This window comes from Diabrotica virgifera, chromosome 7, assembly GCF_917563875.1.
Source record: "Diabrotica virgifera virgifera chromosome 7, PGI_DIABVI_V3a".
NCBI lineage: Eukaryota > Metazoa > Arthropoda > Insecta > Coleoptera > Chrysomelidae > Diabrotica > Diabrotica virgifera.
Genome location: NC_065449.1, coordinates 13978504 through 14050592, shown reverse-complemented (window position 1 = coordinate 14050592; position 72089 = coordinate 13978504). Strand labels below are relative to the sequence as shown.

Here is a 72089-nt window from a genome sequence, read left to right as displayed (position 1 = left end):
CCGCTTACTACTAATAGTACTAAAGCTGGTATAAAGGCAGCACATCCTGTTGAAGACGTACGTTACGATGGAGTAGATCATATTCCTGAATGGATTCCAGGTAGTAAAAAGGCTTGCAAATACTGCAAGAAATCAGAAACACACACTTTCTGCCTGAAATGTCGACTGCATGTATGTCATTCCGGTGCCAAGAATTGTTGGAAAGACTAGTACGTCCATCGTTAATGTATTTCTTTCATTAGTATTTACCCTTTTTATCAAATTTATATCAATAACAATTTAAATGTTTTTATAAGCAATAAAAAAGCACTAGTTAATTTTTACCTGTAGAACGATATACCGGCCGTACGTCCGTCATTCTTCTTTTTCATTTTGTGGCTGAGTCAATAACGATATCAAAAAATTAACATTCCATTCGTGTTTCACGTAGCAAAATTGCCACGAAACCAAAATTTTCCGAAAGTTGAACGCCCTATTTCTATTTGGCCGATTAAAGGGTTAAATTTTTCAACAATCACTCTCCTGCTTCCTATACTCCTTCCCCCCCTTACCTTCCCCTGCATTATTAATCATAGCAAGTCCCTTCATTACGTGTTCCAGATATTGTAACTTTCTTATTTTTATTGTGATTATTATTTCGTATGTTATTGCCCATTTCTCGCAATACTTCCGTCCTCTGTTTCTTCTGTGTCTATACTATTCTAAGCTTTCTTTTGTAGTACTTATTCATGTCTGTGTAGTACTAGAATCTAGCTTTTTATGTGTACTTGTTTCAGGGCCCAGCTTATTTTAGTATCGAACACACGTAACATGCCAGAGTTCTCACTTTCAGTTCTAATCTAAAGTCTTTAATTGTAGATAAATGTTTTCATTTTTACAAACGCATTTCTTGCTATTTCTATCCTGGCCCTTATTTCCGTTGTTTGATCATTATTTTCTTAAATCCAGGTTCCCATGTATTTGTGTTTTTCAACCCTTTATATCGGTATATCTCCCAAATGTATATCTGTATATTTGTTTTATTTGTTGGTGTCATATATATTTAGACTCTTTGAAGTTATACTTCTTTAGGAGCGATTGAGAGTAAAATTTCATAATACTGTGCGCATGCGCACACAGACAGTATGGCGTTTAGTAGCTAAATCTTTCTAGTTATGTATAAATATATCAGTGCAAGGAAAGGTGTGAAAAGAATATATTAGTGTTTTTTTCCCATAATCATCACTACGATGATGATTATTACAATTACAATCTGGTCATACTTGACCAATGAGCAATTTTAATCTAACCTAAATTATTAATGTTTCTTAAAATTAAGAGCTTACCCCATAGCGTCTCTTATCTAACCTAACAAGATAGTGCACTATTCTAGCATACACAGTAACGCGCACAAGCACTATTCTCTGCTTTTCACTATCACCTATCACTTAAACTAGTTCATAAGGCTTTGTCCTCTTCAGTCTTCTAACTTGCCCACTGGTATCTAGGAGCTGGATTGCCTCAATATTCTCGTGCATATGAAGTCGTTGCTGGTGACTTCCTGCCATCTTCTTGATGATTAAATCCACAGTTTCCATTCCTAGGTCCTTATGGAGATCACTGTTTGTAACATACCAAGGAGGATCTACAATATTTCTTAGTATTTTGTTCTGGAATATTTGTATTACTGTTATATTACTTGGTCTAGTACACCCCCATAGTGGGCATCTATAAGTCCATACAGGTCTCAATATTTGTTTGTAAATTAGTAACTTATTATGCAACGACAATGTGGAGTTTCTTCCAATTAGCCAATACATTTTTTTATATCTTATATTTAGTTCTTCCCTTTTTTTCTTAACGTGCACCTTCCAGCGTAGTTTTGCATCTAATGTTATACCCAAATACTTATCAGTATCTGCATATGGTACTTGGATATTGTTGATTATAACTGGTATATATTCTATTGTTTTGTTGGTGAAATTAACATGGACAGATTTAGTTTCATTCAGCCTGATTCTCCATTTTTGTGTCCATTTATGGATTTGGTTAACTGCTATTTGGACCTTGTTGGTCGCCTCTTCACTTGTCGTCCCTACTGCTTGAATAGCTGTATCATCAGCAAAGGTGGCAACTGTGTTGTCTTCCAGTACAGGTATATCACACGTGTATAGTAGGTATAGGACTGGACCCAACACACTGCCTTGTGGAACACCTGCTCTAATTTCTTTTAAGTCTGAAAAACAGTCTTCTTGCTTAATTCTAAAATGTCGTTCTTTTATGTATGATTGTAAAAGTTTTGAGTACTGTATAGGTAAAAAACATTTTAGTTTGTATGTTAAACCTTCATGCCAGACTTTATCAAAAGCCTGTGCAGCATCAAGGAATACAGTTGAACAGACTTTCTTTTCTTCTAGGGATCTTTCGATAATATTTGTGATTCTGTGCACCTGGTCAATTGTTGAATGCTTATTTCTAAATCCGAATTGATGTGTCGGTATCAAATTTCTTGCTTCAATAATTGGTTTTATTCGCTTGAGGAGCAGTTTCTCAAACAGCTTCGATATTACAGGAAGCAGAGATATCGGTCTGTATGACGAAACCTCATGTGCTGGTTTTCCTGGTTTAGAAATCATAATGACTTCCGCCATCTTCCATATCATTGGTACATATTTTAATCTGAATGCACCGTTAAAGAGGTTTGTTAATTTTATGATAGCTTTTCGGGGAAGATTTTTCAACAGCTCACCCGTAATTAGATCATAGCCCGGAGCTTTCTTCGGATTAATATTTTCCCTTATTTCTTCAAGCACTTCTTTTGGTGTAGTTAGCCGAATTTCTTCCTCTAATTGAACGGGTTCCTCCCATCTTTCTTCATTCCCTTGAGGTTCATTTGGTTTGAATGTATTTTCAAGATGTACGGCAAATAGCTCTGCTTTTTGTGCGCTACTTCTGGCCCAGTTACCATTTTCCAGTTTAATAGGAGGAGAGTGCATAATAGGTCTTTTCAGTCTTTTAGTAGCTTTCCATAAGGAATAATCTGTACTACCGTCATCTGTTAGCTCCTGTAAGTAAGAATTAATCGAGTCATTCTTTAATTGTAGGATAGTTCTTTTGAGTTGTTGACTTGCACGATTTAGTTTAGTCTTATCTTGAGGAGACCTTGTTTGTTGCCAAATTCTTCTCAGTTTTCTTTTTTCAGTTATCATGTTCCTTATTTCCTTTGGATAATTGTTTCCTTTTAGCCTAGGTTTCAGTGTAGGCTGTGTGTGTTTTCCCATGCTGCTTGCTGGATATTGTTCACCAACAATTCTGCTTCTTTATCTAATTGCTCTGCGTTTTGTATTGGTACATTTAGATTTATTCTCTCTTCAAGGCTCAGCTTAAAACTTACCCAATCCGTCCATTTATTTGTTAATGTGGGGTTACTTTGTTTCTTAATAATCCTGTCACTCATGGTTAGTACTATAGGGGAATGATCAGAATTTAAGTCCCAACAGTCATCAATGTCTATGAAATTAGTTGAAATATTCTTAATAACAAAGAAGTCTATTAAATCAGGGGTCTTGTTTCTATCCGTAGGCCAGTAGGTTGGTCTACCAGTTGAATTAGTGTTTTTAGTAAATATATTTATTATAATATATTTGTGTCTTTGGATTTGTCTTCCTCAGGAGTAAGATGAGTATTATTAAAACATTTTATTGTATATTTGTTATACTTCACCTTGTCTGTTTGTTACCGTGAATTGTCATTAGGTACGTCCGAACCGATACAGACACAGTCCTCGTAGCGTATTTGGTATAGCATTCGGCCAGGGATCGAGAGGTCTTGAGTTCGAATCCAGTGCAATCCTATACTTTTTTTTTATTTTTTTGAAAGCGGTAATCACAAAATAAGTTTGGTGTTTAAAAAAAATAAAACAAACTTTAAAGTATATTTATTTTTAAGAAATCATATAATAGAAGAATAACCTCTTACGTGCGTACAAAGTACACACACATTCTTTTTTTATATCCATTTTCAGTCCATATTATTCATAGAAACTGCTCGTCTTGTTTAGTCATAGTTTGACTTTTTCAGCAGAGCTTGTCATAATAATTGCGGTGTCATCTGAATGTCTCATGTTCTTTATAGTTCTTCCGTTAATTATTATTATTGCACGTTCAGATAGTTATGCTTTTTCAAAAATGGATTTACTATATACACTGAATAGTAATGGAGACATAATTCATCCTTTTTCAGGTCCTGCTATGTAAAATGTTTTTTTCAAACTCAGCGTAACAAACATGCACATACAAATTCATATCCATGCATCTTTGAGCTATCACATTAACAACAAATAACGCCTCTCTGGTTCCTAGTCCGTTTCTGAACCAAACTGACTAGCATTTGTTCTCTCTACCAGTTTTTTATTTACACTTCTTCTTCTTCTTCTTCTTCTTCTTCTTCTTCTTCTTCTTTTTCTTCTTCTTCTTCTTCTTCTTCGTGAGACTAGGATTACTCCTGTTTTCTGAATCTTATGCCGTTTCAGTTGTTGCTGATTGAACATTGTCTTTCCACCTTTTCAAAAGCCTTCCAACAGGTCCTCTACTATACGGCTTGTTGTTTTTACAGATGTTTGCTAATCTCTCTGGTCCTGTTTGGTTTACATGTTCGTTCCAGTTTTTTGTTTTGTTTTTATCCACCTGTTAACAGTTTGAATTTGGCATTGTTCGCGTATACTTTGCTTTGTTTATTTATACGAACATGTAATATTTTCAAGAATAATTTCAAAACATTACTTATTAATGATATTGTTCTGTATTCACTGAAATCTCTAGCAATTGTATTTTTGGGGATAGTGCAAAAGCTGGAGAGTAGGGATGGGAAAAACCTACCGGTTTTAACCTAAAACCGGTTTTTCACTTCGCAATAACCGGTTTTACCGGTTGTTTTTTTGTCCCGGTTATAACTGGTTTTTTCTTTTTAAAGTAAAAACCGGGTATTAGGTTTTTACGGTGATTAGGATTAGGTTAGGTATTATTTTGGATCCCAATCATAATTATTCTCAAGTAATTATTCCAAACAAAACCATAATTCAAATTTTATTTTATAAATACAGAAGCAAACTGAAAGTGCAAACTCACATCAGGCAGAAACAATTAAGTTTTGTTATAATATTTCGTTGAAAAGGTATTTGTAATCATAATATTTACATAAGAAGTGATCTGGTTGAAATAGACGCAAACATCATCTATTTTTCACACTTGACTCTTGACATTGAAAGTGGGTGAATGACTTTTTCTGATTACCAAAAATAATGTTCTGACTATGAATATCGAATTACCTTATTACGAATACGAATCTCCAAGGATTTCCCTACGTTTTCAAAATGATAGACCCATACAGGAAGAAGTATTGAATGAGTATTATACAAAAATATACAAACGTGTTAAAAGAAATACATGATAAATTTTTTTGATGGTAGTAAAAATAAAAGATAAATTGCATTATCCAATTTTTAAGTAAAATATTTATGTTGATATTATTTTTTTAAATCCCATTTGAAAGAGTCTGGGAAATTTTTTATAAGTTGAAATGGTTACGTTAAATTGTATATTATTGCAATATGTATATATAATATATATGTATATATATGTATATATCTTACGCTATATTATACAGGGTGTCCCGGAAAATAGTGCGTTCCTTAAAGGTATAAGTAGAAGGCACCATGTAGAACAAAAAACTCTTATAACATTTTTTTCTAAATGCAACCGTTTGACCAAAAAATTAAAATGTATTCTGGTATGTAAATTTAAATCTGACAACTATGTGCGGTACGCAAATTTAAGCATAGACAGTCCCATGTAAACAGATAGTTTTAGAGAATCCTGTTTAGTGTCAATGCCGAAAATGTTTTCGAATAGTGAGTGTGTTACCTATTATGTTATTACCTATGAATGGTGTTTGTGAAAGGTTACTTGAAACATCTATTCGGTATAATAATTATTTTCAAGTAAGTACAACTTAGTTATTTCAGTTCACAAGTAAACAAATTACTGAGACATTATCTGGCGTATTTAAGTTCCACTGTAAACTATTAAAACTATGTAATTCAGTTAAAGCCCTCAGCAATACTCAGCATTCAACCCATTTAAACCTTACTAAATACATAATACTAGTTCAGTTAAAAGATGTGTTTTTATGTTAAAAGATGTGGTAATTCGTTTAAAATTATGCAATAGGTATCTCAATACATTTCAAAAGAAAATAATTTTAGTAAACAAATCGTAAATACATAAGTATTACCTACTATTAGGTTGGATTATTTTAAATACTGTTAATCACAATCACAAACGAGTTTTTATTATCTGTTATTATTCCGTAGTGCGTACGATGTTGCCAGTTTATTAAAATTTCCAAACATTAAAATACAGGTATATGGAAAACAATGTTAACTTTTTTTTGGAAACGGTTAATTTTAGAAAAAAATGGTATAGGACTTTTTTGTTCCAAATTGTGTATTCTCTCCATACCTTAAAGGAACGCACTATTTTCCGGGACACCCTGTATTTAGTAATAGTCAATAAATATATAATAATAATAAAATAATAAATAAATATAATAATTAATAGAATAAAATGGTTTTATTAAAAATTGTGTTTTATTTATATTGATATTGATGTTCTTTCGATAGTACTAATTTTGATCATATTGATATCGAGTATTGAGTCGAGTGGAGTATCGCAAACTAAAGTGCATTGTAAATGTAACATTGTAACCTATTGAAATAAAATAACCGAAAACCGGTTTTTGGAAAAACCGGTTTTTTGGCCAGTTATAACCGCCAGGTTAAACCGTAAGCAAAAAAAACCGGTATAACCGAAAACCGGTGTTTTGTCAAAAACCGCCATCCCTACTGGAGAGTGCCTACTAACCATTGTTTCGGTATATTACCAACAATTTTCAGAGAAAGTGTAAAAATCAAAATACTCATCGCAAAACAGAAAAATAAAAAACTGAACAAACTTGACAACTACTGTCACCTAGGCCAAGGAGACTTGATTTATAAGCTGATTGAATTATAAGACTGTTCCTATCTCTCATGATCATTATCTTTGCCTTTATCCCTATGCAAGGTCGTCTTTCCTAATTACGTTTATCATTTCTCCATAAGTTTCTATCTTGGTTCATACCGATATCTACCCGCTTTACAGGCACGTCCTATCTAAGCGTCTCCCCAGGTTTTCTTTAATCTTACTCTTCTACATAACTTAAGCCCTTTGCCACGTATCAGGTATATCGATTCTCTTCATCATTGATTTATCAGTTTATCTTTATTTATATTTAAAAGTTCCAACTTTATTTGATATGCTTCTTGTGCTTTTCTGTCTTTGATGTTATGGTCACCTGCATAAGTTTTTGCATTATTATATGGTCCATGCCATGCCAAGGTACATAGTTCTTCTAGATCCTCTTCTATACTTCAGATTCTTATAGCGTTACATCCATTGTTGTTTTAACATTTTGCTAACAGAAGTTTTTCGTCCTTGTAAGTCATTTTCAATTGGTCAAATAAACTTTTGTAATGATTGCTGATGTGTAGGGAGCGGATTTTATGCTAAATGCATATTGCATGCATATTTCGCATATTTGAGAATTTTACTAAATTTTGCATATTTTTAAAGAAACATGCATATTTTGTGCCTATTAAACAACATTTAAGTCCAAAAAAAATTTTAAATTTTTTAATTTGACACAAAATATTTCCCCGCACAGGCTGTCGTATCTATTAATTCGACAACTACCTGAAGAGGACGGCTCATTCACTGCCTTTCATTTTTTCTTAGAAAATACCCGATCTTTACAAAAAGTACTTATAGTGCTTATAGTAACCCGTTATAAAATGATTGTAGGATGTTAAAGTGATGAAGGATGGTTTACCCAGAAATCCGAATTTTATTTACTTTTATTATATTTAGTCGGTATGATACCTATAATTCTGGTGATTCTTTTAAATCCTCTATTGTTAAGAGAATTTACACCTTTAACCATAGTTTAACGATTTTCTAACGGAAATTAACAAGTTATTTTAAATACGCCCCAATTACTTCTACTGATGTTGAAAGGAGTTTTTCAAGTTATAAAAATATTTTATCTAATCAAAGAATATGTTTCCTCGTAAAGAATTTGGAAAAACACATTGTAGTGAATTATAGTCGAAAATAATAATATATTTATAGTGATATTGTTGTTTTATTTTAAATAGGTAACTATTGGTAGCAGTTTTTGTAAAAACTGTCAATAAATTGCATATATTATAAAAAAAAATGATTTTATTTGAAAGATAATAAATAAGATTGCCGCTCCCCCTATAAAAGAACCCCTTAGAATAAAATAGAATAGAAAATTTGTGGTTTCTCTAAATGCGCATTTTTTGAATTTTTATGCATATCTTGCGCATATTTCGTAATTTTTTACCGCATATATATGCGCATATTTCATCAAAATTGATCGCATATAAATCCGCTCCCTACTGATGTGTTTGCTTTAAAATCAGTATTTCTTCGTTCCAAGATTTCGCGTATTGTTCTTAGTTTTTATCTATCTTATAGTATCTCACCTCTTTTATAATACGACTGGTTTTATTTATTTAGCGTTCTTTATAATATTTGAATTTTTAATTTTGTACACGTTAAAGCACCTATTAGTATGGTATAACTAGACCCAAACCCAGACATCCAAAGTGAAAGTTATCCTCCAACACCAAATTGTTCTATATGGTCCACATAATGTTCAGAAAAAAGTCACACCATTTTGAGCGTCGGGTTTGGGGGGGAGAGGGGGAGAAATCGGTAAATTCGTAGTTTTTTAAGTTTTCCGTAAATATTTCTAAAACTATATGATTTAGCATAAACAACCTTGTGTACAAAAATTTTCTACATTAAATTTGAAATAAAAAAGTCCCTATGCATAATCCTTCTAAAATGAACGGTTTCAAAGTTACGGAGGTAGTATAGTATAATTGGTACAAAAAAAGGCCTAACCTAAACATCCAAAGTAAAAGTTTTCCTCCAACACCAAATTGTTCTATATGGTACAGATATTGTTCATTAAAAAGTTACACAATTTTGAGTGTCCGGTTTGGGGGGGAGATGGGGGAGAAGTCGGTAAATTAGTAATATTTTTACGTTTTTCGTCAATATTTCTAAAACTATGCTTTAGCGTAAACAATTTTCTATACAAAAATGTTCTACATAAAATTTAAAACAAAAAAGGTCCGATACTTAATTGTTATAAAATCAACGGTTCCAGAGTTACGGAGGGTGAAAGTGGAGGTTTTCGATACTTTTTATATTTGTTGGGAAATTTCCTACTGATTTTCTTTAACAGGATTGGGTTTTATAAATGAAATTTGCTATTTCAGTGGCCGATGGTATGTTAGTGATAAGCCCTTGAAGAAACGTCCACCTCACCACCCAAAATCATCATCAATTGCCCAAAAAATATAAAAAGTATCGAAAACCTCCACATTTCACCCTCCGTAACTCTAGAACCGTTGATTTTATAACAATTATGTATCAGACCTTTTTTGTTTTAAATTTTATATAGAACATTTTTGTATAGAATATTGTTTACGCTAAAGCATAGTTTTAGAAATATTGACGACAAACGTAAAAAAACTACTAATTTACCGATTTCTCCCTCATCTGCCCCCCAAACCGGACGCTCAAAATGGTGTAACTTTTTGCTGAACCATATGTGGACCGTATAGAACAATTTAGTGTTGGAGGAAAACTTTTATTTTTGATGTCTGGGTTAGGCTTTTTTTTGGACCAATTATACTATACTACCTCTGTAACTTTGGAACCGTTCATTTTAGAAGGATTATGCATTGGACCTTTTTTATTTCAAATTTAATGTAGAACATTTTTGTACAGAAGGTTGTTCATGTTAAACCGCATAGTTTTAGAAATATTGACGAAAAACGTAAAAAACTACGAATTTACCGATTTCTCCCCCCTCTCCCTCCCAAACCCGACGCTCAAAATGGTGTGACTTTTTTCTGAACATTATGTGGACCATATAGAACAATTTGGTGTTGGAGGAGAACTTTCACTTGGATGTCTGGGTTATGCCATCTTTTGGATCAATCTTATCATACTACTATTTGATTTTGATAGATTTTTCTGTTCATACTTATTGTATCATTTGTTTTATTTATTTCATCAATTCCAAAATATGTTTAAAAATCTCAACATGAAATCTGTCAACTTCATTTTATTTACTGACAATCATTAGATTATATTTTAATTTAGTCCAGAAAGCCACTGCGCATCCGCTAGGAAAAATATTCTAATTCAGATTTTTTGCACAATCTTACTCAAAAAGGACTCCTTTAACAAATTTGCATGTTGTCAGGACCAAAAGGTGGTCAACAATTTTTTAAACGTTTTTTTTTTGTTTTTTTCCTAAAATTATTTTTTTTGCATGGAAAAAAGTTTTTTTAGGTTTTTTGGATCATTCCAAATAGAAAAGGTCTTTAGTGACTTTTCTCTAAAAATGATAGTTTTTGACATATAAGCGATTAAAAATTGAAAAATTGCGAAATCGGCCATTTTTAACCCTCAAAAACTATGTGAAAAACTGAAAATTTGAATGTTGCCAAGGTAGGTAGATATTCTTTGAACATCGATTGATGAAATCCCGAAGAGTTTTTTGCAATACAATATTCAAAACTCCTATATTTTTTTAATTGCTAATCAAGCGTGCTCGACACTATTTTCCACCGACAGTATGGTGCAAATGAAAGGAATAAATTCGTTATTTCGTAAACTGGCGACTTTAAGGAAAAATCCCGAAACAGGTCGATTTTTATTTTTAAGTTATGATATTGTGGTATATATGGTATACTAGTGACGTCATCCGTCTGGGCGCGATGACGTAATCGATGATTTTTTTAAATGAGAATAGGGATCGTGCGGTAGCTCATTTGAAAGGTTCTTCAATTCTCTATTCAGTAATGTAAACATTTACATAATTATTTATACAGGGTGTCCTTCTACTTCTTTTTTTGTCAAATAATTTAATTTAATAAAATTTTTTTGGACACCCTGTATAAATAATTATGTAAATGTTTATATTACTGAATAGAGAATTGAAGAACTTTTCAAATGAGCTAGCACACGACCCCTATTCTCATTTAAAAAAATCATCGATTACGTCATCACGTCCAGATGGATGACGTCACTAGTATATCATATATGCCACAATATCATAACTTAAAAATAAAAATCGACCTGTTTCGGGATTTTTCCTTAAAGTCGCCGGTTTACGAAATAACGAATTTATTCCTTTCATTTGCACCATACTGTCGGTGGAAAATAGTGTCGCACACGCTTGATTAGCAATTAAAAAACAAAGAAGTTTTGAATATTGTATTGCAAAAAACTCTTATTGATTTCATTAATCGATGCTTAAAGAATATCTACCTACCTTGGCAACATTCAAATTTTCAGTTTTTCACATAGTTTTTGAGGACTAAAAATGGTCGATTTCGCAATTTTTCAATTTTTATTCGCTTATATGTCAAAAACTATCATTTTTAGAGAAAAGTCACTAAAGACCTTTTCTGTTTGGAATGATCCAAAAAACCTAAAAAAACTTTCCTCCATGCAAAAAAAATAATTCTAGGAAAAAAACAAAAATAAAATTTTTGACCGCCTTTTGGTCCTGGCAACATGCAAATTTGTTAAAAGGAATCCTCTTTGAGTAAGATTGTGCAAAAAATACGAATTAGAATATTTTCCCTAGCGGATGCGCAGTTGCTTTCTGGACTAATTAAAAAATAAATACCTAACATCTTTTGCATATAGGGAAAGAGGGAAATTAAACACAAAGCACAGAAAATACGTTTTGTAGACATTTAAAGGAGATATAGGACTTGTAAACTTTCACCAAATAAAATAAGTTGTTTTTTGTCAAGATTTATTATACATTTATATAAAAATATCACTAGAATGGAACCTTAACAAATAAATAATAATTGTTTAAAGTGAAAATGTTAAAAATATTTCAATGAATTCAGTTAAAAGGTTTTAATGTTTCCTGCCGGAGTAACTACTAGTATATGTCTTCATGTTCGAATGACTAACCAGCTGTCCGTGATTTTGATGGCAGCATCCTGCAATTGAACCTCTTAAGTCACTCTCCAAATGCACAAGTTCTTCGTGTACTTCATCAACTCTGATATCCATGGTATGGATATCACCTTCTAGATCTTTTTGTACATGAGCAAGTTTGTGCAATAATTGATCAATCCTAAGTTCTAAGTCATCAATTCTATGCTCATGAGCATCCAGAGCGACATGAGCGTTGGCAAGGACTGTTCTTAAGTGAGTGATTTCACCTTCTTGTCTTTCGATAATCAAGTTGACGTCAGTCTCTTCTATCGAGGAGTGGGAATGGGAGTTATGTGTGGTTTGTTTGTGAATGTGGCTGTGGTCAGGTATCGAAGAATGAACAACAGTCTTTGTAGTTTTAACGTAGCTGTCACTTCCACCGAATTGTTGGTTTTGTTGTTCCCAATCATCAGATGTTTGTTGTGAGACAATCTTTTGACCATTGTTCCATTCACTCTCGTAATCGAAGTCTTGGCTAGTTTGAGATTGTTGACCGTATCCTCCTTTAGTACCACCTTTAGTACCACCTTTAGTACCACCCTTAGTACCTCCTTTAGTAAAGGAAGCTTTTTCAGTTGATTTCTTTAATTCGAGAATCAGATCCTCTTGTTTTTTAACGATCTCGTACAATTCAGTTACCTTTTTCTTCAATTCATCAATAAGCTCACGGTTTTGCTTGCCTTTAGCTTCACACGCAAAACTCTTTTCTGTTATGAGGCTTTCAAGTTTTGAAATAGAGTCCTTGTGGCCTCCGATTTCTTTCTTTAAATTATCAATAACACCGTTGATCCTGGTATCTTCACTTTGTATTTGGTCAATTAATTGTCTGTCTTCTCCTAAAGTGGCATTAATATGGTCAATTGAAGACCTACATTCTTCGTAAACTTCGTCTATCCTTGTTTTTGAAGCTTCTTTACTGGCTTGAAGATCTTTGTCTGTTTGATCGCGTTTTGCAGATATTTGTTCTACAATTTCCTTCAACTCAGAAAGATTCTTTTCGCATTGAGCTGATTTTCTATCAATAACTTCTGAAATTTCTTCTTTAACTCTGTCGATACGACTTAAAGATTCCTGGAGGCCTTTAATTTGATTTTCTACGTTATCAAACTCTTGTTCGCTCTTTTCAACACTGTCTCCCAATTTAACAGCAAGAGTTTCTAAGGTTTCAAGACGAATGTCTCTTGACTTAAGTGCTTCTTGGAGCAACTGTTTCGCTTTTTCAATAGCTGGAGTAAAGTCAATTTCCTTCTCACTCAATACTTTTAAGTCACTTCTGACTTGATTAATAAGTTTGTCATAGTCCTCAAAAGTTTTCAAAATACTTTCATGTTTGGAGTCAAATTCTTTAAAAACTTTTTCTACAGATTCTTTAAAGTGTTCAGCAGTTTCTTTAATAACACTGACTTCGCTAAACAAATTGTTGATTTGTTCTTCATACTTATTCAACCTGTCTAAAATTGGTTTGTTTTTGGCCTCCAAGTCGGCAAGCTTCTTCAAAATTCTTTCCTCTAAGAGAGTTGAGTTACTATACGATTCATATCTGTATTGGTTTAATTCTAATTGAATCTTTTCTGAAAGCCTGTCAATTTTTGATTCTAGTTCATCAAGTTTGAAAGTTTTTAGTTTCTCAAGAACAAGTCCTTCAAGTTCTTCTTTTGCTTTTGGTCCTCCTCTCACACCACCAGAGCCGCCGCCGCCACCTTCCATAATGAGCATGGTTACATTCATGGCTAAATCTCTGAGCTTTCCATGAAAATCTTGTTCTATTTGTGTGATCTTTTCGTACACCTCTTGTTTTGTGATAAATTCAGGGAGTTGTGTGTTTATAATTTGTTGGATTTTTTCCACTTTCTCATAGAGAGTTGTAATTTCTTTACTTTGATCGTTGATCAAAACAGTGTTCTTTTTAATAGATTCATAAATTTCTTTAATGATTTCATCGTAGTGTTCGTTTGTCTTCAATAATAAGGCAATTTGTTTAGCCAAAGTATCTACATCAATTCTTATTCCTTTGAGATCGCCAGCAGCAAGAAGAGTTTCTTGGATTTGAGTAACCTCCACGCGAGTTTTTTCTAAAAGCTCTTGCAGAATAATAAGTTGTTGTTTTAATTCTTTTGTAATGTTTACTGTACTTTCTTTATAGATAAGTTCGATAACTTCCTGTTTTGTGTCCATAATAAGGTTGTAGTACCGTTCCAAAATAAGATGCAAGTTGTGGGGGTTTTGTAGGTAGTCTGAATCGACGGCTTCAATCAATTCTTCAAATGATAGAGATTTGATGTCACAATGTTTTAAAATGTTTTCACTTACAATTTTTTTGGTTCTGACAGTGAAGTAATCATGACTTACGCTAGCTCCTGCTTTTATGGCTCCTCCCTTAACACCTCCTTTAACTCCTCCTTTGGTTCTCAGAGCCAATCCTTTGGATTCCATATCTTTAGATTTAAGTGGCTTAGTGGACACAATGTAACCTTCTTCGGTGTACCAAACATCTGTATCTTGACATTGGGCTCTGTTCTCTAAGCTCAAGTAAAAAGCTTTGTCCTCAAGCGCATCGTAATGGAACAAATAGTTGAGACCTTGTTGCTTGAATTCCCAGAAATCAACATCTCCTTGGAATACCTTAAAGAGTTGATTAGGACATTGAACTTTGGACTTGTCGAGGATTTCCCAAACGACAGCATAAGTGTTGGTTTCAGTTGGATCATAACAGAAACCTCTATCGTACCTGCAAATCTTGCCTGTTCTCAGAGAAATTTCGTTTTTCACCAAATCAGCCTTGGAAACGTACTCTTCCAATACGATTGGAGAACCTTTCTCAGCAAGTATGTTCTTATCCTGCCATTTGTCGATGAAGGTTCCGGATTGGAAAGCTTTTACACAGTTGTCTGAGATGTCGGAGTAGGCGTCCTTGGTGTCGTTGAAGAGGCATCTGCTGACTCTGACTGGGACTTTTCCTATTGAACTGTAGATATAGACATTGGCACGGTTGAGGTTGGGTCTTGCACAGTTTGCGGCTTCTAGGGTGCCGTAAATGGCTACGGAAACTAAGACAAACAGTAGTTGCTTCATTCTGAAATAATAAAAGTACTATAAGTAATTAATAAAGATAAATATAACATGTATATTAATTGTTGATAAAGAAGAAGATAATTACTCTTTATACTCTTGTTGTATACTTTAATAAAAGATATGCAACAATTATTGTTTATACCGAAATATTCAAAGAAGTATGTAAACCAGAAACAACACCGAAGGACTGAGAGGTAGGACTAACATTGCCAATATATAAAAAGGGAGACCCCAAAGATTGTAAGAACTACCTCTCAAGGTTTATGAAATGCTCTCTTTTTACTCAAGGTATATGAAACAATACTAGCATAAAGGCTCAGAAACACCACTTACAAAAACAAACTTAAATGAAGCACAAAACGGGTCTTCAACATCTTTATGGATAAAATCATGAAAGATTGTACATCAAAATTAAAGAAATTATATATAGGATACAGAAATCTCCAAAGTGTGTAAGTATTTCGGAATGTGAATTTGTAGATGACGTAGTTGTTATGTCACAAAAAGAAGAAGACTTTCCAAATTAACTGCAGGCGTGGAATAACACATTGTGTAAACATGGTATGAAGATCAATAAATACATATGTATCTATTAAACAAAGACAATACAAATTAATGGAGAAGAAATAGAACATGTGAACCATTTCCAATACTTACGACATCACAATTGAAAATAACGGAAGACAGGCCAAAGATATTGAATAGAGAACTAGTTAAACATCAAAACTATTCCATCAAATAAAAAATAATTTCTTAAACAAGAAATAAATTACAAAGAAAATCAATTTAACTGTAATTAAAACCATTAATATACTGATATAGACATACAGCTGCGAATCGTGGATATTAACAAGAAAACTAAAGAGTAAGATACAAGTCCTAGAGATAAAATGCATGTAAAAAATGAAATATTACATATGGGTGATGAAAATATGGGAAGCCAGGATATAAAACAAAAGAAATAGAGGAAGACCTAGAGAAAGATTGGAATACAGCAGTCGCGAATCATTCAAAATGATGGAAAAACAATAGCAGCAGCAAGCAGATTAACATAATATAATAAGAAACAATGGTCAACATTTCGCACCCTCAGTAATATAGAGGCACAATTCAAAAAAGCAGATTGTTGGGAAATTGCGTTTAAAGATTCTGGTTTCGATGTGTATATACATTTTGTATACTGTATACCATATACTACACACATCGGCGTACGTTTCACTTTCTGTTTTGACTTAATTTGATTGAAAATGAATCGTACCGCATGGGAAAAGTTATAGTGGACGGACTATAAATAGCCAATATAAAAAATAATAATATAAAGAAATTACATTAATTACATGTAATGGAAAAAATACTTTCAAGCTAGTCCCATATATTACAAAAAAAACATAACAGAAATAAGGAACTCTTGAAGTTTGATCCCTTATATTATGAACGCTCTGTCACTGTTTATGAAAAATAGCGATCTATTATTTATTTATTATATTTTTTATAATATAACGGGTCAACTAAAAACTGTTCTATATAATACAAAATGTTAAAACACAAACTCACCAGGATATTCGTTATAGAAAGAATTGTTACCGATTGCTACCTTGTAGCAGTAAAACAAGAGGTGGGCGGGAGAGTAAGAGAGAGGCACAAAAATATGCTTACTGACTGAACCATTTAATGTGCTTTTTATCTCTCTGTCAGCGCTAACCGGTAGAGAATTTCATTTTGTGCCCATATCATTTAAAATCACAGTTTACACAAATTTTGAGTTAGGCCGTTAGGCCCTTATATTACTGAAGGTGCGATTTGTACATACGTGAAAAGACGTGTCAGTCCCGATACGGAAAAGTAAAAGGGACTCAAAAGACTATATTATATACTTTTAAATTTTCCAATCTGACTAATGTTTTTCCGTATGGAATGGAAGCACTGTTACAAATAGACTTCCGAACGATAGGGTTGTATCCTAGACATTCCTATCAGCAAGTTGTTAAATTAAGGATATTATTTATCGTGAATGATGTCCGACGATCCAATTTCACGGACGTTATGTTATCATGAAACCCGTTACCAAAAATTAATTAACAAGTAAGTTTATATTTTTATCAATATTAAAGGAACAATTATTTTTAAAATGTTTCCTATTCAGACGAAAACTGAGGCGGTATTAGTCCAGGAAAATAACGCGATATTTTTAGATAATACACTACGTTCGCAAAATGAACAAGCATTATAGACAGGACTAATTTGTAAAAAAAATGTATTTTTAGATGTGAGAGGTGGCATTCGGATTTTTGCAGGTAAAGTTAGGTGATGCCTTCAGTAATTATAATCGACTTATGCTCCTTCTCAAATATACCCGGAACATTACTAAAAAAAATTAAAATATTTAAAAATTTCGAAAAACATCGATTTTTTTCTATTTTCTTTGCTTATAACTTTAAAACGGTTCGTTTTGAAACAAAGTCGTACAGAAATAAAATAAATATAATTGAATTTTGTATGATATACGACTGGTCAAAAATGTCTTAAGGTATTACCTTTTCTGCAATATAGCAATAAATACAAAATAAGGGGGCAAAATACGCCTGTTGTTATTCAACGTTTCTTAACCACTTTGGTGGCACTTAGAACCTTAGTAATTTGCTTAGAAAATTCTTATAACTTACTTAAATGGTCTACCAAATTTCATTAAAATCGACCTAATAGATTTTGCATAATAAATTTGCAATATAAATGTTTTTAAAAAAGTTCAAATTTTTAAAATCTTTCTGAACAAAATGTAAACCGTTTAGAAGTTGAGGTGCTCTACCTGTCTAATACACTTTACAGAATTAAAATCGGATTATTTAAGGGGCCTCAGCAATGTTTTAAAAGTATAAACAATTTTTTGGCTTATAAACAAATACTTTTGTTTAATAATAAAAAAATTAATTTTTAGCAAAGCAAATAATTAAAACCGGTATAATTTGACTTAAACTTTCAAATGCTGTCAGCAGAATTGCTATTTTATTTTTTAATCAAATATTATTCTCGTTCAAAAATTGCATTTCGATTTTTTTAATGTTCCACCGCGTTTATCTCGAAAACTATGCATCCTACGAAAAAACTTGTAAGAACATTTTTTGCTTAGAATTACCCAAGAAATACAAAAAATGTTTTATATTGCGAAAAATCGATGTTATGTAATTCCTCAAGTTCTTTGTTTATAACAATCTTATCGACATTCGGATCAACTGTTACCCAAAAAATTCGTGTTCTACGGGTCAAAATACATAAAAAAACTTGGGTAAGTCCATTTAAATAAACGAGCCCGTAGCACCACCTCCTGGACACAGCAGTAATTTGTTTATAAGCCAAAAAATTGTTTATAACTTTAACACATTGCTGAGGCTGCTTAAATAATCCAATTTAAATTCTGTAAAGTGCATTAGATAGGTGGAGTGCTTCTTTATACGTAAAAAAATTGACAAATCTTTGTATGTTCTAGTTTTTGTTGTGCAAGATTTTAAAAAATTTTAATTTTTTAAAAAAAGTTTAGATTGCAATATTATTATGCAAATCTAGTAAGTCAATTTTAGTGAAATTTGGTGGACGGTTTTATCACATTACAAAAATTTTCTAAGCGAATTAGGAAGGTTCCAAGTGTAACCTAAGTGATGGAAAAACATTGAAAAAGGACAGGCTTGTTTTGCCTCCTTATTTTTATATTTATTGCTATTTTGCAGCAAGGGTGTTAAATTAAGATATTTTAACCAATCGTATCTGATATAAAATTTAATTATCTTTGTTTTATTCCTATACGACTTTGTTCCAAAATGAATCTTTTTAAAGTTACAAGCAAAGAAAGTAAAAAAAGACAAAATTTTTTGAAATTTTTAAATATTTTATTTTTTTTATTAATGTTCCGGGCATATTTAAGAAGGAGCATAAGTCAATTATTATTAACGAAGTTATCATCTAACTTTATCCGCAAAAATCCGAATGCCACCTCTCACATCCACCTAAAAACAGATCCTTCCTGGTCTATTACATATATCGGGTGTGTCAAAAGTAATGGGCCAGTCGAATATTTCGCCGAAGTCGAAAAACTGAAAAAAACTTGTTTGATATTTTTCAAAAATCTCTCAAGTGACACCAAACACGTCTCCCCACTCCACCCCAAGGGATGGGAAGTAGCATTAACATATTAAATAGGAATCCCCATTTTTTATTGTAGATTTGAAATCATTATACAAAAATAATAAGCAATTTTTATTCTAGACAACGAAGACCACGAAAACGATGGAACGACAACTTACTAGAGGCACATTGAAAAAACAGACAGAGTCATGTCTATACAAAAAAGAAGAAGAAAAAGAACAAAGTTCAAGACGAAAAAATCTACGTTAAACGAACAGCTTTAGAGAAAGTACCCAGATACATACCATAAATTATTTGGGTTGTGGTTGTGAGCTAAATGAACAATGAGACCGCTGCCTCGAAATAAAACGACACATTGAGATGGCCAGAAGGGCTTTCAATAAGATGAAAACATTATTATGCAACGGAGAACTGGGAATAGAAATTAGAACTAGAGTACTGAGATGCTACGTATTCTCTTTCCTTTTATATGGAGTTGAAGCCTGGACAATTACGGACGCAACTGAAAAGACACTTGCCAGCTTTGAGATGTGGTGTTATCGAAGAATGTGGAAAATATCATGGACACAACACGTAATGAACATGGAAATATTAAGAAAGAAGAAAAAAAAAGAAATATGCAACGCTATGAAGGAAAGAAAAATGAGCTGTTTGACCACATATTAAGAAATGAAAAATGTGAGTGGATGCGGTTAGTTATACAAGAGAAAGTGAAAGGAAAAAGAGAACCGGGGACAGGACGCACATCCTGGTTGAAAAAATTAAAGCAGCGTAGTGGAAAAACAGCAATAGAACTCTTCAGAATCGCTGCAGACAGAGTAAAACGGGCCATGATGATCACCAATATCCTTAAAGGATGAGGCACATGAAAAAGAAGAAAGAAACAAACAACTGATCATGATATAGATCAATAGTATCGATATAGTCCAGGCTAATAAGGTTTTTTTCATGACACTTCAACAGCCAGGGTACTGAAGCGTTTTTTCGACAGGTACAGTGGCGTACTGAGCATGGTTCCGCGAGTTCCGCGGAACCAGGGCCCGCTCTAACCCGATTTTTGCTCCTTTTTTTCTAATTTGATAGGGGCATTTTAAACTACACAAGTACATACTAGAAAATGTAACGGCATAAAAAAATAATTTTTGTGTAGGTACAATACTTTTAAATAAAAACGAAGAATTAGGGCTTATTTTACCACTAGGCCCTTGGGGCCCCTTCCTCGGGCCTGCAATTTAATGGGGCCCGAAAAGATCATCAAAAGAAAATTTTTATTGCAAAAACAAAATAAATTTTGAAAGTTATTTCTTTTTACGAACAGGAAATATACATGAAATGAACAATAAGAGTTATATTCTTATATTCATAAACCATAAAACGTTGTGATCATAAAAATGCAATAAGGGTTGGTAGATTGCCTTGTCGGCAACGTCGGCATCAATATCAATAGGCAAATTTGTTAGACACCACTCCGAAGGATTAACAAGAGGTAACACCAACAACAGGTATTGTCACGTTTTGTCATAAATATTGTTTCAAAATGAACTTTTAAATTTAATAGTTAGGTAGATTTTGATGCCATTTTCTGCAAAGATAAAGTATTGCTTGTCCACGTTATTTTTCAGATCTGTGATTTTTAAATTATGTCAATTTAATCTATCCATTAATTATTGAGTCGTTTTATTAAATTTCTTAAAAACTTATTTTTCTTTACTAAGTAATCGTTTCGTTATTATCATGAGTTACAAACATTTAAGTGGCAGTGAAAAACGAAAAAAAGCAAAAAATTAAGAGATAGTGAAAATAAATTATGTGATGAAGGGCGAGTTGCAATCAAAGAAAATGATGACTCCACTATTGATTTTCAAGCGACTTCACCTGATCTACTATAGAAAACAACAATGTAAGTAACTCTTTTCCTAGCGATATAGGGAATTGGCCAAAACATTTAAATCTTGAATTTCAACAATATTTTATAAATTATCAACCAAATCAAAATATTGATAAAATTGGTCAGTGTGTTACACAGTTAGATAATAATAAAACCAGACATTTGCATAGGGGTTTGTATGTAATTAATTAACTTATTTATAAATGTATCATAATTTGAGAATCTATTTTGTTCATTTCTTAAAAGCTGTTTTAGTTTTTCGATATTAAGGTTTTTAATTATGACTGGAGATTTAGATGTAGAAAATTTTTGAGTTTCATTATTTATAAAAACAGCTGGAATAAAGTGATCAGTCATGTCAGTATGAAAAACGATAGGATTAATATTAATTTACTGATTTAAATTAGTTTAAGTTTTTATAAATATATGATGATTTATATCTAATGCTTATTAAAAACTTTTGATATACAATGTGTGTTTTTATTGGGAGGGGAGCCCGCATCCCTACTGGAACCAGGGCCCGCGGATCTATCAGTACGCTACTGGACAGGTAATACATATAAGAACAAATTGTAACTATTTCCTGCGTAGGATCTGGTGGCCATTTTTATTTATAAACAATTTAGTGTAAAAAAACGGTCTTTTTTCACTTTTTTTCAAAATAATTGAAAATAGTAAGACTTATTTAGTTTTCTTAGTACAAACATCTTCGAGAAAATGGAAAAAGCTTTTAAATGTCGTATTACAAAGTTTAATACACTCAATTATTGTTAATATAATTGCGAAAAAAGGTCGAAATTTCAAAAAACTAATTTCGCAATAACTATTGTAAAAATAAGTGTACAGCTTTGAAATTTTTGTCAAATGAGGGTTCTTTGGTGCTTAATATGTAACAAAAGCGATTCATTCAATTGCTTAACTTTTGTTTAAATTGTTTATCCCAGATTACTTTTTTTGCAATAATATAAGCCAGAAAAAAATATTGTCAGAACCATTCTACAGGTGTCAAATGACAGAGCATAAGCTCTGTCAGCTTTGACAGCTCTACAGCTGTCAATTGGTTTAGAAAAAAAGTGAATAAAAAATGCATTTATTAGTAATAAATAATTATGCAAAAGTATGTTAAATTTTTCTTTATAAGCTTTTTATTTTTTTATATAATAAATTATATATATTTATTACAATTTTTCATCAATTATCATATACGTAACATTACTTGGTAGTTGTGCACCTAAAAAACGGTAAAAATAGATTTTTTTGAAAAAGGTTATTCAAAAAGGACAACTTGACGATACTTTTGCATAATTATTTATTACTAATAAATGCATTTTTTATTCACTTTTTTTAAACCAATTTGAAAGTTTAGTTTATGCTATTTCATTTGACACCTACAAAATGGTCCTACTATTATTGTTTTCTGATGTTATTGCAAAAAGCTCTCTGGGATAAACAATTTGATTAAAATTTAAATAATTTATTGAATCGCTTTGAAATTTTTGTCACATATATTAAGCACCAAAGAATCCTCATTTGTCAAAAATTTCAAAGCTGTACACCTATTTTTACAATAGTTATTGCGAAATTAGTTTTTTTGAATTTTTGACTTTTTTTCGAAATTATATTAACAATAAATCAGTGTATTAAACTTTGTAATACGCCGTTTTAAAGCTTTTTCCATTCTCTCGAAGATGTCTGTACTAAGAAAACCATAAGATTTACTGTCTTCCATTAATTTGAAAAAAAAGGAAAAAGGCCGTTTTTTGAAACTAGATTGTTTATAAATAAAAATGGCCGCCAGATCCTACGCAGGAAATAGTTATAATTTGTTCTTATAGGTCAAAAAAACGCTTCAATACCCTGGCTGTTGAAGTGTCACGAACAGGGTATATTTTTGTCCTATTACCCTGGCCTAATATAGAAGTAAACAAAGAGACTTTTAGATTATAGTACTCGTGTATTAGTATATGTAAACAACCAACTATTAAAAACATATTTATCTACTTTTTGAAAGACTGCGCTAAAACGTAGATTTATAAATTCAATATAGGTCAAGTTACACCTGTAATAAACCTTGATTCCTCTATAATCCGTATTTAAGGTACTAGTACACTTTAGAAGACCAAAAATAAGCATTTTTTCAAGATTTTTTTTCTCAGAACCCTTATTAAAAATGAACATAAAACTTTTTACATAATAATATCTAACTCTTAGAAAATACAAAAAATATATCTTTTTTCATTTATGCACGTACACTGATATTGTAGAGGGCGCCAAAGTCGAGGCCTCGAAAAAAAGTAGTTCCGATGGCGGACAGTTAATCTCAGGATTGGGATCTCTGAAATAAAAAAAATCGTACGGCATTTGAAAAAGGAAGGTATCTTACGTGAAAATTTACCACCGTTAGTGAAAAATTCCGTAAAAATAAGATTTTACGGTTTGAAAAAAATTGTGAAAAAATCGCCCGTTTTTCTTCAGTTTTTAATGGTTAAAAAATATTTATTTTTTATTTTTTGGTCAAATTGTGGTAACCTGTCACGTAAGAAACCTCCCTTTTTCAAATGCAGTACGATTTTTTTATTTCAGATATCCCAATCCTGAGATTAACTGTCCGCCATCATTTTTCGAGGCCTCGACTTTTGCGCCCTTTACAATATTATTACACGTGCATAAATGAAAAAAGATATATTTCTTGTACTCTATAAGAGTTAGATATTGATATGTAAAAAGTTTTACGTGCATTTTTAATACAGGTTCTGAGAAAAAAGTTCTTGAAAAAAATGATTATTTTTGGTCTTCTAAAGTGTACTAGTACCTTAAAGAAAAACTAAATAATAATAAGCATAGTATAAAATCTACGTGTAAAATCCATCCTCGAAAATGAAAAATAAATCTCAAGTTATCTTTTCTATGACGTAGTTTGACCGCAGATATTGAATCCCGTACCTCGAAACACACAAACACTTTCGCAAAATATCCGAAATCCACTACACACTTGATAAAAAATATGATAAAAAAGTATTAACAAAATTTTCACTCACCTTTCGCTCCTTCAAGAACACCACTTGAAGTTGCAAACAGTTAAGAGCAAAAAAATCGATGGGGTTTTATTTTAAATACTTGTGTTGATAACCAGTTACAAACAAGAATTAATTAGAAATTTCAGGGTCGTCGTTTCGAAAGGATTTGGGAAAGATTTGTGAGTAACAAAAATCTCGGAATCGCGATTTTGGGTTTTGGGAAAACGATTTGCATTTGTGTAAGCAGTTAAAAGAATTTATCCTTGCAGCAATTCAATAGTTACACACTTGTCCAAAATATCAACGTGAACGTTCAATGAACAATCTACCAAACACTCTACTAGCTTTATTAGGAGAAAACTGTCCAGTAAAAGACTTACTCAACTATCTAATATCTATCAATATTTTGTATCAAATCTAGTTATTTTTTTTACTTGTTAAAATAATTGTTAACCTTTGTTTATCAAGTAATGCCGCTAATAACCTGTTGGTGGATGCGGTAATTTTCTTTAATAAAAAAAAATAGTTACACACTTATCAGAATATAGCGGATTAAGAAGAAAATAATACTATAATTAATAAAACATAATTAAGCCTTGTACGCTCTGGCTATAAATACATTATCATAGTAAGTTCATAGACAAAATTTATTGTTATTTTTTATATATAGGTACACACTTATTGATATATCTTCTTCTTCTTCTTCTTGTTCTTTCTCTTTATAAGCAATTCTGCTTGTTTATTGGCGAATTGATACATCTATGGACGGTTGTCACTCCATCTTTTGCGCGGTCGGACGATGCTTCTACCGATTGGTGATTTACCTCTTGCTATTTTGACCACCCGTGTCTCCCCCATTCTGTATATGTGGTTATTCAATTCTCTTTTTTTCTTTAGTGTCCATTCATGTATACACTGTATGTTACATTTTCTTCTAATGTCTCTTTCGATTTCTCAGCGTATTTCCTATAATTCTTCTAAATAGGTACTCCCATCTCTGTCGTTTCCAGTACTCTTTGTGTTGTGGCTGTATCGGATCTTGTTTCTGATGCATAGGTATATCATTATTGGTCGTACACTGGCTTTATAAATTCTTGACTTCGTCTCATTGTTAATATGTCGGTTTCGCCATTATAGTGTTATTAAGGCGTACTGCCAGTCTGTTTGCATTTTTTTGTACGTGATTATTCACTTCTTTGTCTAGGTCTCCGTAGCTGAAAAGAGTAATTCCAAGGTGTTTTCATTTCATTACTTGTTCAATACTGATGCCATCAATTTCTATTTTATATCTGATGGGTTCTTTTCTGATTACTATTGTTTTAGTTTTCCGGTTGAACTGAGATTGTCATATTAAATCCTTTTGCACTTATGTTACACCTCTCGACCAGTTTTTGCAGACTATCTTAAACTTGGACTATCAATACTGCGTCGTCTGCGTAACAGAGTATATTTGAGGCACTCAGAGCAACAGTGGCCTAACCCACAAAATGAGCATTTTTAGATTAATATATCAATAAAAGCAGCAACACTAAATCTTCCTATTAACAAGGGTCTACACAACATACCTCTATATTTGGCTAAGCACAATGTTAGGCCATTGTTGCCCTGAGCGCCTCATTTACTTTTTTTCCCATTCTATATCCTCTTAGTTCGTTGAGACTTTTAATTATTTCATCCATGATTAAATGAGGAGCATACTGCTCAATGATTTACCTTGGCTTATTCCGCTCTCGATGTCGATAGGTTCTGTAAGTTGTTCATCTATTCTGACTTCGATTTTATTGATTTGGTAGAGGATTATACCGAAGATGTATTACATGTTTCAGTCTGACTCTGTCAAACGCTTTCTTCAAGTTGCTGGTCTAATAATCTAATGATTCCTCAGTAATTTTCTTTATAAGGAATATTGCATCTGTACACGATAATTACAAAAATTAATTAAGTATTAAGGTGATACAGTAGCGATCAACAGGTAGCAAAAACGCGTTCCAAGATTGCGGCTGTAATTTTGAATATTTTTTCGAGATATTTGGCACACGTATCCGTAATATAATAAAGAATGGCGGTACAGAGCCCAATTTGAAAAATATATTAATATGTGGAAATTACTCTGTAATTAAATACAATATTCAAAAAACGAGCCTGTACCGCCATTAAAAAGAACAAAAAAATACACTTTCTTCAAATAAACTTTTTTATCCGATGCCTAGATTTTGTGTCATTTTGGAACTACTAAAATTTTTTATTTCATTAGTAGTTCCAAAATGACACAAAATCTAGGCATCGGATAAAAAAGTTTAGTTGAAGAAAGTGTATTTTTTTGTTCTTTTTAATGGCGGTACAGGCTCGTTTTTTAATATTGTATTTAATTACAGAGTAATTTCCACATATTAATATATTTTTTAAATTGGGCTCTGTACCGCCATTCTTTATTATATTACGGATACGTGTGCCAAATATCTCGAAAAAATATTCAAAATTACAGCCGCAATCTTGGAACGCGTTTTCGCTACCTGTTGATCGCTACTGTTTCCTCTTAAAATAAACTCATCAGGCTTCCGGGTTGAACCGCGTCGTTCTCCTCCATACCTAGCTTTCGACATCCATGTCTTCTTAAAGGTTTCCTTGATCTTAGTCTCTTGAGTACTAGTCTGTACTAATAATAATAAATTGCCTAGATCTTGTACCGGTTAATAAATTAACAAGACAAACAACACTAATTGGTGTGGCGATACCTAACAACAATAAATCTACGTAGTAAATTTACTGAAAAGATCGCCAAGTACAGAGATTTGGACATTCAAATACGAAGACAATGGAGAATGCAAAGTACCCAGACGATACCTATTACTAAGTCTACCACTGGAGTCGTTCCGAAGAACCTCCTCGAAAGCATAAAAAAGCTGGGGCTAAATGAACATCTTTACAAGACCATGCAGAAAGCTGTACTACTCGCAACGGCCAGATGTGTACGAAAATTTTTGGGAGATACACCTGCATACCAAGAAGTCACCTAGAGGGCTCGATAACACGGAAAGAGTCCCACGAGAGCTCAATCCTTTTGATACAGTAGGTATCTGGGATGAGTCAATTTTCCCCTTAGAGGGAGTGTGAGCCGTATGGCTAAATCTGGATAAATTGCCTTTATTTAGTCTGTAAAAATTTACAAACATGAGATACATGAGGCGAGTCTAGCTAGAGCTATTCCACTTAACCTCAAGTTTATAAAGTTCTTAAAGCTTATAAGTTTATAAAGCATCTCCACGAAATAATAATTTGTTCCTTAAATAAATACGATTTGACGACCAAATAATTCGATATATCAAAGAGGCGAGGTGATATTTGTATAAATTATCTATGGTGAACCATTGAAGTTCTTTTATTTTGCATGATACACGATCATATTTATTTTATTATGCCAAAGACAAATCTGCAACAATTATTTTGAATTTTTTGCAACCTTAATTTCGTAACTTGATCTAAACAAGGATAACATACCATGAAACCATAATTAAGAATTGACATTACCATAGTTTCACAAAGTAACTTAAGCAATTTAAAGTTTAAAATGCATTTACTTCTATTATACAGTTGACGCATAACTAAATAGCACTTTTTTACTAAAAGGGACTACTGTTTTACATAGCTGTATGGCATGGGATTAAAGTCTATCAGTAAGATGCTAACCTGGCTGTAGACCATCTTTTGCCTTATCCGAGTTTGGGACTGGAAACAGTTCTGTTAAATTATTTGATCCATCCAAGAAAACTGGAGGTGGAGTAAGAATACATAGGTAGTAGAGTTAATGAAACATTAACGAACATATACATAATATGTTAATAAATCTTACACAAACTGACGAAATTTCCGAATCCAGGATTTATAAAACGAATTGACAGGGACAACCTTCAGATAATACTTTTTATTATCTGAAGGTTGGTACTATTAGTGCCTTAACCTTAATCTATCCATCTTTGGACATAGACCTACCCTTATCTTTTCCACTGGTTTCTATCCAGCGCTGTGGTCATCCATCTGGATCCGGCATGCTTTTTGAGGTCGTCGCTCCATCTCACCTGTGACCTTAATATAATATTTATACCACACATATACCACAGTAATCATTCCAAATAAATGGCTTAATTCAGTATTTCACAAAAGAATAGTCACCGAAAAAAACTGAACTCGTTTGGTTTCAAAAATAGCTTTTGGAAACAAAGAAGCACTATTTTCCATCAATGTACTAACACAAGAGGTACTACCAAGTGCTACCAAGAGGCGCTACCAAGAGGCATTTGATTAAATAAATCACTATCAACTCACAAAAACATTGAATTCGTTTAAAAATTCTATGAGTTTTATACAAATTTCCGATGTCTTATTAAATATCCTGAATACCCGACCCTGAATATTTACAATCTACAATTTTGTTTAACGAATCCCTAATTATTACCAAATTTTTATCACCAAAGGTGTCTGGGGTCGAAATGCCAATCTGCGTTCCGAGGTTAGTTGACAAGAGATAGAGAATTTAATAACATCTTCCAGAAAAACAGATAACTCGCTTATTATCATATGTGACCTATGATAAATCACTGTATTTACTTCGGTCTGTTTTTTTGTTTTTTGTTTGTGAATTATATAAGATAATCAGATTATCAAGACGAGATTTTAAAAAAAGACCGGATGCCTGGTATTTGCAGTTTTCGGAATTTTGTAGTCTGGGTTTTTCTGTATTTATGATTTTATGAAATAAACTACATACTTAGAAGACCCCAGGAAAGAATCATTTAAAAATAGGAATGGTTACGGTTATGGTTACAAATAGGTTATGGTTTTGAGTTAAGAAAAAAATTGACCTTTTTCATTCGTTTCAATATTGCGAAAAAAACTACTCATTGTGAAAAAACTACTCATTGCTCTTTAAAATGAGATTTTCTAAATTAAAATATGTTTATAATAAACAAAAAAGTTATTGTAAGTTAAACTCGACAGTATGTATTTTTACATGACTAGCCACTGAGATGGATTTTTGAAAAAGGTCAGCAAAAAGATCTAGACTAGAACACATAAGAAACGACAACATTAGACAACAAATGGAAATAGAAAGAACAATCATAGATGACATCGAAAAACAACAGCTACTATAATACAGATACGTAAGACGAATGGAGGAAAGAAGAATCCCAAAAAAGTGTTAGAATTGACCCTCACAGAAAAAAGAAAAAGAGGAAGACCAGCAACTAGTTGGATAAAGGGCAGCTCCCAGGCGAAGTCGGAAGAAAGGTAATGGCGATTAGGAACGGAAAGGTGTAGAAGGCTATAAAAACCGGTTTAAAAATATAAGTAAGCATTTTTTTCAATTGTTTATTCACTCACCAGCATAAAATTCTGCCACTAAAAATGTTTGATTAAGTTTGACAATTTTTAACTTTAATATTTGTACTCCGATTTTCAAGATTCTTGCATCAGTTTGTAGGTACATGTATTGTTATCGTTTATTATTATTCTGGTAACAAAAATTTTTTGCTAAGATGGCGTTGTACGGGGGTGAATGGAAGCGTTGTATTTTCTCTTAATTTTAAAAAATTTTGTGGAAAAATTGAACTGATTTTGTTTTATACTCCTTTCGTGTTATGTCGGAGGCATCCCTAAGATTTTGTTTTTTGAATTATCCGAATATCTCTTTTATTGTAAAAGCTGTAAATAAAAACATTGCTTTGAAGGTTTATTTAATTAAAAATATCAAACGCACTAAAATTAACAACACAAAACAAAATTAACAACAAAACAAAACAATTCAATATCGGGTATGTCCATCTCTCGCAGCAACGACTGCTTGCAATCTCTATGGCACCGAATTAATAAGATATATGTTATCCTTACCTGGGGAATAGCCCTAGGATGACGGCGAATAGCTATTTTAGGCCAGGGTAATAAGACAAAAATATACCTTGTTCGTGACACTTCAGCAGCCAGGGTACTGAAGCGTTTTTTCGACAGGTAATACCTATAGGAAAAAACTATAACTATTTCCTGCGTAGGATCTAGAGGCCATTTTTATTTATAAACAATTAACTGTCAAAAAATGGCATTTTCCCCTTTTTTCTCAAATCAACGAAAAACAGTGATACTTATGATTTTTTTAGTATAAATATCTTCGAGATTATGGAAAAAGCTTTAAAATGACGTATTACAAAGTTTGATATACTCATTTATTGTTAATATAATTGCGAAAAAATGTCAGAATTGCAAAAAAACAATATTTTTTCAATAACTGTTGTAGAAATCAGTGTACAGCTTTGAAATTTTTGTCAAATAAGGGTTCTTTGGTGCTAATTATGTGATAAAAAGCTCAAAGCGATTCATTAAATTGTTTAAATTTTATTCAAATTGTTTATCCCAAAGAACATTTTTTTTGCAATAACCTAAGTCAGAAAAAAATGACCTTAAAACCATTCCACATGTGTCAAATGAAAGAGCATGAGCTACATTTTCAACATGGTTTAAAAAAGTGAATAAAAAATGCATTTATTAGTAATAAATAATTATGCAAAAGTATCGTCAATTTTTCTTTATAAACTTTTTGAATAACTTTTTCCAAAAAAAATTAACTTTTTTACCCTGTTTTTAGTGCACAACTACCAAGTAATGTTATCTATATTAGTGATGTAACGAATATTCGTATTCGCATTCGCATTCGCGAATATTCGCATGTTTTTGTATATTCGCATTCGCATCCGCATTCGCGAAATTTGTGCGAATGTTTTGCGAATATGAAAACCAAAAAAAAAATAATTTTAAGATAATATTAGGTTAATAAAATCAAAATCTATTCACTTCTCATCTTTTTTTATTAAGAAAAGGTAACTTAACCTCAAACATGCAGCTACTCTCAAATGGAAATATGCAGGACACAACAGCAGACAAAGAGACGGAAGATGGAATGAAGCGATAACTCAATGGAGACCTTGGGACTACAAAAGAGAGAGGGACAGACCACAGACGAGATGGTCGAATGACCTAAAAAGATACGCAGGTACCAGATCGACAGCATTAGCACTGAACCGAGACGAGTGGAAAATAAGGGAGAGGCCTACGTTCAACTTTGGACAAATGAAGGGCAATAGATAGATATAACTTAACCTTGTATCCTAATCACATTATCAGCCTTCACTTTTTTTTATTATTTGGTATTATGTAATAAAGCTTAAGATTCAGATTGATTTACACTAAATATCAATTAACTTTTCATTATAAATTTAGGAAACATTACAAAAATAGAAACAAATTTAAAAAAACTGAACATTCGCATTCGCGAATGTCGGTAGCAGATATTCGCATTCGCATTCGTATTCGCGAATGTTAAAAAAATGACATTCGTCACATCACTAATCTATATCATAATTGATAAAAAATTGTAATAAATATGTATAATTTCTTATATAACAAAATAAAAAAATTATAAGGAAAGATTTACGATACTTTTGCATAATTATTTATTACTAATAAATGCATTTTTTATTCACTTTTTTTAAACCAAGTTGAAAATATAGCTCATTCCCTTTCATTTGACACCTGTGGAATGGTTCTAACGTAATTTTCTTCTGACTTATGTTATTGCAAAAAAATGCTCTCTGGGATAAACAATTTGAATAAAATTTAAACAATTGAATAAATCGCTTTGAAATTTTTATCACATATTAAGCACCGAAGAACCCTTATTTGACAAAAATTTCAAAGCTGTACACTAATTTTTACAATAGTTATTGCGAAAAAAAATTTTTTTGCAATTCCGACCTTTTGTCGCAATTATTTTAACAATAAATGAGTTTATAAAACTTTGTAATACGTCATTTTAAAGCTTTTTCCATAATCTCTAAGATATTTGTACTAAAAAACCATAAGTTTCCCTGTTTTCCATTGATTTGAAAAAAAAAATGAAAAATGTCATTTTTTGACACTTAATTGTATATAAATAAAAATGGACGCCAGATCCTACGCAGGAAATAGTTACAATTTGCTCTTATAAGTATTACCTGTCGAAAAAATGCTTCAGTACCCTGGCTGTTTAAGTGTCATATAAAAAACCTTATTACCCTGGACTATTTTCAATTCATCAAATACGAAACAAAACCAGCTCTTTAATTTTTCCACAGAATTTTTTAAAATTAGGAAAAAATACAACGCTTCCATTCAGCCCCGCCTAAACTATCATACCGCCATACCATCTAAACAAAATTTTTTTGTTATCGCGATAATAACAAACGATATCAATACATGTACCTATAAACTGGTGCAAGAATTTTGAGAATACAAGCACAAATAATAATTAGGTTATAAATTGTCAAACTTAATAAAAACTTTTTAGTGGCGGAATTTTGTGCCGGTGAGTGTAATTCTTAAAATACACAATATTTTTAGTAGTAGTTTTTAATAGTAGTTTAGGAGCAGTTTTAAACAACGCTATTTGTTTATCCTATTTAAAAAAGGCTTTGTTAATATTTATGGCTTTTATATTAAAGGCCTTTTTTTAAACATTCTCTTCGTAAAGTATAAAATTTTCAGTTTTTTTTAGCATATTCATTTTTAATTGTTTACTTGATGCACAGTGAAGTACCTACCAATTTTCAGCTTAGAAACAATTACATTATCTGAGTTGTTTTAACCTTTACAAAAAACAAAATACTTACACCAGCTGAAAGCATATGAAAAAGCGCATCTTTAAAAGAAATAGAAGTTTTACGGCTCATAGAAGCGGAGATAATTTTTTTAGTTCAGAATGCAATTGTTTAAGGAGGGTGCATTTTGTAAAAAAAAAAGGTAACATAGGGTTATAAAAACATTGCTTCTCTCGCTTCAAAATCACTTTTTTTGATAATTTGGATTATTTGGAAGTTATTTTTTTATTTTTTTTTGTAAAATGCCTACTTAAGCGTTTTAATAACATCTTCCAAAAAAAAGATAACTCGCTTATTATCATATGTGACCTACGATAAAGCATTGTATTTACTTCGATCTGTTTTTTGTTTTTTTTTTGTTTATGAATTATGTATATAAGATAATAAAATTATCAAGACAAGATTTTGAAAAAAGACCGGATGCCTGATATTCGCGGTTTTTGGAATTTTCTCACTTTTTGAGGTGAGAAATTTTAGTGTGAGTGAACATACCATTAAAAGAAGACTGGCAGAAAGAAATTTGAGGGCTTTCCGTCCAGCTCGCGCCCCACAGCTGCTTCCACAACACCTTAGAACTAAAGTTGGTTTTGCGCGAGGATATGCTAACTGGACTGGGGCGGAATGCAAGAACATAAGGTTCTGAGATCAGAGCAGAATAGACCTAAAAGGTCCAGATGGACGTCAGTTTGTCTACAGGCGTCAAAATAAAAGGATTGCTTCATGCACTCTAACCGAAACTGGCTTACTGAGGAGGGTCAATAATGATTTGTGAAGATATCTTTTATGAAGCTCGTAGGGATCTTATTGTGCTTAATAGAGGCAGTATAAATGTTCACAGATACGTGGAAGAAGTTTTTCAAGACCATGTGTCATACCTTTCGCATCGTTTATTGGTGAAAACTTTAGATTAATGCATGACAATGCCGTTGCCATACCGCAAGATTCACCCGTAAGAATATTAATGAGGACGGGATTTAAGTTTTATCATGGCCGGTACGCAGTCCCGATCTTAACCTAATTGAACATTTGGGACCATTTTCAAAAAACGGGTAAAAGCAAGAGTACCAGCCTGTATATACTTCAAAGAGCTCAAGACGGCTGACAGAGGTAGACGAGTGGCACAATATCCCCCAATCGGATATCCAGGATAACATGAATGGGTTGCCAAACCGTCTCCAAGAAGTCTTAAGGGTCAGAGGCGGCAACACTTATTATTATTACTCATATTTTCAACGAAAACTTTTCGTTTATAAATTCGCAAAAGTGTGTGTGTTATTGCGTTGCCGCTCCTGAAATATCTAGAGGCCACCTAGCGATGAATTCCTATGTATAAGCCTACGTCATAAGCCTCCTTTAAATTGTCATTTTCTTCCGACATAGAAACGTCAACTCTACTTTGTTTTCGTTTGACGCAACCAAACGTCAACATAAAATTGAAATGTCAGATAAACAAATTTTATTTATTTATGTTAATGTAATGTTAAATTACAGCTAACCAAGGCCAGAATCAAAAAAAAATTACAGTTCACTATTTTCAAGGAAAACTGTTTATTTTGTATTTATTTATTTATATTAGATATCAAATCTATATTATACGAGGTATGTCAAAAAATATGAAATTCGATCAAGATTAAAGTATCTTTATTTTTCACAATATTGAAAAGTGTTATTATAAAAAGTTGTTACGAGTTAAAAACTATGTTCTAAGATGCAATTATTACTTGTACATCCTTCTAAAAATAAAAAAAATATTTGAAAATTTTTCTCAAATTACGGATACCAATACCATTTTCATTCATAACTCTTTTATTATTAATTTTACGAAGAAAAGTTATTCTTCATAAAAAGATCTGCATGGTCTAAAATCTAAGATGCGATCATCATATATCAAATTTTATCAATTTTATTCGAGGTATGTCAAAAAATATGAAGTTCGATCAAGATTAAAGTATCTTTATTTTTCACAATATTCAAAAGTGTTATTATAAAAAGTTGTTACGAGTTAAAAACTATGTTCTAATATGCAATTATTACTTGTACATCCTTCTAAAAATAAAAAAAATATTTGAAAATTTTTCTCAAATTACGGATACCAATAACGTTTTCATTCATAACTCTTTTATTATTAATTTTACGAAGAAAAGTTATTCTTCATAAAAAGATCTGCATGGTCTAAAATCTAAGATGCGATCATCATATATCAAATTTTATCAATTTTATTCGAGGTATGTCAAAAAATATGAATTTCGTTCGAGAGTAGACTAGGTACCTTTATAGATCACAATATTTAAATTAGGATATGATTGCATATTAAAACATAGCATTTAATATTAAATAACTTTTTATAATAGAAATTTTCCATATTATGAATTTAAATACGTAAATAAACAAAGTTTTCGTTATGATAAATCTCGCATTTTCAGCTTGTTTTAGACTATGATTTTCAAAATTATATTTGTTTGAATTTTCTTCGAAGACTTTTAAACATTGGAATTTTGCTAACCATCACTTTTTTTTCAAAATTGATACTGTTTTGTTTTCCTCAAAGGTGGTTTTCAGCGGAACTTTCATATAATGTAGTCCAAGATTGATAATTTCTGCAAATTGAAAAAAATACAAGGTGGGCGGTTAATTTTGCCCATGAGTGTCATCATCATTTTCTTTGCCTTATCCCTATGCGGGGTCGGCTCCCCTAATTGCATTTCTCCACACAATTCTATCTTGGGTCATATCAATGTTAATCCTTTTTACCAACCTGTCCTGCCTTATCATCTCCTCCCAGGTCTTCTTTGGTCTTCCTCTCCTACTCCTTCCAGGAATCTGCACTTCAGCTATTCTTCGTATTGCGTGATTAATGCCTCGACGTTGAACATGACCAAACCATCTTAACCTATGCTCTCTCATTTTGGCATCAATTGGTGCCACACCTAGACTTCTCCTAATGTACTCATTTCAAATTTTATCCTTCTTTGTCACTCCACTCATTCATCTAAGCATTCTAATTTCCGCCACATGCATTCGTAGTTCCGTACATCATAGCCGGTCTTATGGCTGTTTTATAGAATTTTCCCTTCAGCTTCATTGGAATTTTTTTGTCACACAACACACCACTCGCTTCTTTCCACTTCATCCATCCAGCCCTAATCCTACTGCATGCATCTCCATTTATTTCTCCATTACTCTGTAATACCGATCCTAGGTACTTAAAACTATTGCTTTTCATAATTATTTCACCATCCAAAGATGCCATTTTATTTGTAGTAACTCCATCTTTAAAGGAACATTCCAAATACTCTGTTTTTGTCCTACTAAGTTTTAAACGTTTTTCCTCCAGAGCTTGTCTCCACTGTTCCAGTTTTTGTTCCAAGTCTCTTTCACTATTTCCTATTAACACTACATCATCAGCATACATTAGGCACCATGGAATGCTACCCTCTACCCTGTAGTTTCGCTGTTATCTGGTCCAAAACTAATGACAATAAATAAGGACTAAGCACTGAGCCTTGGTGCAATCTTACTTTCACCTGAAATTTATCCGTCTCTCCCACACCTGTTCTAACACTAGTCGTTATTCCCTCATACATATGTCTCACAATTATTACATATTCACCAGGGACTCCTTTCTTATTGAGTGCCCAGCATAGAATCTCTCGAGGAACTCTATCATATGCTTTCTCAAGATCAATGAATACCATATGAGCGTTGGTCTCTTTATTCCTGTATTTTTCCAATTTTGCCGATGAGTGTATTTATTATATATAAAGGGAAAAAGACTAAATGTTTAATTTAACAAAAATGTATTCTCTTTAAAAATTCATAACAGTATTTTCTAAACATGTTTAATATTTAGTATGAAAACTTTTAATTCGAGGACTATTTTCAGCTTCATATATTTCAAAAAGCAATTACAATCAATGATTAATACAATCAAGCGGCAAATGTCGCTGACATTGTAGGCGTGCTAAATATTTCACTTGTGCTTTACCCCTGTGACCCGTTCTTTCCCGTTTCACATTTGAACTGATGTGCGGTTTGTGTTTTTAAATATTTCGATAAAAAAATCGGAAGATGGTTAAATATTAGATGAAAGGGTAAAATCTTTGAATAAAACGGAGTATATATTAGAGCGGTCCGGTACGTACTTAGTCTTCAAAAAAAAAACGAAAATTTTGGAAAATAGGGAATGGGTCATTGTTTCGGAAAAATTCAAACATGCTTATATTTTTCTAAAACTTTTTTTGTTAGTTTACATATTTGTTAAAGTAAAAAAGTTCTACTCGCAGATTTGGCCACTAATTGTTTATTAAATGTTTAAACAATAACAATTGTTTTGTATAAATAATTTTAAAATATCGTTAAATTCATCATTTTACTTTGATCAAATACGTTTCCATTTTGTTGCTGAATCCAAATATGGCATTGCAATTTGAAATTTTCGATATTGTGAAATCTAAAGGTACTTTACTCTTGAGTGAAATTCATTCTTTTTGACATAACTCGTATAAAATTAATTAAATGTGATATTTAATGATTGCATCTTAGATTATATACGATTCAGAGTATTTTATAAGGAATAACTTTTTTTCGTAAAACTGATAATAAAAAAGTTATCAATAGGTTCCAAGTTACGCAGACATACTGTATAAGAGCAAAAAAAAATTTTTTTGCTGAACATTCATTATTGTTGAAGCTTATTATTAAATGTATTTTAGGTAAGTTTTGCAGAAAAAAGTTTTGATCACTTTGTATAAACATTTTTTTAGCTGGTAATTTTCGGTTTTTGTATTACATTTTTGTTATCTTTCTTAATTTTCTCAAAAAGAGATAGTTTGTTTTGTTTCATTTATAAAGTAAAATAATTTAGTGCAATTTAAAGACTACATCCTAAGCTTTAAAAAAGCGCTTATAAAACTGTAATAGATATGTTCAAACTTGAGTAATACCGTCTTAAAATGGTGGTAATTCTATAAAACTACGAAGATTTCAAAAATTACATTTTTTGAGACGTCATATCATTTGAATTAAATTTTTGAGATTTTTTTTGAGAGGTAGGTTGTGCAAAATTGAGAGTTTTATAAGAAAAATTGTATTAGTTACACATTTTTAAATCATTGTTAAACAAAATTCATGTAAGGCTCACTTGCCGCCCACACCGCACTTATGCCTAAACATTTTATTTCTTTCTATTATAACCATAAGATAGCCTAATTATTGTTCTTTTATGATTAATTTATAAAATGTATTTGATCCATTAGTTAAAGAATTACATTAAAATAACTCAACCGTGCATTTCGCCGTACGCTAGTCTACAGTACGCCAATGTTTGTGAGAAGCGTTATAAATAAAAAATTATAGAAGATACAGATTAAATTTTAGAAAATTCTTTATAAAAGGTTTTTTTTGTAAAATTTTCTGAATTTTTCAATGGTTAAGTCAGATTTTTCTGAAATTTATATTTTCGGAGTTATTTAAAAAAAAACATCTAATTTCGTAGTTCATTTGTTTAATAAAAAATGAAGCATCCACTTCTCAAGTAGAACTTTTTGATATGTTGTTTATTACAGATTTCTTAATGAAATTACAAAAAGTTCTATCTTGTTTGATTTTTTCCGAAGTGAAAATCTATTATACACTCCCCTAAAAGTGGCGATTTATTTCTGAACGTAGTCTCCTTTTAATTTGATTCACTTGACCCAGCGATGATCCACTTACCTTTAACCCGTCTGAGAAGAATACCTTTTCTCGAGGTCTACAAAGTAGGTTGCCGTCGCGTTGATGAACTCCTTATTTGAGTTAAATTTCTGCCTGGCGAGTAACTTTTTTAAGTTTGGAAACAAAAAGAAGTCGTACAGGCCCAAATCTGGAGAAACCGTTGGATGGAGCAGCAGTTTGTCGCCCCGAACAATTTGGCAATGGCGATAGCCATTGGCTGAGGTGTGAGGTTGTCATAATGGAAGAGTATTTTTTTTTCTTCCTTAATTGGGCCTCTTTTTTCTGAAATTCGTCATCGAATCGGGCCAATAATGTGACATAGTAAAGCCCTGTGATCGTTTTGCTCTTTTCCAGGAAATGGATATAGATCACATCTTGTGAATCCCATAAAATGGTGGCCATCGCCTTTCCGGCCGATTGGGCAGTCTTCGCCCTACTCGGTGATGTTCGTGGGGTGACGTTCACTGTATCGACTATTTCTTGATATCTGGTGTATACCAGTGGAACCATGTTAGCCACGTTTCGTCGACGTTTATGAAACTCAGAGCCGTAGCTACCGCCGTATCAGCCGTATCAATTATACGGGGCCCCCGACATTCAGGGGACCAGCGCGGCATGTCGAAACAAAATTCCATTCAAAAAATTTAACAAAATATTCTACAATTATTTCACTATTAAAACTTTTGAACTATTGTTTCGATATTGACATTTTCGTGAAATGAATTCTTTATCTATATATCTATTTTTCGACTTTGGTTTATTAGAGTTTATTAGGTTTGTCTTTATTATCTATATTTGGGTGTTATACGCAGAACTTATTAGTTCCTAAGCTTGTATTATGCAATTTGCGAAGGGACCGCAGACGTTCGGATACAATTAGCGTCTCTTTGCAAAGACAATGACATCGATTTTGCAAAGTAACAAGACACTTACTCAACACACACACTACACATTACTCCCCTGAGTTAGTGATACGTTATAGTCTAAAAAATCATTATGAAATTGACTGGCCAGTTGGTTGCGAAAATCAGTGCCAATAAAACACACACACGCAATTTATTTAAATTTTGCAATATACAGGGTATTTCATTAATAATTGGAAATAATTTAACTGTATATTCCTGGGCTCAAAATATTAAGATTTAACCCAAATCACCTAGTCCGAAAATGCTTCCTAAAGGAGCTAGAGCTCTTTGAAGAAGGCGTCTTGTTTGTAATTAGTTTTTTTAAATACCTCCAGAACGCTTCTATTTAGACAAATGGGCCTTGTTATGCAAAAAGCAACCAAACCACGTTTTTGAGGCAAGCAAGATAATGTCACATATCGATTTAAAAATGTGTATTCTACATTGTGTAAAAAGCAACCAAGCCATTCTAAATATTTAACCATGAAAAATACTACTCCAAATTATTTCTGTTTAATAATAGTTCACTTAAGATTTCGCATAAGACAACCAACCCACTTGGATTGTTTGTGTGACTGAACATAGCCATTATTACATTGCACTGTCGAAAAGTACCAGCCAAGTGGGTTGATATTGTTATGCCGATTACGGTTCCTGGAATGTTGCATCTTTTTGTTTTTACGTGTAGGTACTGACCAATATTAGTTCGTGCTTAAATATTAAAATATTTGTTGTGTTATATCTATTATATATAGAAATCTTTGAATCTTTAATGCGAAAAATATGTTTAAATCAAGAACTGTTAAAATAATTAAAGCGGCTCGCGAAATTGCAGAAAATGGTAAGTTTTAGGATTAAGGCTATGTTTATCTTACTTTTAAAATATTATGGTTTGTTGTTTTGACTGATTATCACATATTTTTTATTTGTATTGATATTATGAGGAAACAGTAGCGATCAACAGGTAGCAAAAACGCGTTCCAAGATTGCGGCTGTAATTTTGAATATTTTTTCGAGATATTTGGCACACGTATTCGTAATATAATAAAGAATGGCGGTACAGAGCCCAATTTGAAAAATATATTAATATGTGGAAATTGCTCTGTAATAAAATACAATATTAAAAAAAACGAGCCTGTACCGCCATTAAGAAGAACAAAAAAATACACTTTCTTCAAATAAACTTTTTTATCAGATGCCTAGATTTTTTGTCATTTTGGAACTACTCATGAAATAAAAAATTTTAGTAGTTCCAAAATGACACAAAATCTAGGCATCGGATCAAAAAGTTTATTTGAAGCAAGTATATTTTTTTGTTCTTTTTAATGGCGGTACAGGCTCGTTTTTTAATAATGTATTTAATTACAGAGTAATTTCCACATATTAATATATTTTTCAAATTGGGCTCTGTACCGCCATTCTTTATTATATTACGAATACGTGTGCCAAATATCTCGAAAAAATATTTAAAATTACAGCCTCAATCTTGGAACGCGTTTTTGCTACCTGTTGATCGCTACTGTTTCCTCTTAATAGTAGAAATTCTTCTGTATTGTATTACTGAGTTGACTGAAATTATTCGGTTTTATTCATGGATTTTGTCGGTTGGTTGGATTTTGCAGATTGCATTTTATTAGATATATTTCCAACAGCAAAAAGAAACTAACCCTCAATATGGCTATTTTTTTTGTAAAAATTTATTAGGATAATTTTGATACTACTACGATAAAATTGCTCTAAAATTAAACTATTGATTAGTGAAGTTATCGTTTAAAAAATATGACGGAAAATTAAATATTTAGAAAAACATAAAAAGTTAATTTTCTCTTAATTTACAAATTGAGGGTTGGTTGCTTTTTGTTTAACATGGCCCAAATGAAAACTGGTATACTCTTATTTATCTTCCGAAGCTAAATCGACTCCATAAATTGCGAATTTCGATTACCGGTCAAAGGCGTCCGTTTTGGGTAGGGCAAGATTTATTTTATAGGATAACTTTTTTGTCTTTAACTTTTAAGCCTTTTTGACATTGGATTATTAAATTGTGAGATATGATAGTAATACAAGGTACTCTTGATTTATGTCCGTAGGATACACCGTTTTCTAGAAATGTAGATTAGAAAATTTTGTGTTTTTTTAATTTAACAAAAATTTTCAAAAAAAAAACTATGAAAGCAAAAAACGAAAACTGGTACGTTTATTCCAGGGATGAATCGATTTCATCAATTGCAAATTTCTAGTACCGGTCATGGCGGTCATATGCGTCCATTTTGGGTAAGTCAACGGATATTTTATCGCATTATTTTTTGTGTCTTTAATATTGAAGCATTTTTGACACTAGATTATTATGAGGTATTATAGTACTAAATGTTACTCTTGCTTTAGGTCGGTAAAATACACCATTATTTTTTTTTGAAAAATTTTTCAAATTTTGTTCAAATTCAAAAACGAGACATTTTCTAATCGATTTTTCTAGAAATCGGTGTATCGTACCGACTTAAAGTAAGAGTAACTTTTAGTACTAGACTACCTCACGATTTAATAATCCAGTGTCAAAAATGCTTAAAAGTCAAAAACAAAAAAGTTATGTAATAAAATAATCGTTGCCTTATTCAAATATATGTCCTTACTCCTATATATCTTACATAATATGATCGGGACTAAAAATTCGCAATTTATGAAATCGATTTATCTCTGGACTAAGAGACCAGAAGATAAATAGATGTACCAGTTTTGGTTTTTCTAAATAGAAGTGTTCTAAAGGTATTTAAAAAAAAAGTAATTAAAAGACACCATCTTCAAAGAACGCAAGCTCCCTTAGAAAGCATTTTCGGAGTAGCTAATTTGGGTTAACCCTTAATATTTTGAGCCTAGTAATCTACAGTTAAAATATTTTGTATTTGTTATTGTTTTTTCCTAATCTTTGTAAGCTTTGTCCATAAAATTGTAAAACTTGTAGTGACAATAAAGCATATTCTATTCTATACAAGCGTTTTTGCTTCTTTTGTTGAACATATTTTTAGCACTACGCCATGTCAGTGGTGGAAGAGGGCCCCGTGACAAACTCTGATATGGGGCCCCTGTGGGGCTAGCTACGCCACTGATGAAACTCATCGTAGAAACTCATTTGCTGTTAAATGTTATTCATTAATCTTAATGTAATGTTAAATTGTAACTTACTATTTTTTTATTTGAGCTGTCTACCCAATAATATAATACCCATTTATAAATTGAAACAGGCTGGAAGAATCACAATCTAAATATCGCAAAAGTCCGTCTCTGTCGTTATAGATAGAAGTAAGACGAAATGTACTTCCCAACGCGTTTCTCTTGGGCCACCCACAAGAAAGCGGAAGGATTAATATTTTAAGAAATTCTAGACGCCTAAGCTGATCATTTAGCTATTGCAGGCAGTAAAATGACAAAGAGACTTTAGGGCTCGAAGACAACTTTCCTAAAAGTATTTACTTTGCACAGGATATGCCTCATAAAAAGAAGAATAGGAAAGATTGCTAAGTGTTTGAGTGATAGAAATCTCAGAATTCCACAAGGTTACAACGCAGTAACTTTCGTGGGAATCCTTAAACGGTTACAAAAAGGACACTCGTGGTGATTGGCCGAAAAAGAAACGTATGATCATAATAAGGCTGGTCTAAACATTATTTCCCAGCTATGTGATTGGTACGAAAATTTCGGAATGATGATTATTGGTCAAATTATGCGATAGCTGTGAAAAAGGGAGGTGAATATAGAGAGCAGAGAGGAATCTTGTCCGAGATTAGGACAAGAAGGAAGAAATTAAGTTCTAGCGGTCATGCAGTGAAGACCTGCATTTTTTCTTGTCTGTGCCTAAATAGGCAAAATGGAATCTTAAAGATTCTGTCGTGAAAATCGCAAGTGCGATATGTTGTCTTAAATACCATACCGGTATATTCTCTGTGTTGTGTCCGGTACGATAAAATAATAGTTTTCTTAGTACGGCGTGTAATATGTTTCGTTCAAACAGAACTTAGTTCAACATTTGCGGATAAGACTTCCGTTTAATATGTCTCATATAAACCGCACTTAATTCAATCTTCGTGGAACGCAGTTCCATTTTTTTTAAAAACAATGGTCTAAATAAAATATGTTTAATTATCAAGTCAGTGAGAAGTATCACTAATAATCATGAATGCAGTTATTTTCTTTTCATAAAACAAAAAGAACTATGGAATTTTTATTTTTCGTATAATATAATAACAACTACATGTATGTAACAGTACTTTAACTCTAAAAATGAAAGTGAAAAGTGAAAGTGATTTCGTCGAATCCACAACTCTGGCGAGCTAACCCGATTCCAGCAATTCAACAACAATGGATCATCACCAGGTATTTTGCAATAAACTGTTTCGTTCCTTTTTCTTTTTTTTTGAACTTTTAAGATGAAACGCGAAAGACTTATTTTTTTTTATTTTTCTAATCAACTCAGTTTAATGACTATTTTCTATCTAAATAAATGGTAACTATGTTAAAACTTATTTCGTCTTTTTCTGTTCGCACAATCCATCTATGTATCCTTATTGTATTAGGAAATGCCGCCTACCACAGACAACAAGGGTAAGTACCATTAGTAGTCAAAGGGATACCATTTTTTCGTAACATTTTTGTAATTTTTATATAGATAAATAGCAATAGATTCTGATCTATTGATGGCGCCCAAAAAATTAATAATTTCTTTTCTTTAGCTTAAATATTGTATGAACTCACACCCTAAAATCTCTTGATGATTAGAGCCGCCGGTGCGATTTTAAATTATGTAGCACGTATTTTTTAAGTTTATGTACATCACATGTTTATCTAATTTGTCGTGCTTCAAAATAGGTGATGGATTTTACAAATGTTAAAAATATCTTGATAAAAACTGGCTTATCGAAAAAGAACTAAGAGACAAAAAGTTTTAAAACATCGTGTTCGACTAATGGTACCACAATAATAATTTAATAGGTAAGTACACAAACAAAACCCCCATAAAATTTTTATGTGGTGCAAAAATTTCACTGTTATTTGTTTTTAATGTTCCCTAAGAATGCGATGTGCCCATTTTCAATAAAAAATCTCTAATAGTTTTCGTAATATTGGAAAAAATCGATTTTCATTTTGTAACTGTAAGGGCTGTAACTTTTTTTATGTGCACATTTGTACGAAGGCAAGTTAGGTTATTCTTGGTCCCAGAATGTGTGATTTAATGTAGGATTGTAAATAGTTTACCTTATATTTTAAATTTCCCTGTATATCATTTTTCTTAATTATTAGTGCGAGAACGGGAGAAGGGTCTCACATATGGACGTTGGCACAGATGTGCAGAACGAATTGGGGATTACGGCGACGGTAGCTGACTACTTTTAATTTTTGTATTATTGGGTCATTGGAAGATGTCGGTATATGCTTTGAACCAATTTTAATTGGGTTGTTTCACAGGAAAAAGGAGATTAGCCTAAGATAGTTTGTTTTAGCGTAGGGAAAGAGAACGAATACATTCAGTCGATATAACATCACAGCGACGAACAGACGCGTTCTTAGGAATAATACTTAGAAAAGACGAATTAAGATGGGTATTATATTGATTAGACGCAAATTATCTATAAATACATTTCATTTTTGTAAGCATAAGAACACGTAAGATTTTTGGTCGCAATTACACTTTTACACTTTTACATTTCGACAATTTAATAGTATCAGTAATTTAGTTATCTATTTTATTAATTAAAACTGTTAAACATCAAACGGACTTTTATTACGATCGTCTTTAAAGTAAACCTACATTAATTTATAACAGGCCTTTTTGTTACACCCTGTATATATCATACTCTTTTCCATACTTGTTATCTTGATCAAAAATGACAATAACTTTGCAAAACCATTTCCCACTAATAAAAATTCCCGTCTTTTTTTTGGTACATATCGAGGATACCACTCTGGTGGTACCTGCTGGTTCCGTTTGGTAGCAGCAGAATTACCATATAAATATATTAATCATTTTTTGACTTAATTATTTCAATAAAAAAAGATTTTGGGAAAAACCATAAGAATATGTTTTAAAATATTTTGATGGATCGAACTCAAAATCTGAGGGTTCGTTAAGCATCACCAGATTTTGTTTGCCGTAATAACAAAAATGTAATTTTGCTTTTTTTAATGTCATAAATCAACTGTTTTGCCTAATTTTGATGTTTTCGGAACAACAAATAAATTGCACAACTTCTTTTTTATTTAAATTAATGGTCCATTGACATGGCTACAAAAGTATGGATTAGTTACAATAATATGCCATTTTTAATCTTTGGTAATTTTTAAAAAAATAAAATTTTAGATTTTATTTTTATTTAGCTTAATAGCTCGACAACTAATGGTCATTGGCATGGGATTACTGTTGATTTCGCAATCAGTTGGTGTAATGTGTAGTATGTGTGTTGAGTAAATGTCTTGTTACTTAGCAAAGTCGACGTGATTTTCTTTTCAAAGAGACGCTAATTGTATCCGAACGTCTGCGGTACCTCCGGTGAGTACCGATTCCACAAGGATAGAAACTATTTTTTCCACCTACCTCTAACGAAAATATACTTTTCCTGGCCTGATTGTACGGAGCAAAGTCGCACTTTTCCTCCCTAGGGAGGAAAAGTAAAAGTGACGTCATGGTATGTCATTGAGGAAATAACTTATTGACGCCCTATACAATATTCTATTATCTATTACGTAAGTATCTATACATTTTAACGTTTATTTATAGAGCATCCTGTATTTTGCAGAATCGTAAAAACAGTAAATTGTTATTTTGATTTAACAATGTTTACATTAATAATTTGACTTTTATTTGACAGTTGACAGTTATACTGTACCTACTTGTTAGTTTTAGTGCTCTAATAAATTTTGTCAGTTAATTACATAAATAAATTATTTAAAAATGAAAAAATTACTTGATATTTGAGGAAGGTGGAAAAATCATATTATGTATAACATAGGAGTAAAGTGCCTTTTCCTCCCTCGAATGATTAGTGCCCTCCGCTACGCGTCGGGCAGTAAACTTCATTCTTGGGAGGAAAAGTAGCACTTTCCTCCCTTGTTATACAAATAGCTATTACTTATTAATTTTTAATATCAGATATTTTAATGGTGCAGGCGGAAAAACTGCAGTTTTCTCACTTAATTTTGATAGTTATTTATTTTAATATTACAACAAATTATATTTCCCTTCATCCAGTACTCTCCCTTTTTAGGTCTGTCGACTTTCCATTCTTTCTGTTGAGGATTTTGATCCAGCGCTGTTCTGGCAATGTCATTTAGGAGTTTACGGAGTGTGTTGTTAAGTCATCTGTATTATTTCCTTTATGACATTTCCTTGGTGAGTTTTTTCTTCTTGATATGCGTATCCGTGACGAATGTTGGTGATAATCATGGCAATGATGTTGTGTTAAACCAGTTTCTGAGGTTTTTTAACCAGGATTCTTCTTCCTGGACTTCGCTTTCCAAATATTTTTCCTTGCAGAATGGCTTGTAGGAGGGCATATCTGGATTCATTTTGCATAAAGTATCCAAAGTATTCCAACTTTCGAGATTTGATGGTATTCAGTACCAGTACCTCTCGGTTCTTCCCCATTCTTCTAAGATCCTCCTCATTTGTGACCCGGTCAGTCCACGGGATTTTAAGAATTCTCCGATATAGCAACATCTCAAATGCTTCCAATTTTCTGCACATATCTTCGTTCAAGGTCCATCATTCAACACCATAAAAAAGGACAGAGAAGACGTGGCATCGCAGCATTCTTACTTGTATACCAAGAGAAAGGTTGTGGCTCTTGATATGCCCCCATACGGTTAAAGGTGGATGTAGCTTTTCCAATGTGCGCTCTAATATCTTGGTTGTTGTTCCATTCTTCATTTATTATGGTGAAGAAGTAGTTGTAGTGCGTCACTCTTTCTACAGGGGTTTGTTTGATGTAGAGTTGACCATATGTTACTTATCTTTCTCTTGCTAATGATCCGTATTGTTCACTGTAATACGTGATTTTGTTCATGAGGACTTGTAGGTCTTCTAGGTTGTCCGCAAATTATGGTATAAGTATTGCTTGGTTTGATCCCACAAATTTTCATTCGAGATTGGATTAGGATTAGGCCAAAATATACTAAGTATTTTTCGTAACACTCTAGTGATAAAAAGTACAATATGTAAATTATTGGTGTACCATGGGTGCTGATATGTTCCACGTTTTACACCCATGTAGTAATACAGTTTTTACATGTGTGTTGATGATTTTTAATTTCGTTTTAGTTGGGTTAATTTTTATAAAGTGAGCACAAAACGGTTGGAAGCAATTCATTTTTTCATGAATGGGCGACTTTGGAAATAAATCCCGAAACAGGTCGATTTTTATTTTTTAAATTACGATATTTTGTCTTATATATTATACTAGTGACGTCATCCATCTGGGAGTGATGACGATTTCAATTATTATTGTAAAATCAGAATAAGGGTCGTGTGATACCTCGCTTGAAAGCTTATTCAATTCTCTATTCAGTAATATAAATATTATTATGATTATTTATACAGGGAATATCAGATATACAGATATATACAGGGTTAGGTATATACAGATTATCCAAAAAATGTTTTAATTAAATTAGTTGACACAAAAAGAATAATGTATGTAATTCATTTAATTCATTTAAGTCAAAATACATTTGACTGCTCTCAGAAGACAGAATAAACTGTTTATTTGAAAAATAAACATTGGTTTTCGCTTAAATTAAATGTTCAAACTGCCGAGAAGCAGGTAGATGGTAGCTTTAACATTGAATTTAGGCGAAAAATAACATTTTTTTGTCAAATAAACATTTTTTCTGTTTTCTGACAACAGTACAATGTATTTTGAATTAAATAAATTACATACATTCTTCTTTTTTCTCAATTAATTTAAGTCAAAAAAATGTTTTTTGGACACCCTGTATAAATAATTATGTTAATGTTTATATTACTGAATCGAGAATTGAATAACCTTTTAAATGAGCTATCACACAACCCCTGCTTTCATTTAAAAAATAATCAATTATGTCATCAAGTTCAGATGGATGACGTCACTATAATGATTTATATGCCAAAAAATCATAATTTCTGCATTTTTCCTCAAAGTGGCCGGTTTACGAAACAACGAATTTATTCCTTTCATTTGCACCATACTGTACCTACATTAAATAAATAAAAAACTTGTCAGGAACATGGGGAATTTTTTATTTAATTTTACAGTGAGAGTTAAACAATCACATTTAAACAGCTAAATTATACTTATTATTCAATATTGAATTTATTGAATATTGTATACAAAAATTCAAAAAGCATAGCACTATTTTAAGAATGCAATAATATTGTTGATATAATTTTTTATTGAATATCCGGTTGAACAATATCTGCTTCTTCTAGCGCATCATGTAGCGTAGTGGCCAACTTTTCCTGTTTCTCTTTGAGCTCCTTATTAGCTTTAGTAAACTCTTCTCTGAGTTTGTTAATCTCAGTTTCTTTATCTTTGATTCCATTTTTGTTTTCTGTGCAACAAGTCATCAATTTGCCCAGTTCTGCTTTTATTTCCGCAATTTCTTCGTTCTTCTTCTCTAACATTGTCTGTACATTCAACAAAGAATTTGTAAAAGTTTCCTCTTTTTGTTTGAAGTCATTTTTCATCTGATGTATTTCTTTTTTTAAATTATCTATTTCATGATCACTTTCTTTTTGCTTAATGCTGCATTTGGTTATGTTGTCTTTAAGAATATCAATTTCTGCCTCTGCTTTATTTGATTCTAAATTTTTGTTCTGCATATCTGTTTTAATTGTATCAATTTCTGCATTTAAATTACTGATCTTAGTTAACTGTTCCTCGAAATTTGTTTTAATTTTATCTTCCGCTTCACTTAGTCGTCTCAATTTATTAGAATTTGCACCATCTACCTTTGCCTCAATTTTTTTAACTTCTTGCTGTAAATCTTCTATATTTTTTGCTAAAGTTTTATTAATGGAGTCTAGATTATTATTTATGTCAGTGTTGTTTGATATTTTTTGGTCTAAATCGGCTATTTCATTTTGAAGATTATTTATAGCGTTTTGCTGCGTTTTGAGTTGATTGTTTAACGAGCTTTTATCTTGCCTTATGTCATCAAGTATCTTGTCAATTTTTTGCGAGATCATATTCTGTTTTGCAATATTGTTTTCTGCTTGTATAATTTTTGTGTCTGGGGTATCTATTTTGTTTAGAAGATTATTATTTTCTGTTTTTGTAGAATTCTCTAGCTCGAATTTGAGATCACTCAATTTTTGGCTTGTGCTTTTCTCTACATCAAGAAGTTTTTTATCAGATACTGTACTAGAGTTTTTATAAGGTAATAAAGCTGCCTCAATTTTATCCGTTATACTTTTGTCAAGATCTTCAGACATAATTTTCATATTATTTTCTAATTTTTGAAATTTGTCTTCATATATATCAACCTTATTTTTTATAGTATTGTTTATAAACTCAACATTTTCCTTAATATATTCAAGATGTGATTTATGTGTACTATTCTGCTGTATATCATTTAGTGAAATATTTACATATTGTTTAATTTTTTCCATTTCTTCGTCAAATGTTTTTTTCTTTACCAACGAGTCATCTGCATAAAGACGTACTTCTTGTAAAATACTTGCTTTAGCTTTCTGCATATTGCTGTTAATTCTTTTCTCAGCATTGTTTACAAGATCAGTAATTTTTCTATATAATTCAGCAGCTGATTGATTAAATTTAGCTTCTGTGTCATTAAATTTTGAGTAAATACGTTCTGTGTTGGTCGTTAATTTGTTCTCCAGCTGTTTAAGTCTCTCTGCTTCTTGCCGTGCTATTTGCTCCACAATTTCTCCAAACTCCTTCTTTAGATCACTTAGTTCTTTCGACAGAGTTTTTATTTGTTCAGTTAAAATAGTTTGAATATTGTTAATTTTTGAAGATATAGTATTATTTATGATAGACATATCAATGTTGGTTTTTCCGTTTGAATCGGATGGTTCTGTACCATTAAGAGTTGTGTTACAAATATGAAGATCTTTTTTGTACAAATTAAACAGATTAGTTAAGTTTAGAACCTTGTTGTCGACCATGTTTACCTTTTTAATGACAGTATCATTGAGCTCTATATATTTCTTGTTAAAAGCGACTATTATCATTTCTATGCCTCTTTTCAACTTCGCCACATCCTCTATTTTTTGGTTGATGGTCTTTTCAATTTGAAGTACTTTTTCTAAGGCATTTGTAAAGTTAGCAGGTATTTTAGTAGTAGAAGAGTTTTCTAATTTTAATAAATGTAAATTGATATTTTCTATATTATGTGCCAATAGAAGATTGTCCGATTGTAGTTGATCAATTAAAATATTTGTTCCTTGATTAAACTTAAAAGTGTTTAAAATATAATTACTAGTATTTTGTCTAACAAACTCTATTTTAAAATCTAGAGTTCTTATAAGATTCTCTAACCTGATGATGTCATTAAATCTGTTCTTCCCAAAATCAAATAAGTTAAAAATTTTTTGGTTCGTTTCAGTCTTAAACTGTTTTATATTTTGTTCTACACGTTTGTTACTCACATCCAAGAAGGTTACGGCATCACGCAAAAAATTCATCCTATTTGAAAACTCTTTTGATTTTTCAGACAAATCTAGTGTGCCAACTTTAACAGCATTAAGTGACTCTTCGAACTCCTTATTTTTGCTCAGCATTTCAACGAAAACTTTTTCTACTGGTATCTCTGATTTTTCCATCTGTATATGTTGGATCACAGTTTGGTTCAAATGGATAATGGTTTCCATTGTAGAAATGCGAGAATTTAGAGCAGCAAGATTATGCTTGTTGTTAAGAATAATTTGTTGATATACCTGTAAAATATCTGTGAGATATTTAGGATCATTGAAGTACTGAGCATGGATTTGCAAATTAAAATTTGAGGCAGCCATTTTTAAATCGCAGTCTTTAAGAATAGCTTCTACCACTAGTTTTTTGGAACGTAAAGGAAATACTGACCTATTTGCAGTCTTGGTAGCCCTACCTTGATACCCCAAGCTGCTGAAAGACACTACATAGTCGTTATCTTCAATGTACCACAATTGTTTATTTTGACATACCGAGTAGTCTACCAGTCGTAATGCAAATGACAGATCTAATTTTAAATCGTAATACAACAAATAGGTTAGGTTTGTGGGTAATGTCCATACATCTACGCTACCATCAAAAATGTGGTCCAATTTGTCTGGGCACATGTGTTTTATAACGGGTTCTACTTTCCAAACAACTGCGTAGTTAATGTTGACTGAAGGGTCGTAGCAGAATCCTCTACTATATCGGCATATTGTTCCAGACCTAGAAATGGAGATAGAAATCATAATAAGCTGCAAACTGGACATGAATGGACGTGAGTATGCTAAATACTAGAACTACATTTTAGTAATTGAAGAGCTTATTGCAACATAATGGTAAGCCACAATTTTACAGAATTCTCTTTTATTGCATTATCTATTTAAAGAAACCTATGTTAAGCCATATAAAAATTATTTGGTGATTACTGAAATAGATGGCGGAGTTATTGCTGTATCGTGTTTATACAATCGCCCATTTCTGTTCACTTTTTCGCGTAAAACGTGGTAAGCCACATCAAAATGGCGTCGACATCAGGTGCACGTGCTGAATTAAGAGCGGTTTTAAGCGAAAATAGCAGTTTAAATGTCAATTTTATTGATGATAGTGATGACAGTGTAGCAGACAAAGACTATAAGCCCAGTGGCGATAATTTTTCGTCTCAATCTAGTGAGGTAAGCTTTATTTTCTGATTTTTTGGCTTACCATGTTTTTGCACAAAAATATTCATATATATTACATGGAGCAATATGGTATGCCAAGTGGCTTATCGAGTTATTAATATACAATTTTTGAAATATTCGCAAATTCTAGAGTGTAAAACAGTCTCTTTTTGTTGTTCTAGGATGAATTGCAGGAACCAATACCCAGGCTTTTTAAAGATAAGGAGGTAAATCCAGAGAAGAAAAAACCAACAAGATGGAGAAAACGAAATGAGGAACACTATGATCGAAATGAAAAAAAAGAAGCCGTAATTCGGGACAGCAGTATACTTCTAACAAAACCAAAACGATTATTAGTTCACGTGAAATTGGCGAAGAAAATTCCGTTTTACGGAAAGGCAGACCTGCAACAATAGAGTTGTCAAACATTCCCAAGAAATATAACGAACCTCTGAAAATTGCGAAAAATAAACTGGACAATATAAAAAGTTTGTTACCTTATATCCCGCCAGTCTACCACACTTTTTATAATCAGTTAAACGCAGCTTCTGAAGTTAATGAAGAAGTGGAAATTGTAGAAACATAACTTAGTTTATTTTTTTGTGTTGCGATTTTTTAAATTTAAGAACATGTTAAGCCACATTTTTCTTTAATAAACTTATTTTTTTAATATAAATATGTGTTTTTTTTGTGAAATAATAAATGTAGATGTATTTTAATAACTAATATAACTAACTAACAAGCGTTGAGGTTTTTACATTTAAACCAATATTTTTTAGATTTTTTTAAAACTTTAAACATTGATATCTCGGTTTTATTATTTTGTGGCTTACCATTATATTGCAATAAGCTCTTCAATTATTAAAAAGTTTCTAGGTTATTAGTTATTAGTTTCTAACTAATTTTAACCCAACGGAACGTAAAAAACTAACAACTTTATCAGATGAACAACAAGGATTCAGATCCGGAAGATCCTGCGTCGACGCCGTATTTGTACTGAGGCAAGTCACAGAAAAAGCCATTGAGTACAATAAACCAGCATATCTATGTTTTATAGACCTGACAAAGGCTTTCGATCGCATCCAAGTCGAAGACATCTTACATTTACTGTATAGAAGAAACATACCAATCAATATTATACAAACCATCGAAATCATCTATTTTCATAATCGAATACAGGCAAAGATAAATGGAAAACTAACGCAGTTTATACCAGTACAAAGCGGAGTCAGACAAGGTGACTCATTAAGCCCACTGTTCTTTAATATAATAATGGACGAAATAATAGAAGCAGTACGTTACAAAATCAGGAACAAAGAAATCCAAATATTATGTTATGCAGACGACGCCGCAATAATCGCCGAGACAGAAGACGATCTGCAAAGATTAACACACATCTTCAATACAATAGCCAAGAAATACAATATGATAACATCAGCAGAAAAAACCAAATGTATGACAACATCTAAATACCCACTACGATGTAAAATCGAAATTGATGGGAAATGAATAAAGCAGGAAGCAAGGTTTAGATATCTGGAAATAGATATAACCAGCCACGGACGGCGTTATCGAAATGCCTCCCACTTTTTCAGGTAAATATTTTCATACATGAAATGCCTCCCAGGGACAATCGAAATGCCTCCGTTTCCCCAATCATTTAGGCTGATATTTTGTCTATTTAATCTCTGTATAATGACACAATGTTGCCAAATCGTAATTTGAATGGGTACTAAATAGGTAAACTAAATAGGTATATTTTGTTTGTTTATATTCTCTTTTGTATATTGTATTAATTGGCTAAATGCTGCATAAATACGTGAAAGTTTATTAGTTCTTGCATCAGTCAGTTTGTCTATTTCAAGCTTGTCAGTTCATCGATTTCCAGATCAAATTGTGTTTAAGTCATAACATCCGAAGTAATGGAATCAACGATAAGTGTCAGTCAAAAGGGCAAACCTTCACTATCAATTGATGGTTATACATTCGGTTGTCAAAAAATTTTAACCAAAGATACAGTAAAACGGTGAACATGTACTAAAAAAACCTGCAAAGCATTTGTGAAAACACAGGGATGTGAAAATACGATAATAATTGAATCAATATTAGATCATAACCACGAGAAGTTGTCTGCCGAAGTTTATAATAGAAAAGCCGTAAGCAACTCGATAAAAAGAGCAGCTGTGGAAGATCTCAGCGAAAAACCAATGAAGCTCATTTGTAAAGAACTTAAGAAGACAGATATAGAGACATTTACTATCAATGATATTAATAGGGTTAGACAAAATTTATATTATGCTAGAACCACTAATTCTTTAATTAAACTTCCCAAAAAAATATATGAATTTCATAAACCTCTTGATTCATCTTCTATTATTACAAATAGAAACGAAAATTTTATAATTAAAAATGACAAAGATAATCATTCATATTGTTATATTAACATGTTTTTCAAATTTTCGTTTTCTTTCGACTGTTTCCAATTGGTATGTTGACGGAACTTTTAAATACTGTCCTCGTTTTTTCACTCAATTATTTAGTATACACAGCTTGACAAATGGACATTATATTCCTCTTGACTTTTGTTTACTTCAAGATAAAAAGTCATCTTCATATTATCTCGCTTTTAAATATATCATAGAAGAATGTTTTAAAATGAATTGTCCTGTATCCAAATGTATTGTCTAAAATAATAACTTAACACTTTGAAATTTCCATTCATAATAGTATCCGTATGGCATTTCCTGAAGCAGATCTTCACGGATGTCGTTTTCATTTGGGTCAGGCATGGTATAGAAAGGTTCATGCACTGAGCTTAGCTCCAGAATACCAGAAAAAAGGTGTTGACTTAACTGAAATTACGCATTTTGTTATTGGTCTTTCATTCTTACATCCTACAGATGTTAGCGATTTTTGTGCTATATATTTGGCAGAAATTAAACCAGTCGATGAAAGAGTCACCCAGTTTTGTGATTATCTTGTTGATAATTACTTATCTGAAAATTCCACATTTCCTCCACATCTTTGGGCTGAGCACTTTTTATCCTTACAAAGAACCACAAACTCATGAGAAAGTTTTCACTCCAAGTGTAATTCTTCTTTATACTGCCCTCATCCTAACATTAATAATTTTATTGATATTTTACAATTTCAGATAAATACCTACATTAAAATGAATTCTGTTTCGACACCAAAAAAAAAATGTTGCGGAAAGTACAGCAAAAATAAATTCTCTAAATGAAAAAATTTTAGAATTAAGAGAATATAAAATAAATAGATTAGAATTTGTCGATTTAGAATTTAGATTTGTCTAATTAGAATTAGAATTAGAATTAGAAAGTAGTATCATATAAGTTTAGGAAAAATATTTTGTAATTTTATATTTTTATACACATTTTGTAATATTTTCCAAATAAGTTTTTTGTGATGTTATTTTTAATAACAAAAAATAATGGTTATTAATATACAAGGGTTATAAAACTAATTATATATGTATAAGTTAGTTGAAATATATAAATATTGCCTAGTGTCAATAACGTTTAATACATAAAGGTTGAAAATAAAATAAATTAAATAACAAATTACCAATTTTGCCAAAAAATTTACAAAGGGACGAAGATGTGGCAACGTCTCACCTTCACATAAAGATTAGAAGCATGTAATGTATTTAGGGCTTGGGAGGCAATTCGTATGTGACCATTGTAGCGACAGGTAACAAACCTTTCTTCGGGAGGCATTTCATATGCAGCCGTTACGGAGATGTTGAAGGGGAAGTACGACAACAAAGCTTTAAAGCAAGTAAAGAGGCGGGATCTCTTAATGACACAATCTGGAAGAACACACGGCCGCATATGAAATGCTTCAATGCCTCCCGAAAAAGGGTATCTTACCTGTCGCTAAAATGGTCATATATGAATTGCCTCCCAAGCTTTAAATAAATTACATGCTTCTAATCTTTATGTGAAGGTGAAACGTTGCCGCATCTTCGTCCCTTTGTAAATTTTTGGCAAAATTGGTATTTTGTTATTTAATTTTCAACCTTTATGTATTAAACATTATTCACACTAGGCGGTATTTATAAATTTCAACTAACTACTTATACATAATATACAATTAGTTTTATAACCATTATAATATATTTTATAATAATCATTATTTTTTGTTATTATAGTTATTAAGGTACCAAGGGTATTATAAGGATAATAACGCTTGAGGTCAATGGTGTATAGACCGAGGGCCTTCGGCCCGAGGTATATACGTTGATCGAAAGCGTTATTATTATAATACCCGTGGTGCCTTCAACGTTTAATGTCCGACTAAATTATTTTTTATATGCAAAAAAATTTGCATGAATTTTGAATTAATTAGTTTTCAAATAAGTACATTTACCAGAAATAGTCATAACGTAATTGTGGTAACCATAGTTTTACTTAGAGTTTTATTTGTCAACTTGACAGTATTTAACTCGTTATTTAAATTTAATAGGCCCTAGGGCGTTATTTTTCAATAACACGCCCTTGGGCGTTATATCGTACTTAATAGACTTCGCAATAATGTCATTATTTGTCAAATAATAAACCAATCGGACATTAATAATTTAATGTCCGACTGGTATATTATTTGACAAATAATGACATGATTTCGAAGTCAGTTAAGTATGATATAATGCCCTAGGGAGTTATTTTTAAAAACAACGCCCTAACGCCCTACTATTAGACAATTAATTGTAAAACGTTCTTCTATGATATATTTAAAAGCGAAATAATATGAAGACGACTTTTTATCTTCAAGTAAACAAAAGACAAGAGGAATATAATGTCCATTTTTCAAGCCATGTATACTAAACAATTGAGTGAAAGAACGAGGACAGTATTCAAAAGTTCCGTCAGCATACCAATTGGAAACAGTCGAAAGAAAACGAAGATTTGAAAAGCATGTTAATATAACAATATGATTATCTTTGTCATTTTTAATTATAAAATTTTCATTTCTATTTGTAATAATAGAAGATAAATCAAGAGCTTGATGAAATTCAGATATATTTTTGGGAAGTTTAATTAAAGAATTAGTGGTTCTAGCATAATATAAATTTTGTCTCACCTTATTGATATCATTGATAGTAAATGTCTCTATATTTGTCTTCTTAAGTTCTTTACAGATGAGCTTCACTGGTTTTTGGCTGAGATCTTCCACGGCTGCTCTTTTTATTGGATTGCTTACGGCTTTTCTATTGTAAACTTCGGCAGACAACTTCTCGTGGTTATGATCTAATATTGATTCAATATTATCGTATTTTCACATCCCTGTGTTTTCACAAATGCTTTGCAGGTTTTTTAGTACATCAGTACATATTTAGTACAATATAAACAAACAAAAAGATTAAAGTAAAAGTACCTATTCATGGAACCGTTAAGAAGAGATAAGAATCGGAATTGGAATTACCCAGAAAAGCTGACTATTAGATTGTCGGAACAAGTTTCTTTTCTAAAAAGAAATATGTCATACTGTGAAATATTTATGTTACCATATTTTATGTACATTTTAGTACCTATTTAAATTATGAATTGGCAACATTTTCTCATTATACAGAGATTAAGTAGACAAAATATCAGCCTAAATGTTTAACAAACCAGAGGCATTTCGATTGTACCTGGGAGGCATTTCATGTATGAAAATATTTACCTGAAAAAGTGGGAGGCATTTCGATAACGCCGGAACAAACACCTAAGACAAGATACAAAAGCAAGAATCTATAAAGCAGCAATTATACCTATATTGACATACACGGCGGAGACAAGACCTGACACGTCTAAAACGAGACGACTACTAGAAAGAACAGAGATAAAAATACTTCGAGGAATATCAGGGAAAAGTCTGTTGGATAGGGAGAGAAGCGAAAACATAAGAAGATCATGCGATGTAGAAGACATAAATGGATGGGTGACAAAACGGAAACAGGAGTGGAACGAACACATTAGTAGAATGGCAGAGGATAGGATAGTGCGAATAACACGAGATAAGTCACCAAATGGATGAAGAAGTATTGGCAGACCAAGAAAAAGATGGTGCGATAACTTAAACAATTTAGGAGGCTTATATTGAAGAAGAAAGTCTTTAAAGCCTACATACAAGAAGAAAGAAGAAGAACAAGAAGAACATAAAAATGCTCATGGACTAACTGAAAAGTCGGATAAAGAAAAATAAGAATTAAAAAAAATAAGAATTAAAAAAATTAAAAACCTTGAAAGAATGTGAGGTTGGGAAATCTCACTTAAAGTAAAATAAAAGTCGCTCAACTACAAAAAATTTGTAAAATTTTGTAAAAAACCAATGTATAAACAATAGTAAGTTAAAAATAGTTTGTTTAGTACTCCACGCTATATTTACCTTAAAATGATTTCATCCTTTAACGGATACGCAGTTGTGGTATACTCTTCCAATGTAAGAGACGGTTCTAGTTGTCCAAGACGATGCACTACTTGATTTCTGTCGATATAGATTCCCGATGAAAATGCTTTTACGCAGTTTTCTGAAACATCATAGTGACGACCACTTCCGTCATACAAAAGACAAGACATTACTTTAACATTAATTTTAGACGTGGTCCTGTAAATGTAGACATGTCCTTTCTGTATGATTGGTCTGGAACATACCTCTGCCTGAGTTTTTATATCATATAGTATTATTAGTACAAGAGACAGGAGAATTTTCATTCTAAAAATACAAAAAATATATAAATGAGGCACTAAAACCTATTGGTCAGCTTTTTTTAGTAGCAAGACACCTTTAGAAGGCACATAGTTAAAAACTTGCTACAAATAGAAATAAGAATGAAAAATACGGCTGAATATCAAATCAGAAAAGATGACTTGGACATATCAATTGTTTGTTCTCCTATGTCTTCATCCGGCTGGAAGGACCAATATGAAAGGGTGCGATTAAAAGAGTTTTTCAATGACGTCATAATTGTGGATTAAAACTAAAATCTTAAAAAAAAACAGTATTAGAGATCTTTCAAAATTTCAGAATCAGAAGAAACCATAAAACAAGAGGTAAACTAAATAAAAATAGTATGTGCAGTAATATTTCTTCAGTGGTTTGCAATCAAGCGACAAATCCACGTACAGTCATTGCTCATAGCTCTCAGGGTATTTTTGTGTTAAGACAACTAATAAGAGTAGCCTAAAAGTTATAATAGACACTGACGCGAAGAAGAATTCTTAATTCGACAAACAAGCTACTGATCAAGTAGCAGGTATACTGTAAGAGTAGGTACCTTGCTACCTCCCCCTAGCCCATCACGCTAAAAATTATACAGGCCTTATGTGTAAGATACCCAACCAAGGAAAAATATAAAGAACTGGCAAAATAATAGAAATAAAAACTCTTCAACTACAATGATCTCAGCACATCTAGTCTGGTTTTTTGCTAACTATCGAAAACTGAGATATTATTAGATGATTATATAGCCAGTTATTACTAGATATTGAATAGGGCAGTTCCTTAAATAAGGAGCGACACCACAACATATCAAAGAGAAATAAGATTATTAACCAGAAAAAATAATTACTGAAAAGTAAACAAAAAAACTGGTACAAAATTGGAACCACCAAGTATTCAAGGATGGTAAAAAGAGACCTCGAGAGAATACTATAATCCCTGCGTAACTAAAATGTTACGTATATAGGGTACTATACTATGGAATGGAATCATGGACGTTAAATGTAGAGACAATGAGACGACTTAACGCCTTTGAAATGTGGACCTATAAAAGAATTATGAGGGTTTCCTGGGTAGATAGAGTTACGAACAATGAAGTACTGAGAAGAATAGGTAAAGAGAAGGAAATTGAACTTACAATTAAAGAAAGAAAACTACAGTATCTCGGACATGTGATGCGGGGCGGGAAGTATGGCATCCTTCGACTCATAATGCAGGGAAAGATAGATGGCAGAAGAAGCATCGGCAGAAGACGAATTTCATGGCTGAAGAACCTCAGAGAATGGTTTGGATGCAGCTCAAAACAACTATTTAGAGCTACTGCCTCAAAAATTAAAATAGCTATCATGATTGCCAACCTCCGTAGCGGAGATGGCACCTGAAGAAGAAGAACTAAAAGTCACCAAAAAACCTAGGTCCACCCAGGGCAGATCAAATCATGTAGCAACATCACAAAATCATTTAATATAGGGGTAGTAGTCCTGCACCATCATGATACTAAAATAGATTAGGCTCAAACAGACCTAATTTAAAAATAAATTAAAACACGTATTGCAATGGGCTTGTCATGAAAGTCAGAATTAACTTCAATAGTTCAACAACTATTAGTGCAAGGACCCTGTAAGGAATCGTGCTAAGGAATATAGCAAGAAATGGATCGTTAAAGTGGTAAGGACTAAAAAAGATATATAGTAAAAACTAGGCTAGACTGTAATGGACCTTATGGAAATAATATAGCTAAGCGCCCTCTTCTTCACCTGTGTAGATTAAAAAGGGTTCAAAGAAGAAATCATCGGAACCAATCAAGGAAAACAGAATCAAGAGTTTAAGACCAAATTTTAGTTATTAAAGAACAGATGATTGGGAAGAATGATCAAAGCAAATAGTCTTCTAGATCGACAAGGTCAGTTACAAAGTATTGAAACAGAAATGAATGCTGCATATAAGTGAATACGTGGTAGAAAACGTGGCGTGGCATTTGGTGAGTAAAAACAACTCCAGATAGATATAAAACGGGGTTATGACTAAAAGAAAGGGAAAAACAGCCTGCTAGAAAGAACCAAAGCATACGCAGAAAAAATCGATGTGGATTCTCAAACCAGATCTAGACCGGTCTACTCTACTAGTGACTATTGACCAGATATTCGCAACAAAACAGATAATGTAAAAATGCTGAAAGTTTAATAGTTATCTTGATCAGATGTTCATGGATTTTAAACAGGCATTTAATAGAGTATGCAGGGTTAGACTGTGGACAGCGATGGAAGAACTTGGCTTTAAAAAAAACTAGTCAATTTAATATGTGGACTTATTTGGACATATAATGGATTTTATAAGTGGACAGCAATACTAAGAAACATTGTAAATAAACAGTGGACTAAAACAGGCAGAGGCACTTTCACTACTACTCTTTAACTTAGCTCTGGAACACATAGGTAATCAGAAGTGCCAGAATCGAAAAATCGATTACAGTACTCCATTCTCTGCAACGTGTTCTCGGTCTTACTTTACGGTGTTGAGTCCTGGAATGTGACTAAAATCGATCTAAATCGACTTGAGGCTTTCGAAATGTGGTGATATAGAAGAATTTTAAAAGTTTCCTGGGTTTGAGAAGATTCAAAACTCCACAATAATAGAACGTCTCAGCAAGACTACGGAGATCATAAAAAGCATAAAGCAGAGAAAGCTGGAGTATTTCGGACATGTAATGAAAGGTCCCAAATATAGGTTGCTACAAAATATCATGCAAGGAAAAATAGCAGTCAAACGCAGTCCAGGACGAAGAAGAACTTCATGGTTGAATAACTTGCGAGATTGGTATGGTGTTGATAAAGCATGTTATTTAGGGTGGCAGTGAATAAAATTAAGATAGCTATGATGGTTACCAACGTTCTGAAAGGACATGGTACATGAAGAAGAAGAATTGAGGAGGACGAAACTTACTGTTGGCATTTGCAGACGATACCGATCTATTAGGAAACACCAGATTAAGGGAGAATAAGACTTTCGTCAGGTTTGAGAACGAGGCAAAGAGGATGGGGCTCCTAATTAGTGAAAACAAAACTTAGTATATGTATACGAGCAGCAATAACCGAAACACAGGTAGAATTGGACAGAACATAATCATCAATGACTTTAACTTAGCGCCACAGAGAATTTAAGAATCTTGGGACACCAATAACTCAAGACAATAACGGATCACACAAAATAAACAATAGGATACGAGCCAGCAACAGATGTCTTTTAGCCCTTCAAAACCTTAAAAAATCGAAACAATCATACGACCCTTAGTGATGTATGGTAGCGGAACGTGGACGATAACAAAGGTAACCGAGGAGCGACTACGTGTTTGGGATAGAAAAATCCTAAGGAAGATCTTTGGGCCTGTGCTTGATGAAGCAGGACAATATAGGATAAGAACTGACATAGTAAAACTCGAAAAACCATATTTAGACACGAACAAAATAAAAGAAATAAAGTCTAGAAGACTCCAATGGGCAGGAGAATACTTTAGAAGACATTCTGACAAAAGAATAGTAAGGCTTGTAGTGGAAGAAGACCAAGTGAATGACCTCGATTCCTGTGGCGAGATAATAAATAGTATAAGACCTTAAAACTATGGGCGTGGAGAATTTGATGGAGATTGCTCAAGACAGACAGAAATGGAGGCATATTTTCAAGCAGGCTAAAACCCACGAAGGGTTGTAACGCCACGGAGTAAGTAAGTGACAGATCTTAGAGAACAATATGCAATGAGAAAAGATGATAATATATTGACGACGAAAAGAATTATACATCTAAAAATTGATAGAATATTGATTGATAGGCTATATCTAACGACAAATACAGAACAAATATACAAATATACAATATCAAATTGATAAATGTAACACATTTGATAGATACTATATATATTATAGTACATAATATAAATACTCACTTTGATATTAAAATTTCACAGTAAATCGTAATAACAAAACTGCATATATTATATTAAACATTTAATATAACACTTTTTTAATTCGAATTCATTTCACAAAGGTATCAATAATGAATATCACTGTTTCAATATGAATATTTTTAGTATAAAATGATAAGCAATTGTTTAGGAAGACAGGATTTTTATCGTCTTCACATCCCACAACTGATTTCATATAATATGCGAGGGAAACACTTATTTGTCACTGAGTGATAATATTTTTACAATAGTGGTTAAATTTGCATGTAGATACATTGTGAATATACAATTCTGGTTATTTTGTAGTAATACACGTAGGTATTAGTAAGTGTATGATAGGATAGATGATAGAAGTGCGGACATAGTTTTTCGTCAAGTGCATAAAATATGCTAATACGATATAACAGGCAGAAAACTCTATTCTAAAGAAAAAGAGGAATAAATATTTTTTACTCTGCCTCTATCTATAAATTCACTTTATTTTCTTGTAATATTGAAGGTTGGAGATAATTATTGCCGACATAAATTTGTTGACTGTGGTACAGAACAGAATAATTATTATATTTTTGAAAAAATTAAAATGTTCAAGAAAATTAAATAAAATTTCGGTTTTAATTAAAAACAAACAAAAGAAATATAAAATTTTATAATTAAGATATCTGTATAATTTTAATTACAGAAAAAAAATTTCTTGGTCTTTGTCTAGAGTTATATAACAACAGGATTAGAAGGAAATAAATAAAATTCAAATTTGTTCAATACAATTAAATATAAAAAAGTTTTTCTTCGAATAAACCAGGATAATACTCCGTGACTGTTCTCGGTGACTTAGTGTTAGAAACTATCATCAGAAAATGCAGCATGAAAGTGGAAGAAACAATCATCATCATTATCTTGGCCTTATCCCAATGCGGTGTCGGCTTCCCTAATTGCATTTCTCCACACAATTCTATCTTGGGTCATATCAATGTTAATCCCCTTTACCAACATGTCCTGCCTCATCGCCTCCCCCCAGGTCTTCTTTGGTATTCCTCAACTACTGCTTCCAGGAATCTGCACTTCAGCTATTCTTCATATTGAATGAAAATCGTCTCGAAGTTGAACATGACCAAAACATTTTAACATATGCTCTCTCATTTTGGCATCAATTGGTGCCACACCTAGACTTCCCCTAATATACTCATTTCTAATTTTATCCTTCGTTGTCACTCCACTCATCCAACTAAGCATTCTCATTTATTTTTCACTGCCCAACATTCAGTACCGTACATCATAGCCGGTCTTATGGCTGTTTTATAGAATTTTCCCTTCAGCTTCATTGGAATTTTCCTGTCACACAACACACCACTCGCTTCTTTCCACTTCATCCATCTAGCCCTAGTTCTACTGCATGCATCTATTTCTCCATTACTCTGTAATATCGATCCTAGGTACTTAAAACTATTGCTTTTCACAATCATTTCACCATAAAAAGATACCACTTTATTTGTAGTAACTCCATCTTTAAATGAACATTCCAAATACTCTGCTTTTGTCCTACAAAGTTTTAAACCTTTTTCCTACAGAGCTTGTCTCCACTGTTCCAGTTCTTGTTCTTTCACTATTTCCTACTAACACTACATCATCAGTATACATAAGGCACCATGGAATGCTACTTTGTAGTTTCGCTGTTATCTGGTCCAAAACTAATGAGAATAAATAAGGACTAAGCACCAATCCTTGGTACTTTCACCTGAAATTTATCAGTCTCTCCCACACCTGTCCTAACACTAGTCGTTACTCCCTCATACATATCTCTCACAATATTGACATATTCACCAGGGACTCCTTTCTTATTGAGTGCCCACCACAGAATCTCTCGAGGAAGTCTATCATACGCTTTCTTGCCATTCATAACTATCATAACTTTCCATCAGTTGCCTTACAATGAAAATTGCATCTGCTGTTGATCTGCCCTCCATAAAGCCAAATTGATTATCGGATATTTCGGTTTCTTCACGTAATATCCGTCTATCAATTACTCTCTCCCACATTTTCATGGTGTGGCTAAGTAGTTTTATAGCTCTGTAGTTTTTACATTGTTGTATGTCTCCCTTGTTTTTGTAGACAGGTACTAATATATATTGCTTCTCCATTCGTCTGGCATTTGTCCAACTTCCATAATTCTATTAAATAGACCTGCTAGCCAACTTATTCCTGTCTCTCCCAATGCTCTCCATACTTCCCCAGGAATATCATCTCGTCCTACTGCTTTTCCTTTCTTTACTTTTTGAAGCGTTTGAGCCACTTCCTCGTTTGTTATTCTGGTAACCATTGCTGTTACTGTCTCCGTTAACTCCACAGGCTGTCTATCAAATTCTTCATTTAATAAACTGTCAAAATACTTTCTCCATCTCTTTTTGACATCCTTTTCGTGAATTAGTATTTTGTTATTTTCATCTCGGATACATTTAATTGGATTAAAATCTTTTGCTATCTTTGCTCTCTGTTTGGCTATTTTATATATCTTTGCTTCGCCTTCCCTGGTATCAAGTTGATCGTATAGGTTTGAATACGCTTCTGCTTTAGCTTTTGCTACTGCTACTTTCGCTTCCTTTTTGGCGACCATATAGTTTTGAAGATCTATGTCCGATCTGGTTTCTTGCCACTTTTTATATAATTTTCCCTTCTCTTTCATTTTTCCTTGTACTTCATTTGACCACCACCAAGCCTTTTTATCCTCAAACTTTTTTCCTGACGCTTTCCCAAGTATTTCAATAGCCGTCTCTTTAATAATATTGGCCATTTTTCTCCAAATTGTGTTAGGGCTTCCTTTCATGTTCCAACATGGAAGAAGCTTCCTTTCATGGTCCACGTGGAAGAATCAATCATGAAAAATAATTATCAGTGCTTGGCATTTGTTGGTGATCTAACGATCCCAGCAAGAACAGCCAAATAATTAAGAAGAGTTGGAAACAAACTTATTGAAGAAGCACAGAAATTCGGATTGGAGCTAAATGAAAACAAATAAAAAAGCCAAGTATATGATCATAGGAGGGACAGAAGGAAAAAAGAAAAAGAATACTTTAATCTGAGGTCTGTAAGGGTTTAAAAGTTATAGTTTTAAAAGGGTGTAGTAATTTGAATACCTGGGTGTAGTATTCGATGAAAATGAAAAAGAGAAATGGGAACTTGATGCCAGAATAGCAAAAGGGAATAAAAAACTAGGTAGTTAAGAGCCCTAATGAACTCGCAATACGTTTCTAAACAAGGAAAACTCCGAAGATACAAAACAGTAATTATTAGACCCACAGTAACATACCTATGCCTGCGAGACATGTATTCGGAGGACGAAAGACACAAGTCGGGTGGGAGAGAAAAACCAACAATAAATTAATGGCTTTGTACAAAGAACCTACCACCAGGTTCGTCAATTCACAAAGAATCAGATGGAATCAGACCAGAAAATTAATCGGTCCCAAAAAGAAGAGGTGGACCCAGAAGGAGGTGGATTAATAAAGTGGAGGCACAAAAAAAGAGTGAATGGAGAAATATTGTTCATCACGTCTTTCAGAGTAGTTAAGAATTTTGTATATATAGCCCGATCAGGAACACAAAATTGCACGAAAACCTCCAAAAAAATAAAGGAAGGATGAAAATTTGGGAATAGGTAGTTGAAATTTTCTATTATTATATTAAAAGAAGTTTTTAATTCTTCTTCCCCTCCATTTTACAAAAATTGGGAAATACGGAGTGAAAAATATTTTCTCGGGGGTGAAAAAATATATGTTCAAAATAAGTCCGAAATTGTATAAAATGACTAATTCTAAGTAACTTTTGTACTATAGAGTTTTTTCACCAAGTTAATGCTTTTCGAGTTATTTGCGAGTGAATATGTTCATTTTTATTTAACAAAAAAAAACATGTTTTTGGACGGTTTTTCGCAAATAACTCAAAAGTAAGTATTTTACCGAAAAAAATATTCTAAGCAAAAATATAGCTTATAAAAAATTGAAGAAAATGGTCTATGCATGAAGTCTGTAGACCCAGTAGAGGCTGAGTTGTAGCTAATGAAAAGTAGGTTCTTCTTCGTCAAATTCCAAATCGAATATTTCAATTTGAAATAACCCAAAAACGGAGCTCTTTTCGGGGAAAATTTATTACAACTTTTTTAAAGTGTTTAAAAAAAGGTTTATTTTTGTTCTTTAAAACAAATTCTAACATTAAAAGTAAGTGAGTTACGCTCAAAATATTGCTGGTCTTTTTTATTTTCTATTAATTAATTATTTTTATTAAGAATAAATTAATCGTTACCGCTTCACAAGTTACTTTGCTTATGTATTATTTATATTATCTATAAGTTTCATTGGTTCAAAGTGCTCATATTTGAAAAAAATTGGGTTTATAAAACGTTTCTTTTTAATTTAAAAAAAATGGAATATTTTATGGAATTAACTAAAAAATTATTAGTAATACCAAAAGTCTCAAAGAGTAATAAAATGTTCGTTTTGCTTTTCTGAATATTTTTGATTTTTTGTTTTCTTGATAGACAAAAATTGGTTATGCTATGGCTGTTCAAAATTTGCCTAAACTCATGACTAGTTACTTGTTCAAGCCATTTTAACTACAGCTTTTTCAAAAATAAGCACTTTGAACCGATGAAACTTATAGATAATACAGTATGTCCCTATAAGTTGTATCCATATGGAAAACTTTTTTATTATTAATTTTACGAAAAAAAGTTATTCTTTATAAAAAGCTCTGCATGGTCCAAAACCTAATATTTAACCATTAAATATCAAATTTTTGAATATTATACGAGGCATGTCAAAAAGTTTGAATTTCACTCAAGAGTAAAGTAGCTTTATTTTTCACAATATTGAAAATTGCTATTATGAAAAGTTGTTTGGAATTAAAAACTATAGTCTAGTATACAATTACATCCTTCTAATTGAAATTTTTTTTTTTTTTTGAAAAAATATGGATAACTTAACATTATTTGCAGTTATTTAAATTCAGATAACTCTTTTATTATTAATTTTAGGAAATAAAGTGATTCTTAATAAAAAGTTCTACACCTAAAATACAACCATCTTATGTCAAATTTTATCAATTTTATACGAGGTATATCAAAAAAGATAAATTTAGATCAAAAGTCAAGTACCTTTATAGTTCAGAATATTTTAATTAGAAGAATGTAATTACACACTGAAACATAGTTTTTAATTCTAAATAACTTTTCATTACCTATAACAATTTTCGATATTGTGAAAAATAAACGTATTTTACTCTTGAGCGATATTCATATTTTTTGACATATCTCGTATAAAATTGATAAAATTTGACATAAGATGGTTGTATTTTAGGTTTTAGACCATGCAGAACTTTTTATTAAGAATCACTTTTTTTCGTAAAATTAATAATAAAAGAGTTATCTGAATTGAACTAACTGAAAATAATGTTGCTATCCATAATTTTTCAAAAAAATTCCATTAAAAGGATGTAATTACATACTAGAATATAGTTTTTAATTCCAAACAACTTTTCATAATAGTAATTTTCAATATTGTAAAAAATAAAGCTACTTTACTCTTGAGTGAAATTCAAACTTTTTGACATAAATCGTATAATATTCAAAAAATTTGATATTTGATGGTTAAATCGTAGGTTTTGGACCATGCAGAGCTTTTTATAAAGAATAACTTTTTTTCGTAAAATTAATAATAAAAAGTTTTCCATATTGTTACAACTTACATGGACATACTGTATATAAACAATACATAAGCAAAGTAACTCTTGAAGCGGTAACCATTAATTTTATTTGGAAAGCTAGTTAGGGGGTGATTTTTGCGATCTTTTTTACCAAAAAATAAAAGGGGTCCACAATATTTTGAGCGTAACTCACTTACTTTTAATGTTAGAAGTCTTTTAAAAAACAAAAATAAACCTTTTTTTAAACACTTTAAGAAAGTTAAAATGAATTTTCCCCGAAAAGTGCTCCGTTTTTGGGTTATTTCACATTGAAATATTTGATTTGTAATTTGACGAAGAAGAACCTACTTTTCATTAGCTACAACTCTGCTTCTACTGGATAGACAGACCTCATACATACACCATTTTTTCAGTTTTTTATAGGCTATATTTTTTCTAAGAATATTTTTTGCAATATAATACTGACTTTTTGAGTTATCTTCGAAATACCGTCCAAAAACATGTTTTCATTTGTTAAAAATGAACATATTCACTCGCAAATAACTCGAAAAGTATTGACTTAGCGAAAAAACTCTATAGAACAAAAGTTGTTCAGAATTAGTCATTTTATCCAATGCCGGTCTTATTTTGAATGTATACTTTTCACCTTCGAGAGGGGGTATTCCCCTCCATTTTTGTAAAATGGAGGGGATGTAGAATTGTAAACTTTTTCTTATATAATAATAGACAATTTCAACTACCTATTCCCAAATTTTCATCCTTCCTTTATTTTTTGGGGTCAGTTCTTTGATCGGGCTAATACTTAAGTTTGACTTTTGTTTAAAATAATTGAAATTAGTTTGTTAATCTAATGATTATGTTTTATAAAAAATGATCTAGGTCTTAACGGCCTGCTGTGCGTATAAATAAATTGATTCTTCTTTTGTTGATTTCTCTTTATTTTATTATATATAATTAATTTATCAAATTTTCCTAAAAAATGAAATAATTTTCATTTCCTTTTATTCTTAGTTATACCGTAACGTACACCGATAGATATAAAACACCTAACACATTGAGCATTGAGCAAATTGAGAGCCCCATATCTTTCTTATTCTAAATCTCCACGTTCCCGTTAAATAAAAATCCCCTCGAATAATATGAGCAAACATTTGTATTCGGATTGTAGCAGCGAGAAGAATATTCCAATATTTGCTTTGACTTGATTTATTCTAAAAATGTAAAGAATAATACCTCGTTTTCCGATATTTCGATTTGTAGGGGATGAAAGGGCAAGGTTGTTATAGGGTTGTGGTGATATATATTAGAGGACCTTCAATGATTTTCTCGTTTTTTCATATCATTCTTATGATACGGTTTTTTAATCTACGTCACTTTTTATTTTTAAAGCTTTTATTTCAAATAATACTTTAGAAATTCTCATTCTGCTTTGTTTTTAATTAGTAGGAGTAAACTAAAAAACAGATTCATAACCAAGGTAGCCACTATAAAAATCACCAAATACATCTTCTTTTTTGGTTGATCATGTCGGTCTTCGACGATAATCCATAAATATAATATTATAGGCCAGGGTAATAAGACAAAAATATACCCTGTTCGTGACACTTCAGCAGCCAGGGTACTGAAGCGTTTTTTCGACAGGTAATACCTATAGGAACAAATTATAACTATTTCCTGCGTAGGATCTGGCGGCCATTTTTATTTATAAACAATTAACTGTCAAAAAATGGCATTTCCCTTTTTTTTCAAATCAACGGAAAACAGTGAAACTTATGATTTTTTAGTACAAATATCTTCCGAGATTATGGAAAAAGCTTTAAAATGACGTATTACAAAGTTTAATATACTCATTTATTGTTAATATAATTGCGAAAATAGGTCCGAATTTCAAAAAAAATATTTTCTCAATAACTGTTGTAAAAATTAGTGTACAGCTTTGAAATTTTTGTCAAATGAGGGTTCTTTGGTACTTAATATGTGATAAAAATTTCAAAGTGATTCATTCAATTGTTTAAATTTTATTCAAATTGTTTATCCCAGAGAGCAATTTTTTTGCAATAACATAAATAAGAAAAAAATGACCTTAGAACCATTCCACAGGTGTCAAATGAAAGAGCATGAGCTACATTTTCAACATGGTTTAAAATAGTGAATAAAAATGCATTGATTAGTAAAAGATAATTATGCAAAAGTATCGTCAATTTTTCTTTATAAACTTTTTGAATAACTTTTTTCAAAAAAATTTATTTTTTTACCCTGTTTTAAGTGCACAACTACCAAGTAATGTTATCTATATCATTATTGATAAAAAATTGTAATAAATATGTATAATTTCTTATATGTATAACAAAATAAAAAGTTTATAAGGAAAGATTTAATAGTGTGTGTGTGGTGTGTGGTGTGTGTGGTGTGTGTGTGTTAAAATCAATCATGTTATCAATTAATTTATTAGTTGATTAGTACAAACATCTATAGACCAGGGCGCATCTGTAAAAATATTAGTACATTTGGACGTTGAGAGGTGACTCAGATTTTTTTGCAGAAATTGCTTGAAAATAACTCAAATAATAATATTTGAGTTATCCTCCCTCTCAAAAAGGCCCGGAACATTGTTTAAATAATCAAAATGTCAAAAAATGAAGGAAAAATTCGATTTTTTTCTTCGTTTTTTGATTATAACTTTAAGAGTATTCATTTCCGAGAAAAGTTGTATTAACATAAAAGTTGTGTAATTAAATTTCCTACAATATAGAGTTGGTTGAAAATTTAAAAATAGTCATCCTTGTTGCAAAATAGCAATAATTGGGAAAAAACTAGACAAAAACAAGTATTCGCATTTTACGTTTTTCAACCATTTATACTAAACTTAGGACCTTCAAATTTCACCCAGAAAAACTATGTCATACAGTTAAACAATACTGTAAATTTCATTAAGATCGGTTCAATAGATTTTGCAAAATAAATTTTGCAATCCAGCTTTCGCAAAAAAAATTCATTTTTTAAAACTGTTACAGGACTGAAAATAAAGCAGGTAGCAAGTTGAAATTTTTTTTGCTTATAGAAGTGTACCGTACCTTTCATTTGCAATTTGCAAAACTAAAATAGATCAACCACCACGGCGTCAGGATTTTTTTTAAAGAAAACATTAATTATTGGTGTTGCGCGCAGGACACCGGATAGTTTGCTCTGATTGGGCATTCCAATGACCTTTGATAATTATTGATACATTTTAATTTTTATTACATTTCGATATAAATAAATAAATTTGTTTATTGCAAAATAAAAACACATACTCTATCTCCTTGTGGCATTTTTATGATTAAT

At 31.9% G+C, this 72089-nt stretch overlaps 2 protein-coding genes across 2 annotated transcripts; both read right to left on the bottom strand.

The window, feature by feature from the left end:
• Nucleotides 1-11934: 11934 nt before the first annotated feature.
• On the bottom strand, nt 11935-24429 carry LOC126888269 (uncharacterized). Its single transcript, XM_050656377.1, has 2 exons — nt 24279-24429; nt 11935-15216 (listed from the first exon to the last, which is right to left on the bottom strand). Exon 2 carries the CDS (start codon nt 15213-15215, stop codon nt 12060-12062), a length of 3156 nt encoding a protein of 1051 aa, XP_050512334.1. The 5' UTR covers nt 15216; nt 24279-24429; the 3' UTR covers nt 11935-12059.
• A 24372-nt stretch (nt 24430-48801) lies between these two features.
• LOC126888267 (putative leucine-rich repeat-containing protein DDB_G0290503) lies at nt 48802-63268 on the bottom strand. Its single transcript, XM_050656375.1, has 3 exons — nt 63057-63268; nt 58784-59110; nt 48802-51959 (listed from the first exon to the last, which is right to left on the bottom strand). The coding sequence occupies exons 2-3, from the start codon at nt 59107-59109 to the stop codon at nt 48968-48970; spliced, it is 3318 nt and encodes a 1105-aa protein (XP_050512332.1). The 5' UTR covers nt 59110; nt 63057-63268; the 3' UTR covers nt 48802-48967.
• Between the last annotated feature and the right edge of the window lie 8821 nt (nt 63269-72089).

Bases quoted from the DNA above. Each gene is read 5' to 3' on its own strand.
- LOC126888269 (XM_050656377.1), bottom strand. From the start codon at position 15,215: ATGAAGCAACTACTGTTTGTCTTAGTTTCCGTAGCCATTTACGGCACC.
- LOC126888267 (XM_050656375.1), bottom strand. From the start codon at position 59,109: ATGAAAATTCTCCTGTCTCTTGTACTAATAATACTATATGATATAAAA. The intron at 51,960-58,783 runs GTAAATATAGCG...CTCCATTTCTAG, and splicing joins AAGGATGAAATCATTTTAAG to GTCTGGAACAATATGCCGAT.